At 52.6% G+C, this 70,635-nt stretch overlaps 1 pseudogene and 5 gene segments (V, D, J or C); 1 reads left to right on the top strand and 5 right to left on the bottom strand.

The window, feature by feature from the left end:
• Window positions 1-841: 841 nt before the first annotated feature.
• On the bottom strand, window positions 842-3,429 carry LOC128846187 (Ig heavy chain V region 3-like). The segment is given in 3 exon segments: window positions 842-1,031; window positions 2,889-3,180; window positions 3,393-3,429. Coding segments are annotated over 3 exon segments (519 nt in total).
• Window positions 3,430-5,544: 2,115 nt separating this feature from the next.
• Window positions 5,545-8,295, bottom strand: LOC128846186 (immunoglobulin heavy variable 3-11-like; the record flags this gene model as incomplete). The annotated part of the segment is given in 2 exon segments: window positions 5,545-5,894; window positions 8,265-8,295. Coding segments are annotated over 2 exon segments (381 nt in total), but the record flags the coding sequence as incomplete, so codon positions are not given.
• A 13,437-nt stretch (window positions 8,296-21,732) lies between these two features.
• On the bottom strand, window positions 21,733-27,266 carry LOC128846185 (Ig heavy chain V region-like). The segment is given in 3 exon segments: window positions 21,733-21,777; window positions 26,583-26,884; window positions 27,221-27,266. Coding segments are annotated over 3 exon segments (393 nt in total).
• Window positions 27,267-40,101: 12,835 nt separating this feature from the next.
• On the top strand, window positions 40,102-45,531 carry LOC128846184 (olfactory receptor 6M1-like; annotated as a pseudogene).
• An 11,275-nt stretch (window positions 45,532-56,806) lies between these two features.
• Window positions 56,807-57,554, bottom strand: LOC128846183 (Ig heavy chain V region 914-like). The segment is given in 2 exon segments: window positions 56,807-57,147; window positions 57,472-57,554. Coding segments are annotated over 2 exon segments (387 nt in total).
• Window positions 57,555-60,258: 2,704 nt separating this feature from the next.
• On the bottom strand, window positions 60,259-60,706 carry LOC128846182 (T cell receptor delta variable 1-like). The segment is given in 2 exon segments: window positions 60,259-60,575; window positions 60,658-60,706. Coding segments are annotated over 2 exon segments (366 nt in total).
• Window positions 60,707-70,635: the final 9,929 nt, after the last annotated feature.

The raw sequence follows: 70,635 nt of genomic DNA, 5'->3' as shown, positions 1-70,635 counted from the left end.
TCAGCTGGGGACGAGGAGAGCAGGGGTGGGGAAAGCGCCGCGCTCCCTTTGCAAGCTCCCAGCGGTTTCAGCTCCTCCTTGTGCTTCGGTTCACCCGGGGCGGGGGACAAAGCCCCGCAGCAGGATCCCGGAGCAGCCTCCTCCTGCAGCGGGTGGGGAAGAGCCAGCGGGAGATTAACAAGGTGCGTCCGAGCCTGAGGCGGGAGGAGGCGACATCGCCCGGCCGCCCCCTGGCACTTACTGTCCACAGGCTGGAGCGCAGCCCTGGAGCCCGCAGCAGCTGGTCTCGGAGGAGCCAGACCTGGTGATCGAAGTGTCTGGCCGGCGGATCCGAGCCCACCAGTCGGTGCTGGCGGCCACGTCCCCGGACATCCTGCGGGTGAAGGGGGTGAGCTACGGGCACTGCGCCTGCTCATGGACACGGCCGGCATGGGCGAGGTGCGCCACGACAACCTGGCCGAGGTGGTGAGCGGCGCCCGCGTGCTGCAGATGTCCTGCACCCTGCACTGCGCGGCTGAGGCCATGCGGGCCCAGCTGCGCCTCCACCACTGCTACCAGTCGCTGTGCTGCCCCTGGGAATGTGCCGCCCCAAGCAGGTGCTTGTTTTGCTGGTGCCTAGAGCCGGTCCTGATCCCTGCCCTGTGCTCTGAGAACAACTGCTCTGGGCATGGACACACACCCTGCCCCCCAGCGTGCACAACACTTCACGATGACGCCATCCAGAGGCTGCAGCGGATGAGCAGCCGGCTCTGGGGAGAGGCTCAGGCACACTGGAATTCAGAGGGAGATGTTAGTCACGTGATGCTCCCAAATACCCTAGGCTGAATGCAGCGAGTTTTTGTCAGAGCTCAGCCTGGCTTCCCCGCACTGTGTCTCTCGCAGTGCAGTGATACCGGGCGGTGTCCTCGGGTCCCAGGTGGCTCATTTGCAGATACAGCTGGTTCTTGGCGTTGTCCCTGGTGACGGTGAATCGCCCTTTCACCGAGTCAGGGTAATCTCTGCTGGCGCCAGTGCTGCTAATCCAGGAGACCCATTCCAGGCATTTCCGGGGGGACTGCTGGTACCAGTGTGACGAAGTGGGGGATTTCCTTTTTTTTTTCCCCTGTTTTTTGTGGGGTTTCAATGGTTTGTGTGTGGAAGGGGTGGGAATCAGTTTCCCTGGGTGTTACTGGTTTAACGAGGTGAGGGAACGTGGGACCCCAGCCAATGGCGGGGAGGACGGATACCCCAGCGACTGGTGACCTGAGACCCCGACCCGGAGGCCCAGCTGAGGAGACGCAGCCGGTTCTGGCCAGTGGGAGAACAATGGGCTGTAGAGAGAGGACCCAGTGACCTAACCAGCCGGTTCCAGCCAGAAGACAGAAGTGAGGAGAGTTTAGGACCCTGTTTCCCTGGAGAGAAGACAATGGACAGAGTCAGGGCCTGGGGCCGGTGATCTCAGAGGCCGAGCGGGGAAGTAGGGGGACAGGTCGGGGCTGGAGAGGAGGAGCAGGCAGAGCCCACCTGGGCGTAGGGAGACTGGGGTGTCCTGTGCTGAGAGAGGTCAGGCCTGAGGCCCTGAGTGTTTCCTGTGCTGTGTTCAGTGGCCCAATAAGCCCTCCTGTTTTATGCTAGCAGAGAGTCACTCAGGTCTAGAGAGCAGGGGGCATCCACCCCACGGCAGAGACAGACGTGCTAAGGCTCAGAGAGGTGTGGCTCCAGGAGGGAGAGGGGCCTGACCCCGAGACAGAGTGGACCCCCGAGAAGGGCTGTCTCACTGAAAGGGGCGCCCCCCCAGGGACCACACGGGGCCAAGAGTGGGCACAATCTGTGAGTCCGTGGCAAACAGTACATGTCCTAGCTGCTGAAAGTGAATCCGGAGCTGGTGCAGGAGAGCCGCCTGGAGCCGCCTGTGTTCGCAACGCCGCCCCCGGACTCCACCAGCCGCACCTGCGCCTGGGCCCCTGGGAACACACCGGGTTGGGGGCATGAGAGCGGGTGGGAACAACCCCCTCGGGCCAGGTCTGGGCAAAGGCGGCAGCTTTAGCCACATTCTACTGTAAGAGGAGGAAAATAAAAAGAAAAGAAAAGCAAAAACCCTTTGGGGGTTTTCAGCCCCCGCCTCTCAAACGAGACAAATACATGGTATGAAACCGTAAACAAAATCCGTTTGTCCCAATTTATTCCCGGGGAATCTCCCCTCCCCCGCTCCGGTCAATCAATATCAATCACCCGATCAACAACCCCTCTAATTCCCTCCCCCCTTCCAAGCACCTTTGGACGCTGCTGCGATGAAAGCAAAATGCAGCCACCACAGCTTCGTCTCTGGGCGTCTGCGGCCAGTCCTCGCGCTGGGGACGGGCACGAGCTGCTCCCTGCACGGACAGAGCTTCTGTGCGAGCCGCAGGGTCAGGGGGCGGGTGGGACAGACCAGGAAAGAGACACTGCACGGGCGTAATTTGCATAACCCCTCCCCATTTACAATAGCACTGGGCCGGGACCCAGGGTGCAACACAGAAATGCTGACTCCTCACGCCCCCTAGAGGCTAGTTGGGAATCATCTAAGTGAGGGAGCTCAAGAGAGCGCAGAGTGCTGCCCCCTAGGGGCTGGGTGAGGGAGAGAGGAAGCTCGCTGCTATCCCAGAAGGGCAGGTGTGCAGCAAAGAAAACGGGGTCTGCTGCCCTTCCATGTTTCCTCCCCCAGCCCTGACCTGTGGCTGCAGCCCCACAAAAGCCGTGTCCTTCACATGCTGATGGCAGCGCTGGGGACATTTTCTCCTTGGTTCAGTTCTGTGTGTGTCTGACCCTTCCCCTGGGCTGTGCCCCGCAGCGGGCTGTGACGGCAAAGGGGATGTTTTTGTACGTGGTTAGATTCCCTGCCAGTCACTGTGTCTCTCTGGCAGTGATACACCGCCGCGTCCTCGGGTCTCAGGCCGGTCATTTGTAAATAGAGCAGGTTGTTGGGGTTGTCTCTGGAGATCGTGAATCGCCCTTTCACCGACTCAGCGTATCTCTTGTCGGTTCCGGCCCAATAGCTAATGCTGGACACCCACGCGGGTCCTTTCCCGGGAGCCTGTCGGTACCAGTGCATCCAGTAGTCACCAAAGGTGAACCCTGAGGCTTTACACGAGATGCTGATAGACTCTCCTTCCATTTTTATGTCTCCCCCAGACTCCACCAGCTGAACCTGTAAATGGGCCCCTGAGGACATAACAGAGAACAGTCTTACCCTTAGAAAGCAAGAGAGAGTCCTGGGGCACCTTTAAGGCTAACAGATGTATTGGAGCATAAGCTTTCACCCACGAAAGCTTATGCTCCCATACATCTATTAGTCTTAAAGGTGCCACAGGACTCTCTGTTGCTTTTTACAGATCCAGACTAACACGGCTACCCCTCGGATACTTGACTCTTACCCTTGTTCACCGTGACACTGAGCTCCCCTCCCCGCATCGTTTAGGGTCAGAAATCACCTTGGGGCAGTGCCGCCAGGAAAGCAACATGCAGCCAGAGGAGCATCTTCGTCTGCTCAGTTCGGAGAAGATTCCCCAGTGAGGGTTGTCGGTGTTCACTGCAGACACATGGGGCTGCAGCTTTTGTCTCCTGCAGGGGCAGGGACACGGTGGGGGGGTGACAGGAACTGTTGTCACTTCATTTGCATATGCTCCCGTCTTTAAGGGCAGACAAATCAACGCCTAGGGGTGCAGTGGGAACCTGGCATTCTTGTAGCTTCTCATCTTTCCCAGGTGCATTTGCACTCCAGAGGCTCAGTGTGGGGACCCGGGAAAACCAGGGATAATTTCCTGGCTGGGGAAACAAATCGCTCGCGTGGAGGCGCTTGTGTTTTCAATCAGGCTCTTAATTAAAGCTCTGGAGTTGCCAGTTCTGCCCGCAGTGACTAGTGAGCGCTCCCATTGGGTACTTTATGTAATTCAACTTGGAACTGGCCATTTTCTTATCAGCCTGCGTATCACCAGAGCCAACACTGGGCACAGGTCCTCCCTTGGAGTAGGCTCCCCACCGCGCTGCCAGTCGAACCAAAGGCTCTGTACAGAGATCTGGAGCCCTTTTATCTGAACGCGTTGCTGGATGAACAGCCCTTCCACCCACGTGCCAAGGAAGGACAGACAAGTTCTCTCCCGATGGGCTGTGAAAGAATTCCCGGAGCAGCCCGGCGTGGGGCAGAGCTAAGAACCGGGGCCTGTGCTCCCCAGAAGTCTGACAGTCACACACCAGCGCGCCGAGCGCCAGCGTCAGACCGGCCATTTGGCTGCTGTTCCCCACCTGTCTGCACCGAAGAAGTTGGGAAGCGGGGATTGGTCTGTGCTAAACTGGGGTTAAAATAACCGTGAAGTTCTGCAAACTCGGGTTAGCAACTTGAGTTAAAGCCCACAGGGGAGACTGGGCTTCAGCCGAAATTCACTAATCCCAGATAAGAACTCGCTTGTTTTATTTGATTTGACTGAACTGAAACCAACGTACCCAGTGTGGTCCGAACATTTGGAGCGATGACAAGATTTTTAAGATATGCATCTGTCACACACAGAGAGACGTGGGAAACCCAAGCCCATAGATCACATTGAGACAGGGCTTAGCATCAGTAGCTACCCTGTCCTGACAGCAGCCCTGTGAGCTACAATACTCACCTAAGAGCGGGTGGGGGAGATCCTGTGGCCTGCAATGAGCAAGAGGCCAGACAGGGGTTCTCAGGCTGTTTTTTGCTGGGCCCCTCTACAAATATTTCAGACTGTGATGACCCCCTCCCCCGAAAAAAAGTGATAGCAAACTACTGTACATACTCATAGGAGCAAACCCACGGTATTGCCACCCCTATTTCTGGGCTGCTGCTAGTGGCGGCGGTGACTTCAGAGCTGGGTGCGGGACAGTAGCAGTGCTGTACCTCGCTCCCACTCCCCTCCAAGTGATATTTTTGTGATCTCTCATCTACAACAGCCTTGTGACCCCCTTGCACAGACACACCCCCTGCCCCTCTAGTGTGCACGACCCTGCACGAGGCGGGGGGCATCATCCAAAGGCTGCAGGGGGTGGGTGAGCGGCAGGCTATGGGGAGTGGCTCAGGGTTAAACACTTTGCAGCCTAACAAACCCAAAGCCGACCTTTGAAGACATGTTAGAAATGATCATTAGGGTCATTGCATGCTAAGTAGGTTAGAACTTTGAAATGCCAACCTATGTTAGAAGTTAGAGGTAATATTAATTGTGTGTATCTTAGATGCTACAGGCGAAAACGGACAGTCCCTGTCAGTCTCTATAGCCACTAATTCAGAGATCAAACGGGAATATTAACATTTAGAGCAGAGGTGGGCAAACTTTTTGGCCCTAGAGCCACATCGGGTACAGAAATTGTATGGAGGGTGGGTAAGGAAGGCTGGGGGAGCCTATGCCTCCCCAAACAGGGAGGCGGGGCATGGCATCCACCAGTCTTTGCAGTTCCCCCTAATTGAGTGACCTCAGACGGCCCCACAGGGACCCTTGCGGGAGGAGGGGCGCAGGGATGGTAGTCAGTAGAGGCTCCCGAATCCCCTGGGCTGAAAGCAGCGGGTTTTTGTCAGAGCTCAGCCTGGCTTCCCCGCACTGTGTCTCTCGCAGCGCAGTAATACCGGGCGGTGTCCTCGGGTCCCAGGCGTCTCATTTGCAGATACAGCTGGTTCTTGGCGTTGTCCCTGGTGACGGTGAATCGCCCTTTCACCGGGTCACGGTAATCTGTGATGCCGCCAGTGCTGCTAATCCAGGAGACCCATTCCAGCCCTTCCCCGGGGCGCTGCCGGTACCAGAACATGGTGTAGCTGCCGAAAGTGAATCCGGAGCCGGTGCAGGAGAGCCGCCTGGAGCCGCCTGTGTTCGCAGCGCCGCCCCCGGACTCCACCAGTTGCACCTGCGCCTGGGCCCCTGGGAACACACCGGGTTGGGGGCATGAGAGCGGGTGGGAACAACCCCCTCGGGCCAGGTCTGGGCAAAGGCGGCAGCTTTAGCCACATTCTACTGTAAGGGGGGGGGACTTCCGGTCTCCCCAAAATATTTATGAGAAAAATACAAACCCTTTGGGGGTTTTCAGCCCCCGCCTCCCAAACCAGACAAATACATGGTATGAAACCGGAAACAAAATCCTTTTGTCCCAATTTATTCCCGGGGAATGTCCCCTCCCCCGCTCCGGTCAATCAATATCAGTCACCCGATCAACATCCCCCCTAATTCCCCCCCCCATTCCAAGCACCTTTGGACGCTGCTGCGATGAAAGCAAAATGCAGCCACCACAGCATCGTCTCTGCGCGTCTGCGGCCAGTCCTCGCGCTGGGGACGGGCACGAGCTGCTCCCTGCACGGACAGAGCTTCTGTGCGAGCCCCAGGGTCAGGGGGCGGGTGGGACAGACCAGGAAATAGATTTCAGAGTAGCAGCCGTGTTAGTCTGTATCCGCAAAAAGAAGAACAGGAGTACTTGTGGCACCTTAGAGACTAACAAATACAGAGTCACTGCATGAGGATAATTTGCATAACCCCGCCTCATTTAAAATAGCACGCGGTGAAACTCCGCCCCCGCCATGCTGAGCTATTAATTAACATCCCAGGGGTGGGGGGCTATTCTCACTCACTGGGGGGTGCTGAGTTTTCACCTGGCCAGTTTTCACTATTACCTCTGACAGGGCCGGGACACCGCTCAGGTAGTGCAGTTCAAGGTGCATTGAAGCGGTTGGAAGCTGGTGCCTGTGAAAGCAGCCCTTTTCTTCGGGAACCCACCAATCAGGATCCGGGAGCCTAACTTCAACTTCCTACACTGGAAAAACCAGATCCCTGCCCTACTGGTCCAGTCACTGGGCTGGGTCCCAGGACACCTGGATTTCATTCCTAGCTGGGGCAGCAGGGGGCAGCCAAGGGGGCAGGTCAGATCTGTCGGCAGCTAGTGACATCTGACCCTGTCCCCTTTCGGCTGCCCCGTGCCACAGCTCGGATTCCACCTACGTCTCCCGGGACCCAGGGTGCAACACAGAAATGCTGACCCCTCACGCCCCCTAGGGGCTACTTGGGAATCATCTAAGTGAGGGAGCGCAGGCGAGAGCAGAGACTGCCCCCTAGGGGCTGGGTCAGGGAGAGAGGAAGGTCGCTGCTAGCCCAGAAGGGCAGGTGTGCAGCAAAGAAAACGGAGTCTGCTGCTCTCCCATGTTTCCTGCCCCAGCCCTGACCTGTCTCTGCAGCCCCACAAAAGCCGTGTCCATCACGCGCTGATGGCAGCGCTGGGGACATTGTCTCCTTGGTTCAGTTCTGTGTGTGTCTGACCCTTCCCCTGGGCTGTGCCCCTTAGCGGGCTGTGACGGCAAAGGGGATGTTTTTGTACATGGTTAGATTCCCTGCCAGTCACTGTGTCCCTCTGGCAGTGAGGGGACACCGCCGTGTCCTCGGGTCTCAGGCCGGTCATTTGTAAATAGAGCAGGTTGTTGGGGTTGTCTCTGGAGATGGTAAATCTCCCTTTCACTGAGTGGGCATAGTCCGGGTTAGTGCTATCGGGGTTAATGTAGGAGGGATAGCTCAGTGGTTCTAGTATTGGCCCGTTAAACCCAGGGTTGTAAGTTCAATCCTTGAAAGAGCCATTTATGGATCTGGGGCAAAAATCAGTACTTGGTCCTGCTAGTGAAGGCACGGGGCTAGACTTGATGACTTTTCAGGGTCTCTTCCAGCTCTATGAGATAGGTATCCTCTCTGGCACTTTCCTGGGAGCTTGGTGGTACCCATACATCCAGTAGTTTCCAAACGTAAATCTGGATACTTTACAGGAGATTCATAGATTCTAGGGCTGGAAAGCACCTCCAGTGGTCATGGAGTCCAGTCCCCTGCCCTCATGGTAGGACTAAATACTGTCTAGACCAGACCATCCCTGAGAGACATTCATCTAACCTACTCTTAAATATCTCCAGAAATGGAGATTCCACAACCTCCCTAGGCAGTTTATTCCAGTGTTTAACCACCCTGACAGTTAGGAACTTTTTCTTAATGTCCAACCTAAACCTCCCTTGCTGCAGTTTAAGCCCATTGCTTCTTGTTCTATCCTTAGAGGCTAAGGTGAACAAGTTTTCTCCCTCCTCCTTATGACAGCCTTTTAGATACCTGAAAACTGCTATCATGTCCCCTCTCAGTCTTCTCTTTTCCAAACTAAACAAACCCAATTCTTTCAGCCTTCCTTCCTAGGTCATGTTCTCAAGACCTTTAATCATTCTTGTTGCTCTTCTCTGGACCCGCTCCAATTTCTCCACATCTTTCTTGAAATGTGGTGCCCAGAACTGGACACAATACTCCAGTTGAGGCCTAACCAGAGCAGAGTAGAGCGGAAGAATGACTTCTCGTGTCTTGCTCACAGCACACCTGTTAATACATCCCAGAATCATGTTTGCTTTTTTTGCAACAGCATCACACTGTTGACTCATATTTAGCTTGTGGTCCACTATAACCCCTGGATCCCTTTCTGCCGTACTCCTTCCTAGACAGTCTCTTCTCATTCTGTATGTGTGAAACTGATTGTTTCTTCCTAAGTGGAGCACTTTGCATTTGTCTGTGTTAAACTTAATCCTGTTTACCTCAGACCATTCCTCCAATTTGTCCAGATCATTTTGAATTAGGACCCTGTCCTCCAAAGCCGTTGCAATCCCTTCCACTTTGGTGTCATCTGCAAACTTAATAAGCGTACTTTCTATTCCAATATCTAAGCTGTTGATGAAGATATTGAACAGAGCCGGTCCCAAAACGGGTCCCAAAACAGACCCAGTCCTAGAATCTATGAATTTGTCAGAGGGGACCCCAGAACCTCGGTTCCCCAGTTCAGCTGCTGAGCAGACAGGAGAGCCTGTTGGAATCTCAGTTTCTTGGCCCTTCCTGCACTGAGCGCACTAGGTCTCTGCTGCTCCATCCCCCACGCCACCCGGGTTCCCGAGGGAGCTGACTTTAACCCGAGGGGCTCGGAGTCCGGCGACGGGAGGATTTTGTCCGAGCTCACACCGGCTTCCCCGCACTGTGCGTCTGTAGTAGCGCAGTGATACCGGGCCGTGTCCTCCCGTCTACTGGCGGCTCATTCCCAGGGACATCTCGCTCTTGGCATTGTCTCTGGAGATGGTGAATTGCCCTTGAACCAAGTGCATGTAATATGGACTAGACCCATCGTAAACCACTGAACCGCCGTCACCGATTCGACTTCTGGGGGGAAATGAAGTGCTGGGGAGTGACGGCAGCTTCTGTGTGAACGGGGGATCAGGAGCTGGGATAGGGGTAGAGCTCACACACTTCAGTAAGGGAGAGGAAAGGTGGTGTGGGTGTGAGAGTGTGTATTTGTGTGTGTGTCCATGTGTGTTTGTCCGCCTCTGTATCGCAGTGTGCGTGTCTGTCTCACTGTGTCTGCCTGTCCGTGCACGTGTCCCCATGCGGGTGCGCGCAGTCTCTCTCTCTCTGTAGTGTCTGCAACGCACAAACCGTCACACCCACCCGCCCCTGATTGCCGTACGACCCCTCCTGCAATCCGTAGTGGAGGAGGAGCGGGACTCCGGAGCAGCCCATTGTTCTACCCCCGTCACTGTTTCTTTGAGGGACGGGGGTCGTGGCGGCTCTGGAGTGACAGTGCCCGCTTTCTGCCCCCTTTAGCTGGGGGAAAGGGCAGGCGGGGCCAGGCTGGGGGACGAGGCCGGGGCCCACACGCTGCGGGAATGGGAGCAGATGGGACCCGCCCGGGAAGCGGTGCGGTTGGGGGTTTCCTGTCTCACTCCTGGGGATTCACTTTTCCCGGGTGCCCGCTGCAGAGACACGACTGAGCTCATCCGGTCTCCCCGCCTCCTCCCGGAGCTGCCTTTAACCCTCGGAGGTTGCGGAGCGAGACGTTTGTGTCTCATCTAAGACCGGATTCCCCATCTCTCCCGCACAGAAATACCGGGTCTCAGGCTCACTGGTGCTGGGAATAGGGGTGCTGGGGGGCTGCAGCACCCCCTGGCTTGAAGTGGTTCCCATCAGATGCAGGGTTTACAGTTCGGTTCCATGGCTCTCAGCACCCCACTGTACACGTTGTTCCCGCCCCCCTGCTCAGGCCAGTCATTTGCAAAAACTAGAACCTGGGCTGTGGAGTCTAGTGTCTTCTAGCGTATCCTACATTGGGGAGGTACAGTGGGAATAGGGGACACCCAGCCCCTGCCAAGGGGAGAAAATGGGGGACCCTGGTTTGGGAGGGAGGAGGGAATGGGAAACACAGAGGACACGCCCGGTAGAAGAAAGGAGGTCAGTGGAAATGAGAAAAGGGGAGCCCTGCACACACAGCCTCTTGCATGGGGCAAATATGGGGGACCCTGGTATGGGAGGAGGTAGGAATCGGGGAGACTCCAGCGGGGAAGAGCCAGGGGAGTCCCCGATAAAAGGGGGGATGGAAGGGATGGAAGGGGGCAGACAGGGAGTTTATGTAGGGGAGGGAGCGATGCAGGAGACCCCGGGGTGAGCAATAAGCTGAGCCTGCACACTCTAGGAAGTGTGCAACCCCCCTGTTTGTAAACAATAACACACTTCCTGGTGCCCCTGACATGTGGCTCCCTCCCCTCCCCCCCGGTGCACGTTGGGGAAATGACTCATCTCCCTTCCTTTCCAAGACCGCCCCCACCACTCCTGCAGTTTGTGTGGGGAGCCCGGTGCGCTCTGTAGCACCGTGGATCCCAGAGAGCACAGAAATACACCGCCGAGTCAGCCCGCTGCGCCCCGTCTATGGTTAGCTTGAAGGACTTCGCTCTCGTGTCCAGCTGGGAGGAGAACCGGCGTGCCAAGGAATCGGATTTGCGCTCCGAGCCACCGGAGTATCTGCGCAACAGGAACAGGGGTTGTTTCCCCGGCAGCTCCTGGTACCAGTCCAGGGCGTAGCTGGTGTAGAAGGTGCTGTATTGACACCTGATCTCCACCCGCTGCCCTTCCGTGGCTGACAGAGAAGCCGGGATCTGGGTCAGCGAGTTCCCCGCCACCGAACCTAGAAGGGGGAGAATTGGGAGGGAGTCACGGGGCGAGGAAAGTCCCATAGACAGGCCCCGGCCCCTCCGCCCGGAGCTCACCTGGGAACAGCAGCAGCGCGCAGAGACACAGCCACAGAGATCCCGGCATTACTGTAACCACTGGGGAAAATCAATGAACCTCCGCCACCGATTCGACTTCTGGGAGGAATGAAGTGCCGGGGGGTGACGGCAGCTTCTGTGTCAACGGGGGATCCGGAGCTGGGATGGGAAAGTGTGTGTGAGTGTGTGTGTGTGTGTCCGCCTCTGGATCAGAATGTGTATGTCCGTCTTACTGTGTCTGTCTCTGCGTGTGTCCCCACCTGTGTGTGCGCGCGCAGTCTCTCTCTCTAGCCCCTGCAACCCACACAACAGTGACACTCAGCAGCGCCCTGCGCGCGATGCTGCTCCCTAGCGAAGGTGGAGCGGAGGTCACGACCGGCCAATTGTTCAAACCTCTGTCACTGTCTCTTTAAGGGGCGCAGGGCCGAGGGGCTCTGGCGTGACTGTGCCGGGTGCCCCCTTTCTGTCCCTGCTGCTGCCCGTTTGGCATCACTGGGGAGAGGGGAAGGGCAGGTGGGTCCAGGCTGGGGGCGAGGGCGGGACTCCCATGCTGGGGAAATGGGTGGGGAGAGAATGGGGGACCCTGGCAGAGGGGGGCAGGGAATGGGTCTCACAGAGCCAGTGTGATCAGGCAAATATGGGGGGAACGTGGGATGGGAGGAGGTGGAGATGGAGGAACATGGAGATTCCGACAGGGAAGAGCCCGGGGAGTCCCTGAGAGAGAGGGGGACGGAAGGGTGCAGACGGGGAGATTGTGTAGGGGAGGGAGTGATGCAGGAGACCCCGGGGTGAGCAGTAAATTGGGCCTGCACAAGCTAGGAAGAGTGCAACCCCCCCACCCCTGCTTGTAAATAATAACACACTTCTTCGTGCCCCTGAGATGTGGCTGCCTCCCCCTCCCCCGGTGCACAACTGGGGGGAAATGATTCATCTCCCTTCAGAACAAATAGCCTGAAAGAAGACACGGATCAATTCTCATTTGCTATTTTTCTTAGTTTGCTTATCTGTAAATTTGGATGATTATTCATGGAAAAGTGTTTTCCTCTGTTTGTGTGTGTACAGAAAAATCAGACACTTACCCGCAGCTAATAACAAAAATCGAACCCTTCCAAGCCTAGAGAGAAATCATTTCTCATCGATTTTAAGGCTAGAGGGATCATCTGCTCTCACCTCTTATTTCAAACAGGCCGGAGAAGTCTAGCCGGTGTCTCCGGCATCAGCGCCAATGACGTGTGGCTGGTCTTTGAGAAAGAGACGCCCCGTCTCTCTTTGAACCACTCCCGCTGCGCCCCACTCCCGGAGATGGGATGGGGGTAAGCGGGACACAGACCGGTAATGCAGGAAAAGGCTGAGAAGAGTCGAGGAGGCGGATGTGATTCTGCGGCTGTTGGTGGGTGTTTCTGAGAGTGACCATCTGGGTCAGACCAAAGGTCCATCTAGCCCAGTGTCCTGTCTTCTGGCAGCGGCCAATGCCAGGTGCCCCAGAGGGAGTGAGCAGAACAGGGCCATAAGGGAGTGGATCCATCCCCTGTTGTCCAGTCCCGGCATCTGGCAGTCAGAGGCTGAGTGGTACTCGGGAGGGGAATGGGTGCAGGTGGGATAGTTTTGCACGTGGCTCGGTGTGACTGTGGGTGTGAGATTGTGGGTGAGGCGCATTGTGGGTATGGGTGTGACTAGGTGTGTGTGGGGTGACACTGTGTTAGTTGGGTGTGAGTGCAGCGCTTAGTCTGTAATGAAAGAGGTGCTGGGGCACAAGCAACATTTTTCCTTTCACAGCTGACAGGGCGAGCCCAGCGGGGCCAGGCTCAGCCCTTGCACAGATTCAGCCTGTGTGAGTGAGTGTGATTGTAGGTGAGCTGGGGGTTGTGTCTGTCTGTGAGAGGGCTCGGACTCTGTGGCAAGGTGGGTTGCTGAAGTGTCGGTGTGTGTCCTACTCTCTCCGGCTGCCTGTTTCACTCTACAAGCCGGTAACGAGATGAGATAAACACCCTGACCTTTGCGGTCCCTTCTCACCCTCTGGTTCTATGATCCTATGAAATGTCTGCACCAGCCAACAGCGAAACCTGCCCCCCACTGCCGGTATCTCTGCCCCTCCCCCTGCATTGCTCTCCCCGCACCTCTCAATGGGCCCCGCTGACGTTTCGAGCCACCTCCTTTTCTGCCAGCCCCCCCCCCAACTCTGTGTCCCTGTGTCCCCTGCACAATAATACGTGGCGGGGTACGCAGCAGTCAAGGGGACAAGCTGCAGGGAGACCTGGTTCTCGGGGGCATCTGCGGAGATGGCGACCGCGCTCTGCAGGGAAGGGGGGTAGGATGTCTGCCCCGTAGAGGGGTATATCCACCCCAGCGACTCCAGCCCTTCCCCGGGAGGCTGCCGGACCCAGTGCCAGTAGCAGCACTGATCAGTGATGGGGACCCCAGAGACCGCGCAGGTGAGCGGGAGGGGCTCGGAGACCTGCCCCACCCCAGGACCGGACGCCGCCACCTGCAGCTGGGAAAGGGCCCCTGGGAACAGGGGTGGGGGATTCCTGAATAAACGTCTAATGAGGGGCCCAGGGACCAAAGATTTCCCTGCGACACCCCCTCCCCCCCACACCCTGACACAGAGAGATTCACACCCCAATACCCTCACACACATACACACCCAGTACACAAACGCACATACACTCACACACAGATACACATCCCCATATACAGAGCACAAACATCTACAGTTATACAGACAGATTCACACCCAAATACCCTCACATGAATACACACTCAATACACAAACACACGTACAGTCACACACAAATACACACCCACCCAAATACAGTAGACAAACACACTTCTACAGTTACACAGAGAGATTGACCCCCAGATATACGCTCACCAAAACACACACAAATAACGACCGAAATCCATTGCACACAAGCACGCTCACACAAATAGATTCGCCCCCAACTACACACACACACACACACACACACACACACACATGCACTCACAGGGAGGCACACACAAATACTCACACGGGGCCAGCGCCAGGGCAGCTAACTGAAACATCTGATCATTTTTAGGAGAAATCTGAGCAAAACCAGAGCTCCAGTTCAGCTACTCACCCGGCCGCGCTCGGAAAATGCAGGAGCTTCTATTGGAATATCGGTCCCGGATTGGAAAACTGCCCCCGCCCCTCCTGTCTCAGAGCCTCCTCTCGCTCTCGATGTGTGTGGCTGCGTGTTGGTGGGCGGATGGCTGACTGTGAGATGCTGTGTGTGTGCGTGTGTGTGTGTTACTGTGCGTGTGTCACACTTGCTCTGTAACTGACTCACAGTAAGAGGTGGCGGTGTCTGTAGCTGTAAGGGGAGCTCAGCTGCAGGGAGACCCGGTTCTTGGAGGGTCTCTGGAAATGCTCGTTGGGTTTTGGGGAAGCGGAGCGTGTTTCCCCATCACAGTTCGTCAGTCCGATCCACTCGGGATCTGGGCCAGGAAAGTCTGGTCTCCAGGGATGCCCCGGAGGGACCGCATGTCCGTGTGAGGGGCGCTGAGACCTTCCCCGCGCCAGGGCCCGAACCCACCAGCTGCTGCAGGGGGGAAAAGACGCTTGCAAACACGGGCAGGAGATTCCCGAGAAATACTGTAACGATCCCCACTCCGGGGAGCGAAGGCTCTAGCTCCATGCCAAAAACTCCTGCACCTACATGCTCTCACGTAAATAGGAATCAACACAGCTCCTCACAGAGACGTGCAAACATACCCACAAATGCTCTGTCCCACCATGAAACACTGACACACAACCTCACACATACACACACACGGCCAGTGCTAGCGCAGCCAGGAAATAGCCAGTCATTTGTCAGAGGGGACCCCAGAACCTCAGCTCCCCAGTTCAGCTGCTGAGCAGACAGGAGAGTCTGTTGCAACCTCAGGTCTAGACTGGGGTTTCCAGAACTGCCCGACGCCTGTAACAAAGTCTCTCTCCTGCCCATTCACAAGCGCAGGTGCTTCCTCTTTCTCTCCTTCTCTCCACCTTCCTGGTGGCCTCTGACAAAGCGTCTCGTTCAAGTGACAGCGGGAGGGGGCGGACCGCAAGGGAAAAGTGAGGTGCCTTCTCTCCGGGAGGTGAAGCGTGTGGCTGGCCCCGTTTTTGTCCCAGGCCCCTTGTCTCCGTGTCACCGTGTCTCTCCTGGCGCAGTAATAGGTGGCGGTGTCTGCAGCTGTCAGCGAACGGAGCTGCAGGGAGAACTGGTTCTTGGCGGTGTCTGCAGAGATGGTGATCCGGCCTTGGAGAGACGGGGCGTACCTTGTAGCTCTCACCGTGTGGTTCCCCGTGTTCTTAATATTGTACGAAGAGCAACAAACGCAGCACACGGCCATACTGGGTCAGACCAAAGGTCCATCTAGCCCAGTTCCTGTCTTCCGACAGTGGCCAACGCCAGGTGTCCCAGAGGGGATGAACAGAACAGGTAATCATCAAGTGATCCATCCCCTGTTGCCCATTCCCAGCTTCTGGGAAACAGTGGCTAGGGACACTATCCCTGCCCATCCTGGCTAATAGCCATTGATGGACCTATCCACTGTAAACTAATTCTTTTTTGAATCCTGTTAGAGTCTTGTCCTTCACAACATCCTCTGGCAAGGAGTTCCACAGGTGGACTGTTTCTTGTGTGGAAAAAAAAGTTCCCTTTGTTTGTTTGAAACCTGCTGCCTATTAATTTCATTAGGTGACCCCTAGTTCTTGTGTTATAAGAAGGAGTAAATAACACTTCCCTATTTACTTTCTCCATGCTTGTGTGGGTGCTTTTCCTCTCACACACACTGTCTCTGTCTCTTGCTCTTTTCCCCTCATGCCCCGCTTGTGATGTTGGGATTTTCAGAGCTGCCTAAGGGAGTTAGGCACTCAAATCCCCCCCCCCCAAAACCCAAAGGGAGTCAGACTTCTAGCTCCTTTCTCCTCCTTTGAAATCCCCAGTCCCCTTCTTCTCTATTCCCCACCAACCAATTCTTCATCTACCACCTCTTCCTCGCACCGTGTTACTGACCTAGACACTGGAGAGGGTGGAAATTTGCAGGTTTCTTGATTCTTTAGAGCAACGGATCTTCTATGGCTCTAGGGGGGGTTTTCTCATGGGAAAAACTGATTTACACTCGGCTCTGCTTGTTGCATGTTTTGTATCCGGAGCTTTTAAAATAAAATGTGTGCCCCTAAAAAGAGTTGCAAGTGAATTTAAATAAACATTCACGATCACATGTTGATTCTGTTGTGTTGTTATTGGTTAGGGTTTGTTGCGAAGTGTTTGATCACTCCATTTCCATGCACAGTGAGGCTGTCGTTCGGTGGGGTCAGTGACTGGGGTCGGGTCACAGGTTTCCATTGGGTCGGGACGCCCACTGGAGGGTGAAAATTCCCCGGGGTGCTGAAACCAAGTGGGGCCATTCGTCTTCCCAGCAGTGACCCTCCTCCACCGAAACGTGCATTGACCGGAGTGTCGGGTCCTCGTGCACGGTGCATGGCCCGTGTTGCAGAATGTCGGTGAAGATGGGAGAAGGGCTTGGAGGAAAGTGTAAAGCCAGAGAGTTCACAGTTGGATGCACAGTGCCAGGGAGGTGAATGTGCTGAGGGCAGAATGTCTCTGGGGGAAGGGGTAGGGGTCACAGTATGTCACTGACAACGAAGAATTTCAGGTGTGTTTAGAAAAGCATTGGGGTGTTCTTTACCCTTAACTCCTCATTATCTGGCTTCTTTGGGTTTGGGATGATGGTGGGAATTTTCACCTGAGAGTCAGGCCAGTGCAATGTCTACGTATAGCGATGGGGCAGAGTGGATCTCGGGTGGGTTGAGCCGAACTCTAATTCCTGGACTTTATATGTGGGGCTTGGTTGCTTTTTTTTTCGGGGGGGAGGGAGCCAAGATTCCTGGGCTTTGCATATTGCTGTCAGGAGGGGGTGTAGCAGTATTAATATGTGGGATCCAATCCCCGAGGAGGGAGAGATGTCCAGAGGTCACCGCTCTTCGAATGAAGAGGGAGCCTGGATTCGCGGTAGAAGAGAGGGGAACAGGCCAGGGTGAGCGGGTCTCTATGGGGTGACAGTAACTGAACCTCACAGTGGTGTCCGGTATAGAAGGCAGGTGAGCAGGGCCTGATTTTAGAGTCTCTGTGGTATCAAAGTGGCTGTGGGACCGTGGGAGGGGTGAGAATAGAGGGGAAGAGAGTACACCCAGCCTTTTCTGTCTCTGTGGGGTGAGGGAGGTTGTGGGTAACTGTGGTGGGTAGGTGAAAGAGGATGAAAATAGGCATTCATGTGGGGTCTCTATGATATGAGAGTGGCCGTGAGGGGTAACAGAGGTAGGCGTAAAGGGAAGGGGAGAGTTTTAGTGTGAGGTGGCATCTCAGTTTAATACTCCCTTAATGACAATTTTAACTGAATGGAAATGGGGGGAAAAACATGAATCAGTAGAGAGAGGCTGAACTGGGGAATAGGAACAGGCAGGACTGCAGATCAGTTATTATTAGTGAGCATTATTCCTTTTCTTTTTGGTATTTCTATTTGAATTTGCATTTCCATTCATGCTATTATTTATATTCCCATTCACTCTCCCATTCATATTGCCAGTCCCAGCCCATAGGAGTTCACAGTCATATATCTATTCCTACGTCCCTTTATAGTCCCATATATACTCCACTTCATACCCCCATTCATTTTCATATTCAAATTAATACCCCCTGGATAATTCAATTTATATTCCCCTTCCCATTCATATTTAGGGGGTTGGGATTCAGACCCTCTTTGACCTTCTTCCTCTCATCACGGAGCATGAAACTCACAGACATAATTCCTCTCGATTTTTGTGGGAATGTGGATCTTGGCATCAAACCCTCAAATAATGTTAAACACTAAAATGTTGCTCTCGGAAGATACACCGGGGCTTGTGGTGCCCCCTCTACAAACCGATGGATTTTTATCCAGAGAATTATCAATGGGCTGAGAGGGGAGATCACTGACCCCAACCTGCCTGTCAAACAACTCTCACTCCAGGGTCCGCACGCCCCCTGCCCTGAACTAAGGGCTCAGCTTCTCCACAGACCTCACTGGGAGAAGGGGGAAGCCTTAACCTGGAGCGTGTCTGATCAGAGAGTCACTGGGGGCATCCACAGAGTGAGGGCGGAGCCACCTGTTCTTTTATGCTGCTCCACTGAAATCCACCCTGGGCATCTGCTCCTTGCGCTCCCCGGGGGGGATGGAGTCAGCCTCTCTCCTATCACAGCTGGGTGCGGTGTCCATAAGGGGAGATACTTTGTGTCCGTTCTCATTGCTGTGGAGCCTGAACGCCACCCCCAGGAAATCCCTTTCCCGGTTTCTGCAGGGGAGGTTTTTGTCTGAGCTCAGCTGGGCTTCTCCTCATTGTGTCTCTGGCACAGTAACAGCGGGCGGTGTCCTCGGGTTTCAGGCCCGTCATTTGTAAATATGCCGTGTTGACGGAATTGTCCCTGGAGATGGTGAATCGCCCTTCGACAGCCTGAGAATACCATTTGTTCAATCCGCTTGGGGAACTTATTCCAGCCACCCATTCCAGTCCCTTCCCAGGAGCCTGGCAGACCCAGTGCATATCATATTCAGTGAAAGTGAACCCGGAGGCTTTGCAGGAGAGGCGGAGAGAGTCTCCGGGCTTTTTCACATCCCCTCCGGACTCCACCAGCTGCACCTGCGACCGGGCACCTGGGAATAAGAACACAAAGCAAGTCACATAGAAAGAGCATAGTATAAAATTCACCCGATTGTGCAGATTACTCAGGGGACAAAAATACCTTCCAAAGCTGAGAAAATCAAAACTAAATGGAGCCAAAGTCTCATTTTCCCGGGTGCTGGAGGGGAAAGTTCTCAGGGACTGGCTGGTCACTGCACAGACCCAGGTGCTGGAGGGGAAAGTTCTCAGGGGACGGGCTGGTCACTGCACAGACCCAGGGGCTGGAGGGGAAAGTTCTCAGGGTACTGGCTGGTCACTGCACAGACCCAGGGGCTGGAGGGGAAAGTTCTCAGGGGACTGGCTGGTCACTGCACAGACCCAGGGGCTGGAGGGGAAAGTTCTCAGGGGACTGGCTGGTCACTGCACAGACCCAGGGGCTGGAGGGGAAAGTTCTCAGGGGACGGGCTGGTCACTGCACAGACCCAGGGGCTGGAGGGGAAAGTTCTCAGGGGACGGGCTGGTCACTGCACAGACCCAGGGGCTGGAGGGGAAAGTTCTCAGGGGACGGGCTGGTCACTGCACAGACCCAGGGGCTGGAGGGGAAAGTTCTCAGGGGACGGGCTGGTCACTGCACACACCCAGGGGCTGCGGATTGTTGTCTCGGGTGCAGCCTAGGCAGAGAGAGGCACCGATTTAAACAGGAAACTCTCACCATCATTTGCATATCCCGCTCCTTATAAGAGACAGATCCTTCCATCAACTATGTGAACTGCTCTCTGTAGGGCTCCAACATGAGTCAGACTCTGTTTTTCTGCAAGTAACAACTTGCGGTGAGCTCCTGAACAGGGATTTTCCTACACCCCCCTGAATGTCCCCAACCCCACCCCCAGTTTTGTGAACTAGTTACATGCCAATTTAGTGATGGTTTGGAAACATTGAAACATGAATACACACTTTAAAAGCATACACAGTGTATGATAAAATACATGTATCTGAAAAAGTGTAATAGATTTGAAAAGTATGAACATAGACTAGCTTCCTTCTACAGCTGTTGTTTTTTATGACGATGTCAGTGCATTCATCTCCGTGATGTTGGCCAACCTAATCATTTCAAATGATGATTTGTAAGCAAAGTCTAAATGAGCTCTCCCTGACAGCTAGCGATGAGCTGGGGCTGGGGGGAAAGGGCTTCAGGACCAGATTGTATTTACATTCACACCTAATCTACCTACGTATCCAACAAACAGAGCTGTGTTAACCAAGTGATAGATTTTGTCTGGGGTTGGGTTACAAATCACTTGAATGGGGTGGGGGGGGGGTAAAGAGACAGAATGGTGAAGTGAACGGTGGCACAGTGAACAGCAGTGGCCAGAGCGAACAGTGAGCCGCTGGAGTAACGAGCAAGGTGCCTGCTTGCCCCCCACCTGGGGGGTTAACTCATGTGAAAGCACCTCTGAACTCTGAGTTTCCACTGACTAAGGACAACACAGGTGAGTGGGGTATGGTGGAGGGAAAAGTGAGGGGCACGTTAAATAAACATTTGTTTGTTGGACTATATTTTTGTGACTTTGCTCCAGAATGCTAGATTTGTGACTGGGAATGGAAACTTATATAAATATTGAGGCGTACTTGTGGCACCTTAGAGACTAACATTCATTTGCACATAAATTTTCATGGGCTAAAACCCACTTCATCAGATGCATGGATTGGAAAATACAGTAGGAAGATATCTATATATACACAGTACATGAAAACATGGGAGTTGCCTTATCAAGTGGGGGGTCAGTGCTAACAAGACAATTCAATTAAAGTGGGCTATTATCAACTATTAGAACTGACCCCCCCCCCAGCACACACACACTCACACTTGACTCTACTAGTTCTTGTGTTATGTGAAGGATTAAAAAACATTTCCTTATTCACTTTCTTCACACCAGTCAAGATTTTATAGACCTCTATCATATCCCGCCTTAGTCATCTCTTTTCTAAGCTGAAAAGTCCCAGTCTTATTAATCTCTCCTTCTGTTTCATACCCCTAATCATTTTAGTTGCCCATCTCTGTACCTTTTCCAATTCCAATATATCTTTTTTGGGGATGGGGTGACCAGATCTGCACACAGTATTCAAGGTGTGTGTGTGTACCATGGATTTATATAGGAGCAATATTATATTTTCTGTCTTATTATCGATCCCTTTCTTAATGATTCCCAACATTCTGTTGGCTTTTTTGACTGCTGCTGCACATTGAGTGGATATTTTCAGAGAACCATCCACAATGACTCCAACATCTCTTTCCTGAGTGTTAACTGCTAATTTATATCCCATAATTTTATATGTATAGTTGGGATTATGTTTTCCAATGTGCATTACTTTGCATTTATCAACATTGAATTTCATCTGCCATTTTGTTGTCCAGTCACTCAGTTTTGTGAGATTCCTTTGTAACTTTTTGCAGTCTGCTTTGGACTTAACTATCTTGAATAGTTGTGTATCATCTGCAAATTTTGCCTCCTCACTGTTTACTCATTTTTCCAGATCATTTATGAATATGTTGAACAGTAATGATCCCCGTACCAACCCCCCAGGGATACTACTATTTATCGCTCTCCATTATGAAAATTGATAATTTATTCCTTCCCTTTGTTTCCCATATTTTAACTAGTTACTGATCCATGAGAGGACTTCCCTCTTATCCCATGATGGCTTACTTTTCAAAAGTCAAATTAAATTATATATTTTTTAAAAATATATATATATTTGTTTGAGAAATCTAGAACTGTTATGTATTTTGGTGTAATTTGCATTATCCTAACAAAACATTTAGTTTATTCATATCTCTTTTATATGTTGCCCTTTCACCAACTCAGCGTCTCTCTTGTCACTTCCAGCATCATGGCTAACGCCGAAGACAAACTCGCGTCCTTTCCCGGGAGCCTGTCGGTATCAGTGCATCCAGTAGTCACCAAAGGTGAACCCGGAGGCTTTACATGAGATGTGACAGAATCTCCTGCCATTTTCACGTCTCCCCCAGACTCCAGCAGCTGAACTTGCGATTGGGCACCTGAGGACATAACAGAGAACAGTCTTACCCTTGTACACCATGTCACGGAGTCCCCGGGCGATGCTCTGGAACTGCTCCCTACAAAGCCAGTCAGGACTGTGGTGAAGTTTCCTCTCTGTGAGCAGACTGTCTCCATGGCAAGAAGCTCACACGGCTTCACCTTCCTGGGTCTGATCTTTGGAGAATTCAGCATCCTCTGCCCCTCTATGCACTTCCCACAGTGCGTCCACCCTGGCGGGGTCCTGGGGAAGCCACAGGGTCCTGCATCCCCACTTCGCAGTCAGATGTGACTCTTAGCCAGCCAGTAAAACAGAGATTTATTAGATGGCAGGAACATGGTCTAAAACAGAGCTTGTAGGTACAGAGAACAGGACCCCTCCGCCGTGTCCATCCTGGGGGGCAGCGAGCCACGCACCCACGTCTGCACTCACTTCCCATCCCCAGTCAGCTCCCAACTGAAACCCACTCCAGCCCCTCCTCCTCTGGGCTTTGTTTCTTTCCCCGGCCAGGAGGTCACCTGATTTCTTTGTTCTCCAACACCTGTAGCTATCACCTTGCAGGGGGGAAGGGCCCCAGCCATTACTTGCCAGGAGACAGAGTGTCGGCCATTTCTGTGCACTGGCCCTTTGCTCTGCAACAATCTCATCCCCTAGAGACTTAAGAAATGCATAGGGGAAACTGAGGCACCCACACAGTATTCAGAGGAAACATTAAGAACAGTCCCACTTCGTCACACACCATGTGAAAAAGTGGGGGATTTTCTTGTGTTTTCCTCGTTTTTCCAATGGTTTGCATGCAGAGGGGGTGGGGCTCAGTGTCCCTGGGTGTTACTGGTTTAACAAGGTGATGGGAGAGGGAGTTTGTTGTTCCCTCTCCAGTCCTCTGTAACGTGGGACCCCAGCCAATGGCCGGGAGGATGGACACCACGACTGGTGACCTGAGACCTGAGGATCCAGCTGAGGAGTTACAGCCGGTTCTGGCCAGTGGGGGGACAATGGGCTGCGGGGAAAGGACCCAGTGACCGAACCAGCCGGTTCCAGCCAGAGGGGCCAGAGGAGGGTTGAGAAGAGAGGAGGCCCAGGCAACCCTGTTTATGACCCTGTTTATCTGGAGAGAAGACAATGGACAGAGGCGGGGCCTGGGGTCGGTGATCTCAGATGCCGAGCTGGGAAGCAGGGGGGCTCTGGGCTGGAGAGGGGGAGCAGGCAGAGCCCACCTGGATGCAGAGAGACTGGGGTGTGCTGGGCTGAGGGAGGACAGGCCTGAGGCCTGAGAGTTTCCTGTGCTTTGTTCAATGCTCAATAAACCCTCCTGTATGACGCTGGCTGAGAGTCATTCTGGTCTAGAGAACAGGGTGGCATCAACCCCTTCGGGGGTGGAGGCCCGGGGGGTCCAGAGCGAGTGGATTCCCTGAGAGGGCCTATGGTGAGAGACGGACGTGCTAAGGCTCCAGAAGGTGGAGGGGCTTAACCCTGAGAGAGAGTGGACTCCCGAGAAGGGCTGTCTCACTGAAACGGGCACCCCCCATGGACCACACGGGGCCAAGAGTGGGCAGGATCTGTGAGTCTGTGACACACCATAACACTGAGCTCCCGGGGACTGTTCAGGCCAGAGTCACCTTGGGGCAGTGCCGCCATGAAAGCAACATGCAGCCAGAGGAGCATCTTCTTCTGGTTAGTCGGGAGAAAATTCCTCACGGGGACTCGTGGGTTTTCACTGCAGACACATGGGGCTGCAGGTTCAGGGACACAGTGTCTCTGTGTGTGTGTGTGTGTGTGTGTGTGTGTGTGTGTGTGTGTGTGTGTGTAAATGTTGTTACTCTACCAACCCCTGGGGGAGCTGTAGGAAACTTGCCTTTGTGTCGCCGCTTATCGTTAGCGGATACATTTGCATTTAGTGTGCGTCAGGGAAAGCCAGAGATCATTTCCTTGCAGCACAAACAAATCTCTCGATTGAGGTTCTTGTGTTTTCAATGTGTCCAATCCTTTGGGATTGGTAGAACTTTCTTATAGAATGAATAAGGTTTTTGGTAATCCTCATCATATTTGAATTGAGTGTCTGGGTGGAGGCCTGAGGCTGTGTTACTTTAAGGGAGGGGTGGGCAAAGTTTTTGGCCTGAGGGCCGCTTCAAATTTAGTAAATTGTATGCAGGGCCGGCGCTTCCACTAGGCGACCCTAGGCGGTTGCCCAGGGTGGCAGGATTTGAGGGGCGGCATTTTGCAATTCTCAGCGGAAATTCGGCGGCGGGGGTCCTTCCACTCTGGGTGTCCTGCGGAAATTCAACTGTGGGTCCTTCACTCGCTCTGGGACCGCTGCCAAAGTGCCCCGAAGACACGGAGCAGAAGGACCCCCACTGCCGAATGCTTAGAGGAGGAGTGCTACCGCCTAGGGTGGCAAAAACCCTGGCGCTGCTCCTGATTGTATGGAGGGCCAGTTAGGGGAAGGGGTCATGGCCTGAACCCCACCTCTTATCTGCCACCCCCCTGGATCCCTGCCTCATCCAACCACCCCTTCTCCTTGTCCCCTGACTGCTCCCTGCCACCCCATCCAACCCCCCCCTTCCTGACTGCCCCCGGGACCCTTGCCCCCATTCAACCCCCTATTCCCCCCCGACCTCCCGGACCCCTATCCACACCCACAACTCCTGACCACCCCTGAACTCCCCTGCCCTCTATCCAACCCCCCCTGCTCCCTGCCCCCTTACCACACTGCCCAGAGCGCTGATGGCACTAGAGCCCCACCGCCCGGCTGGAACTGGGCCACGCTGCACCCTCCACTGCCACACAGCACAGAGACCAGTTCAGGCCGGGCTCTGCAGCTGCGCTGCCCCAGGAGCTCACAGCAAGAGGGATGGCTGAGGTCTCAAGGTTGATGCTGCTGTATAGGCAAAATGCAACATTTAACAGAGGCAGCATTGTTTATACCAGACAGAGTAATGATTCCCCCCACACTTAAGGAGTAGAAAACACACAGGGTCTACACAATAGCATAATTTTCCTGTCCGAAACAGAGCACACATATCCCATGGGAGCCTCAAAACGGTGAGTAATGGGGACTGATTGTTTCAGGGCTGCACTGTCCTCTGGGTTTCTATGCCTTGGGGAGAGCCAACAGCTTCAGGGGGCACCTACACTGAACACTGTCCCAACATTTTCCACAGGAGTTCATCCTGGACGATATCTCGCTGCTGAGGGTGACCTGGGAAGCAAAGGAGGGTCTTCTACTGCAATGCGGCTTCCACCCTGGCCCATATGCAGCTTGCCTGTCTGCAGCAATGGTCCCCCCGCCCCTCGCGGCACAGTGGCGCCGACACGTTAGCCTGGCTGGGACAAGGACCACGGTGGCTCTCCTGATAAACCTGTGCAAGCGCATTGCACACGTTCTGGATGAGACATTCGAGGAGATTACTGCGATGTGATAAACCACATCAATGCACTATTCCGCATCTAGGCATGCATGCCTAACCCTCCTCTCCCAAAGAGTCCCCACCGAAAAAATTCCTTCCCGAAAAAAAAAACAAAATGCTTACTGGGAACCTGCTCTTCTGTTTGTCCTCCACCAAGTACCATCCTCCTGGCTCGAGAAGAGCTCCTGGCTGCATGGCTCCAGGGATTCTGGGGTGTCTCCATCCGGCCCACCACCATCACTCTCGTTTTCCTCCTCCTCCTCCTCCTCTTCCTCTCCCCCCCACACCAGCTCTGAAGTGTCCATGGTGGTGCTCGGAGTGGAGGTGGGGTTAACCCCAAGTATCGCATCCAGCTCCTTGTAGAATTTGCAGGTCTCAGGGGGAACACCCGAGCGGCCGTTTGCATCGCGGGCTTTGCGGTAGGTACTCCGCAGCTCCTTGACTTTAATCCTGCACTGCAGGGCGTCCCGGTCATGGCCTCTTTCCATCATGTCCTTTGATACCTTCCCGAAGGTATCGTAATTCCTACGGCTGGAGTGCAGCTGGGACTGGACAGCTTCCTCCCCCCAAACACTGATGAGGTCCAGCAACTCGCCATTGCTCCATGCTGGGGCTCGCTTGGCGCGTGGAGGCATGGTCACCTGGAAAGATTCGCTGATAGCACTCCACACCACGCCGGGCTGAGCAAACAGGAAGGGGATTTTTAAAATTCCCTGGGAATGTAAAGGGTCGGTCACATGGTTGGTTACCTGAGGCCAGGGCAGTAGAGTTTGAACTGATGACCAGAGTGGCTAGAACAGGCATTGTGGGATACTGCCGAATACTTCTGGAGGCCATTCACAGCGCATTGGGCGGCCACACCGGCTCCGCAGTGGCAGCGCAATATTCGCTATTCCTCTCGGGGAGGTGGAGTACCTGCAGCGCTGCAACCACGGAGATACAGCGCTGCAAATGCCTTGCCAGTGTGGACGGGGAGTGAGTTACAGCGCTGGGGGAGCCTTTACAGCGCTGCAACTCGCAAGTGTAGCAAAGGCCTGACACTCGCGGCAGCGCTGTGAATTCTCAAGTTTGGCCGAGGGGAGTAACTTGCAGCGCTGCAGGCGCTGATTACACTGGCGCTTTACAGAGTTGCACTCGCTGCGCTGGGGGGGGGGGGGGAGGGCGTTTTCACACCCCTGAGCGGAGCAAGTTGCAGCGCTGTACAGCGCCAGTGTAGCCAAGGTCCTGTTGGTGCAGGGAGAGGAGGACGAAGGAGACAGACCAGCCTGTCCCGGCTGAGTGTGTTTGCTGCCATGGGCTCCCTGCTGTGTGTAGCTCCGGAGCGCCACCTGCTGGGGGCTTCTTTTAACATTAACACCGGGGGAGGTTTGTGTCTGAGCTCAGACCGGCTTCTCCTCACTGTGTCCCTCGCGCAGTAATACACGGCGGTGTCCTCCGCTCTCAGGCTGGTCATGTGTAGGTAGAAATTGGAGCTGTCCTTGGAGGCTGTGAATCGCCCCTGGATTGCCGGTGAGTAGCTGTTGTCAGACGATGAATAATAATAAAGCAGCCACTCCAGCCCCTTTCCCGGAGCCTGTCGGACCCAGTACATGGTATAGCTGCTGAGATCAAAGCCGCTCACGGCACATGTGAGTTTAGTGGATTCCCCGGGTTTCTTAATCTCCGGGCTGGACTGGGTCAGAGCCACCTGTGCCCGGGCCCCTGGAGAGAAACAAAGCGGTTGTTACAAGAAATGTTTAAAAACAGCAGATTAGAGACAGACAGATACACTAGAGAGAAGGAGACAGACCCGTATGTAGAGATTAATCTAAACAATCTCTAGTAAAACTCCCCAGACCTCAATGTCTTCCCACGCAGCATGAATTGTAGAGGGGATTTTCTAAAGCACTCTCATTCTTTAGGAGCACGAGCACTATTGACTTTCCTAGATAAGTGATCTAGGAACCTCTAGGAACTTTAGGAAAAAACCCTCAGCCCATGAACTGCAGAGCTACCTAAAATCGACTGGTGACGAGACAAACAAACAAATAAACCCACGTGAGAGTCCAAGCAGGAAAATGCAGATTCTCAGCAGATCCAGCATGGTGATGGGACTGGAGCTCTGAGACCTGGGTGTCTGGGGTCATAGCCCTGCCCTGTGCTCTGAGAACAACTGATCCTTGCACAGAAACACCCCTACCCCCTGGCGTGCACCACACTGCACGGGGGCGCAAACCAGAGGCTGCAGGGGGCGGGTGAGCGGCCGGCTCTGGGGAGAGGCTCAGGGACACCGGAGTTCAGGGGGTGATGTTGGTCACGTGACGCTCCCGAATCCCCTGGGCTGAACGCAGCGAGTTTTTGTCAGAGCTCAGCCTGGCTTCCCCGCACTGTGTCTCTCTCAGCGCAGTGATACCGGGCGGTGTCCTCGGGTCCCAGGCGTCTCATTTGCAGATACAGCTGGTTCTTGGCGTTGTCCCTGGTGACGGTGAATCGCCCTTTCACCGAGTCAGGGTAATCTGTGCTGCCGCCAGTGCTGCTAATCCAGGAGACCCATTCCAGCCCTTCCCCGGGGCGCTGCCGGTACCAGAACATGTCGTAGCTGCTGAAAGCGAATCCGGAGCCGGTGCAGGAGAGCCGCCTGGAGCCGCCTGTGTTCGCAGCGCCGCCCCCGGACTCCTCCAGCCGCACCTGCGCCTGGGCCCCTGGGAACACACCGGGTTGGGGACATGAGAGCGGGTGGGAACAACCCCCTCGGGCCAGGTCTGGGCAAAGGCGGCAGCTTTAGCCACATTCTAGTGTGTGTGTGTGGGGGGGGGGGGGATAAGAATAATACAAACCATTTGGGGGTTTTCAGCCCCCGCCTCTCAAACGAGACAAATACATGATATGAAACCGGAAATAAAATCCGTTTGTCCCAATTTATTCCCGGGAAATCTCCCCTCTCCCGCTCCAGTCAATCAATATCAATCATCAGATTAACAACCCCCCTAATTCACCCCCCCCACTTCCAAGCACCTTTGGACGCTGCTGCGATGAAAGCAAAATGCAGCCACCACAGCATCGTCTGTGCGCGTCTGCGGCCAGTCCTCGCGCTGGGGACGGGCACGAGCTGCTCCCTGCACGGACAGAGCTTCTGTGCGAGCCGCAGGGCCAGGGGGCGGGTGGGACCGACCAGGAAACAGAGTCACTGCATGAGGATAATTTGCATAACCCCTCCTCATTTAAAATAGCACTCAGAGAAACTCCGCCCCCGCCATGCTGAGCTATTGATTAACATCCCAGGGGTGGGGGGCTATTCTCACACACTGGGGGGTGCTGAGTTTTCACCTGGCCAGTTTTCACTATTACCTCTGACAGGGCCGGGACACAGATCAGGTACTGCAGTTCAAGGTGCACTGAAGCCATTGGAAGCTGCTGCCTGTGAAACCAGCCCTTTTCTTCGGGAACCCACCAATCAGGATCCGGGAGCCTAACTTCAACTACACTGGAAACACCAGATCCCTGCCCTACTGGTCCAGTCACTGGGCTGGGTCCCAGGACACCTGGATTTCATTCCTAGCTGGGGCAGCAGGGGGCAGCGAAGGGGGCAGGTCAGATCTGCCGCAGCTAGTGACATCTGACCCTGTCCCCTTTGGGCTGCCGCGTGTCACAGCTCGGATTCCACCTATGTCTCCCTGGACCCAGGGTGCAACACAGAAATGCTGACCCCTCACGCCCCCTAGGGGCTACTTGGGAACTAGCTAAGTGAGGGAGCGCAGGAGAGAGCAGGGTGCTGCCCCCTAGGGGCTGGGTCAGGGAGAGAGGAAGCTCGCTGCTAGCCCGGAAGGTCAGGTGTGCAGCAAAGAAAACGGGGTCTGCTCCCCTCCCATGTTTCCTGCCCCAGCCCTGACCTGTCTCTGCAGCCCCACAAAAGCCGTGTCCATCACGCGCAGATGGCAGCGCTGGGGACATTGTCTCCTTGGTTCAGTTCTGTGTGTGTCTGACCCTTCCCCTGGGCTGTGCCCCGCAGCGGGATGTGACGGCAAAGGGGATGTTTTTGTACGTGGTTAGATTCCCTGCCAGTCACTTTGTCTCTCTGGCAGTGATACACCGCCGTGTCCTCGGGTCTCAGGCCGGTCATTTGCAAATAGAGCAGGTTGTTGGGGTTGTCTCTGGAGATGGTGAATCTCTCTTTCACTGAGTGGGCATAGTCCGCGTTAGCGCTATCGGGGTTAATGTAGGAGATCCACTCTGGCGCTTTCCCGGGAGCTTGGCGGTACCAATGCATCCAATAGTTTCCAAAGGTAAATCCGGAGGCTTTACAGGAGATGCTGGTAGAATCTCCTGTGGTTTTAACGCCTCCCCCAGACTCCACCAGCTGAATCTGCGAATGGACACCTGCAAAAATAAAATCTATTATTATTCATCTCAACCATCTCCACTGTAACACGGAGCTTCCCTCTGTATCCAGGCCGGGAATCACCTCTGGGAATTGCTGCCAGGAAAGCGACGGGCAGCCACAGCATCATCGTTTGGTTTTTGTGACTATTATGGAGACAATTCTGCAGGCGAGCGCGCAGAGAAGCGGCGAGGGGTGTGAGCTGCAGAGACACGTGTCTGGGCCGTCTCCTCTGCAGACTCAGGGACACCGGGGGTGTCTAACAGGAAATGTGGTCACTCCATTTGCATACGCTCCCGTCTTATAAATGAGAGAGAAATCGCCCGCGGTAGCGGTGTGGTAGCAGCCGGCCCAGCAGCAGTCACTTTCCCCTCCTCTCTTTGTGACTCAGTTCCCAGGGGTATAACGAGGACACAGCGAGGAATCCGTTCTCTGTCTGCTCGAATGTCTTTGTAAGTTCCTCGGGCAGAGACTGTCTCTCACTTCGTGTCTCCACTGAGCTCTAATCGCACATGGGGCCGGGACACACGGTACAAGCTGCGGGTGGGATTCCCAGTTCCCATCGGAGTAAAACTGGCCAGAGCTGCAAGAACAAATCCCTGCGCTGGTGGTGAAATTTCATCTGCAGGCCCCTGAAATCTGGCTCCGACCTCATCTCGCTGCCCCTGAGATCCGGCTAAGGTCTGTGCTGTGGGTTCTGGCGGCTACTGGCCTAGAGCTCAGTTATAAATTACTCCCATGGAGAAGCGAAGCGGGGGAAGTAACTGAAATATTTCTCCGATGGATTGTATTTACTGAGGGACAACCCGTCCTAAATTGTCCATTACTGTGGGACAAGCTGCAATCACTGGTATGTCTGCTTCCCACAAGCTGGTCTTAGTATCACTTTTAGGAGTGATGTACCCCGATAGCTGGATGCTAATATTTTAATTGTATGGTTAAATCTGTTAACTTTAATCTGGGATTTTGCATTGTGTAGCTGCTGAAGGTGAAGCCAGATCCTTTATAGGAAAGCAGGATAGACTCCCCTTCATTTCTGACAGCACCCCCAGACTCCACCAGCTGCATCTGGGACTGGGCACCTGGTGGAGAAAATACAATGAGCACAATGACAATTACTAATACCCATTGATTCTCACTAGAGTAATAAAGGGCATCTAAGCAACATATATAGACAGAAAGACAAGTTGCTAGATCAGGGATCGGCAACCTTTGGCAGGCGGCTCACGAGAGTAAACGCCCTCGAATTACACTTAACAACATTTCAGACACCTGCCCCCCCCCTTCCGGCAGTTTATTTCCGGATCCCCTTGCGCTCTGTAGCACTGTGGATCCCAGAGAGCGCAGAAATACACCGCCGAGTCATCCCGTTGCGCCCCGTCTATAGATAACGTGAGAGACTTTGCTCCCTTATCCAGCTGCGCGGAGAAACGAGGTGCCATAGAATCGGATTTGCGTTCTAAGTCATAGGAAGACCTCCCGATTAGGAAGCGGGGCTGCTTCCCCGGCAGCTCCTGGTACCAGTCCAGGGCGTAGCTGGTGTAGGAGGTGCTGTATTGACACCTGATCTCCACCCGCTGCCCTTCCGTGGCTGACAGAGAAGCCGGGATCTGGGTCAGCGAGTTCCCCGCCACCGAACCTAGAAGGGGGAGAATTGGGAGGGAGTCACGGGGCGAGTAAAGTCCCATAGACAGGCCCCGGCCCCTCCGCCCGGAGCTCACCTGGGAACAGCGGCAGCGCGCAGAGATACAGCCACAGAGATCCCGGCATGTCTGTAATGCGGGGAGCTAAAGAACCCCGTAGTCACCAACTGGGCTTCAGAGAGCGAGCGAACGACTGCGGAATGACACCAGCTGCTGTGTGAAGCTGGGATCCGGAGCTGGGCTGCGGGTGGCGCTCTCACACAGCAGTAGCGCGTGGGAAAGAGTGCGAAGGTTGTGTGTGCAGTTGTGAGCATTTATCCGGGTCTGTCTGTGTTTCTGGCTGTTTCCGTGTGTGTCGCTGTCTGTCTGCGCGCCCTCCTCTCTCACAAACAACAGACAAACCCAACCCCCCAAACTCCGGTGTCCTCCGATCCTGCCTGCTCCGGAACTCAGCCTGAGAAGGGTTTAAAGACAAGGAGCTCTGTAGTGAGGGTGCGGAGCGCCCTCTTTCTGTCACTGCCCCTGCCCCTTTCACACGCCTGGTGGGAGGGGAGCCGGGCAGGAGGGGTCCAGGGTGGGAGAGGGCGAGGCTGGGGGATGGAGCAGCTGGCACGCCAAGGGGCTGGGGTTCCCCGTGTCGCCCCATGGGGTTGGCATCTCCCTGCTGCCTGCTACAGAGACACGGTATCCCGGCCCTTCCCGCGCTGAGCGCGCCGGGTCCCCTGTCTCCCCCCGCAGCTGACTGCGATCACCCGGGCCTGGCGCCACTGGGAGCGCGGGGAGGTTTGTGTCTCAGCCCGGACTGGCTTCGCCTCGCTGTGCGGTTCCGGCTCAGTAACCCCGGGCTGCGAACGGAACCCGCACGGCGCATAAGGTGCGTTTGGGGGCCCGAGAGTGTCCCGGTGGTCAAGGGCTTTGTCCGGGGCTCAAAAGCCAGGAAAATAATTCTGATCTCTGCCACTGCCTGCCCGTGTGACCTCGGGAAACTCACTTCATCGCCCTACGCCTCAGCTCCTGGTCTGTGGGGGTTCGGGGGCGGGATGCTGCTCTTGTGGGAGGTGTCTGTGGAGATGTTGAGCTCTGGGGTGTCTGTCGCTGCCAACAGATGCCGGCACGTTATGCAACGGGGTTAGGAGGAGGAAGAAGAAGTTGTTTTTATTTCGTGGTCCCGGAATTGTGCCCCCGAACACGTCTACTGCTACTCAGAAAGTGAATAACTGGTCTCCCTGCATTTCTGACACCGCCACCCGCTTCGGCACTTCGGATAGGGAGCCCGGCGCGCTCTGTAGCACTGCTGTAACTCAGCGCTCAGAAATACACCCCGGAGTCAGGCCGCTGTACCCCCTGTATGGTTAGCTTGAAGGACTTCGCCCCGTTGTCCAGCTGGGAAGAGAACCGAGGTGCCACCTGTGACGAACTGGGACTGTTCTTACTGTGGTCTGTGAATGCTGACAGGGGAGTGTGGCTAGGATGGTCTGCATTGGGGGATGGGAGACTGACCTACGGAGAATACCTGAGCATGTAACATGAGAACCCAGGAAGGGGTTAGAGGCCAGGTGACACCTTTCCCCGGGAAACTGAACAAAGGCTGTGGGAGGGGTCGCTGAAGGGAGAGTTTCAGGAGCTGGCTGGTGGAATGGCTGGGAGGCAGACGGGGCTCTGACCTCGCAAGGGGGCTGGGGCACCCTGGGACCCCAAGATGGACCTAACCGAGGGGGGTCCTGTTGTCTGTGCCTGCAAGACCTGTCTTGGACTGTGTTCCTGTTGTCTAAATAAACCTTCTGCTTTACTGGCTGGCTGAGAGTCATGGTGAATCTCAGGAAGCCGGGGGTGCAGGGCCTTGTGTCCCCCCACACTCTGTGACATCACCGAACTGGATTTGCGCTCCGAGCCACTGGAGTATCTGCCCAGCAGGTGCAGGGGTTGTTTCCCCGGCAGCTCCTGGTACCAGTCCAGGGCGTAGCTGGTGTAGGAGGTGCTGTATTGACACCTGATCTCCACCCGCTGCCCTTCCGTGGCTGGCAGGGAAGCCGGGATTTGGGTCAGCGAGTTCCCCGCCACTGAACCTAGAAGGGGGAGAATTGGGAGGGAGTCACGGGGCGAGGAAAGTCCCATAGACAGGCCCCGGCCCCTCCGCACGGAGCTCACCTGGGAACAGCGGCAGCGCGCAGAGATACAGACACAGAGATCCCAGCATTTCTGTAACCACTGGGGGAAACCAATGAGCCTCAGTGACGAAGTGGGGTTTTTTCTTGTTTTCTGTGGAGTTTCAATGGTTTGCAATGCAGAGGGGGTGGGACTCAGTTTCCCTGGGTGTTACTGGTTTAACGAGGTGAGGGGAGAGGCTGAGGGAGTGTGTTTTGCAGAGGACCGGAGAGAGGATGTGGGGACCCAGCCGATGGCCGGGAGGATGGATACCCCAGCGACTGGTGATCTGGCGACCTGGTGACCCAGAGGCCCAGCTGAGGAGTCGCAGCCGGTTCTGGCCAGTGGGAGGACAATGGGCTGCAGAGTGAGGACCCGGTGACCTAACCAGCCGGTTCCAGCCAGAGGACAGAAGCAGGAGAGGAGGCCCTGGGGGTGCAGAGCGAGGGGACTCCCTGAGGGGGCCCACGGCAGAGACAGACGTACTAAGGCTCAGAGAGGTGTGGATCCAGGAGGTGGAGGGGCCTGACCCCGAGAGAGAGTGGACCCCCGAGAAGGGCTGTCTCACTAAAAGGGGCACCCCCCATGGACCGCACGGGGCCAAGAGTGGGCACGATCTGTGAGTCCGTGACAGCCTCCGCCACTGATTCAACTTCTGGGGGGAAATGAAGTGCCGGTGCGTGACGGCAGCTTCTGTGTGAACAGCGGATCCAGAGCTGGGGTGGGGGTAGAGCTCACACACTTCAGTAAGGGAGAGGAAAGAGCATGTGGCTGTGAGAGTGTGTATTTGTGTGTGTGTCTGTTTGCATGTGTGTTTGTCTGCCTCTGTACCTCAGTGTGTGTGCAGGGTCTCACTGTGTCTGTCTGTGCGTGCGTGCGTGTGTCCCCATGCATGCGCAGTCTCACTCTCTCTCTCTCTAGTGTCTGCAAAATACAAACAGTCACACCCACCCGCCCCTGATTGCCGTATGACCCCTCCTGCAATCCGTAGTGAAGGAGAAGCGGGGCTCCGGAGCAGCCCATTGTTCTACCCCAGTCACTGTCTCTTTGAGGGACTGGGGTTAGGGCGGCTCTGGAGTGACTGTTCCCGAGCAACCACACAACAGAAACACTGACCCAGGAAGCTATCCTTGCAACAAACCCCGTTGCCAACTCTGTCCACATATCTATTCAAGGGACACCATCATAGGACCTAATCACATCAGCCACACCATCAGGGGCTTGTTCACCTGCACATCTACCAATGTGATCTATGTCATCATGTGCCAGGAATGCCCCTTTGCCATGTACATTGGCCAAACTGGACAGTCTATATGCAAAAGAATAAATGGACACAAAGCAGATGTCAAGAATTATAACATTCAAAAACTAGTGGGAGAGCATTTTAACCTCCATGGAGGTCATTTTCAGACTTAAAAGTGGCCATTCTTCAACAAAAAAAACTTCAAAACCCGACTTCAACGAGAAACTCCAGACCTGGAATTCATTTGCAAACTTGACACCATCAAATTAGGCCTGAATAAAGACTGTGAGTGGCTGGGTCACTACAAGAAGTAATCACCCAACAACTGTTGAGTATGGGCCATCCACTCAACTGATGGAACTGGCATCATTAGCACTACAAAAAGTAATTTTTGCTCTGTTGATATTCACACCTTCTTGTCAACTGATGGGAATGGGACACATCCACCTTGATTGAATCATTGACCCCCCCCCCCCACTAGGTAAGGCAACTCCCTCTTTTTCTTGTGCTGTATATTTATACCTGCCTACTGTAATTTTCACTTCATACATCTGAAGAAGTGGGTCATAGCCCACGAAAGCTTGTGCTCTAATAAATTTGTTAGTCTTTAAGGTGCCACAAGTCTCTTCGTTGTTTTTACTGATACAGACTAACACAGCTACCCCTCTGAAACTCCTCACCATGCAAAGTAGTGTATTCTAGTGTATCCTACATTGGGGAGGTATAGTGGGAATAGGAGGACACCCAGGCCCTTGCATGGGGCAAATATGGGGGACCCTGGTATGAGAGAAGGTGAGAATCGGGGAGACTCCAGAGGGGAAGAGCCAGGGGAGCCCCGAAAAAAGAGGTGGATGGAAGGGGGCAGACAGGGAGTTTATGTAGGGGAGGGAGCGATGCAGGAGACCCTGGGGTGAGCAATAAATTGGGCCTGCACACGCTAGGAAGTGTGCAACTCCCCTGCTTGTAAACAGTAACACACTTCCTGGTGCCCCTGACATGTGGCTCCCTCCCCTCCCCCCAGGTGCACATAAGGGAAATGACTCATCTCCCTTCCTTTCCAAGACCGCCCCCCCCCTCCGGCAGTTTGTGTCGGGAGCCCGGTGCGCTCTGTATCACGGTGGATCCCAGAGAGCGCAGAAATACACCGCCGAGTCAGCCCGCTGCGCCCCGTCTATGGACAGTGTGAACGATTTGACATCGGTGCTGAGCTCGGAGGAAAACCGAGGTGCCACAGAACGGGGCTTGTGTTCATTTCCCCTCTCATCTCTGTACAGTAGGAACAGAGGCTGCTGCCCAGGCAGCTGCTGGTACCACCCCAGGGCTTAGTACGTGTACGTGGTGCTGTACTGACAATTCAGTTTCACGGGCCGCCCTTCCCTGGCTGACGCAGACGCTCGAATCTGGGTCACGGAGTTCCCAGCCACGGGACCTGGCAGTAGAACAATGGAGGCCGAGTAAGACCCGTGAGTTAGAAAACCACAGACTTATTGCCAGTAAAATGGAACCACTTACCGACGAGAAAGAGGCAGACGGAGATCCACATCTCGCCTCTACCGCTGTCACACTCAGAATGGGGCGTCTGCTGTGTAGTTCAGCCTATTGACAGTCAAGGACCCACTCCCCCTCGTGGGAGGGCTGCGAATAGACAGAGGGAGAAATTCTGCCCAAGAAGTCACCCGGAGACAATGGGAAGGAATGTTTTTTCTTAAACTATATCTCCCCGGTGTGGGTGTATAACTTCGTTAGATTTATTGCAGGCAAAAAACCTAGGTTACCATTTGTCCATAGGAATATAATCCATAAAAGAAGACATATAGACATTCAGATACATTTGTATTTACTTTCAGACAGACACAGAGAGTTGTAGCCGTTTTGGCCTCATGATGTGAGAGAGACAAGGAGAGTGAGGTAATATATTTTATTGGACCAACTTCTGTTTGTGGAAGGGACACGCTTTGGAGGTTCACTGAGCTCTTCCTCAACTCTGGAGAAGGAAGCCAAACCTAAGGAGGAGTTCTCTGAAGCTTGAAAACTTGTTCTTTCCACCAACAAAAGTTGGTTCAATAAAAGATACTACCGCACCCATCTTGTCTTTAGATAGATAGATGGATGGATGGGGTGGATGGGGAGAGAGAGAGAGAGTATGGTAATAGATAGTGAGAGCGGTATATAGAGATAGAGAGAGGAGGGAGTATTGGGAAATAAAAGTTCATCTAGCGCACTATCCTGTCTCCCAATAGTGGCCAGTGCCAGGTGCCCCAGAGGGAATGAACAGAACAGGGAATCATCAAGTGATCCATCCCCTGTCGCCCATTCCCAGCTTCTGACAAACAGAGGTAGGGACACCCTCCCTGCCCATCCTGGCTAATAGCCATTGATGGACCTATCGTCCATGAACTTATCTAGTTCTTTATGAACCCTGTTATAGTCTTGGCCTTCAAAAACAACCTCTGGCAAAGAGTTCTACAAGTGTGTGTGTTCTGTGAAGAAATACTTCCTTTTGCTCGTTCATTTCATTTGGTGACCCCTAGTTCTTGTGTTATGAGAAGGAGTAAATAACACTTCCTTATCTACTTTCTCCATACCAGTCATGATTTTATAGACCTCTATCATGATCCCGCCATAGTCGTCTCTTTTCCAAGATGAAAAGTCCCAGACCACTCTTATTAATTAATTAAGGCTGCAGTTTTCCTAATGCACCTCAGCCTTAGCATGTCCTTGCAGCCTCACTGGGCTCCAAAAATTATAGTTTCCTAGGTGATGACTGCAGAGTTGGGGAGATTTTCTATTTGGTTAAAATCCATGTGATTGAACTTTGAGGTGTGACGTGCTTCCTCCGTGGGGCTGTGACAGGAACGGGAGGTTTTTGTCTGAGCTCGCACCAGCTTCCCCTCATTGTGTGTGGCACAGTGATACCGGGCGCTGTCCTCGACTCTCAGTCTCTTCATTTGCAAGTGCAGTGAGTTGCTGGGGTTGTCCCTGGAGATGGTGAATCGCCCTTCGGCTGAGTCCGCATAATCCGTGTCAGAACCATCCCAGCTGATATAGGAGACCCACTCGGGTCCTTTCCCGGGAGCCTGTCGGTACCAGTGCATCCCGTAGCCGCCAAAGGTGAACCCGGAGGCTTTACACGAGATGTGATAGAATCTCCTTCCATTTTTACGTCTCCCCCAGACTCCACCAGCTGAACCTGCGAATGGGCCCCTGAGGACATAACAGAGAAAAATCTTAGCCTTGTTCACAATTACATTGAGCTCCCCGGGTCTTTTGAGGCCAGAAATCACCTTGGGGCAGTGCCGCCAGGAAAGCAACATGCAGCCAGAGGAGCATCTTCGTCTGCTCAGTTCGGAGAAAATTCCCCAGTGAGAGTTGTGGGTGTTCACTGCAGACACATGGGGCTGCAGCTTTTGTCTCCTGCAGAGTCAGGGACACGGAGGAGGTGTGACAGGAAATGTCGCTTCATTTACATTTGCTCCCTTCTTTAAGGACAGAGAAATCAACCCTTAGTGCAGCCGGAACCTTGCTTTTGTGTAGCTGCTCATCTTTACCAGAAAGATTTACACTCCAGAGGCTTAGTGTGGGGGGCTGGATAATTTCCTGGCCGGGGAAACCAATCTCTCGTGTGGAGGCGCTTGTGTTTTCAATCAGGCTCTTCATTACCGCTCTGGAGTTGCCAATTCTGCGCGCAGTGACTAGTGAGCGCTTCCGTTGGTTCCTTTGTGTTATTCAAGTCGGAACTTGGCATTTTCTTACCAGCCCGGGTTGCACCAGAGCCAACATTTGGCACAGGTCCTCTCCTGGAGTAGGCTCCCCACCACGCTGCCAGTCAGATCAATGGAGGAGTAAAGGAATCTGGATCCCTTTTATTTGAACGCGTTGCCGGGCTAACAGCCCTTCCACCCACGTGCCAAGGAAGGACAGACACGTTCTCTCCCGATGCGCTAAGAACGAATTCCCGGAGCAGCCCGGCGTGGGGCAGAGCTAAGAACCAGGGCCTGTGCTCCCCAGAAGTCTGACAGTCACACACCAGCGCGCCGAGCGCCAGCGTCAGACCAGCCATTTGGCTGCTGTTCCCCACCTGTCTGCACGGAAGAAGAAGTTGGGAAGCGGGGAGAGGTGTGTGCTAAACTGGGGTTAAAAGAACCGTGACGTTCTACAAACTCTGTTTACCAACTTGAGTAAAAACCCACAGGAGAAACTGGGGTTCAGCCGATCTTTACTAATCACAATTAAGAACTCGCTTATTTTATTTCCTTTGACTGACGTGAAAACAAAATACCCATGTGGCCCAAACACCTGGAGCGATTAAAATATTTTTGAGATATGCATCTGTAACACAGAGAGAACCATTAAACAGAAATACATAGATATCATTGAGACAGTGCCTAATAATCATTAACTAAGGTATCCTGACACCAGCCCTGTGAGCTAGGTATAGAAGTTACAATACTCGCCTACAAGTGGGTAGGGGATGTTCTGTGGCCTGCAATGAGAAGCAGGTCAGACAGGGGTTCTCAAACTTTTTTTCCTGTGCCCCCCTTTGAAAATATTTCATACTGTGATGATAACCCCCGCACCCCCCCCCAAAAAGTGATAGCAAACGACTGTACATACTCATAGGAGCATACTCATGGTATTGCCACTCTTATTTCTGGGCTGCTGCTGGCGGCGGCGCTACCTTCAGAGCTGGGTTGCCGGAGAGCAGCAGCTGCTGTAACCGTGGCTTAGTGGATCACAACTGAGGATGCCAAATACAGGACAAACTGCTGGGAAATACTATCAGAGCGGGAGCCGTCTGTATCCACAAAAACAATTAGGAGTCCAGTGGCACCTTAATGACTAACAGATTTATTTGGGTATAAGCTTTCATGAGAAAAACAAGCACTTCTTCAGATGCATGGAGTGAAAAGTAAACATCCAGGCATAAATATACTGGAACATGAAGAGAAGGGAGTTATCTTACAATTGGAGAACTAGTGTTTCCAAGGCCAATTCAGTCAGGGTGGTTGTGGTCCACTCCCAATAATTCATGAGGAGGTGTCAATACCAAGAGAGGGAAAATTGCTTTTGTCCTTAGCCAGCCACTCCCAGTCTCTATTCAAGACCAAACTGATGGTGTTAAGTGTGCAAATGAATTGTAGCTCTGCAGTTTCTCTTTTGAAGTCTGTTTTTGAAGTATTTTTGGTTGAAGGATGGCTACTTTTAAATCTGTTATTGAATGTCCATGGAGATTGAAGTGTTTTCCTACTGGCTTTTGTATGTTACCATACCATCAGGATCTTGGATTAATAATCTTTGAGGAAACAATGCCATTTGAACCTGTTATTTGACCATTACTACATTCAAAAACACAACATCAAAGAGAGTTAGCACACGAGTCCCGTTGAATTTCAGGGACAGTTGGACAACTCCCTTTTACTCCTTTGAAAAATGTCACCTAAAGTAGACTGAGGTGCTTCACTGTAAATAAGAAATTATGCTGATTGTGTCTTCCTTCTCTTCTTTAGGCAACAAAGTGAGAAATAAAGCCATGGAGACTCAGAACCAAACCAGAGTGAAGGAATTCATCATAGTAGGTGTCAAGGCTGATGGCCCATTCTGGCACTTCGAGTGCAGAAAGTGGGAGCCTGCAATGACTCCCCAAATTAATTAATTATTTAATACTTGCCACTTCAGGCTGGTAATGCTGCCACCACCCAAATGAAAACTGCCTTTTGCCAATCCAGAAAAAAAAAAAACATCACTTGGGAAGATTTTTTCTGAGGCCCCTGGGGTTTACCACCACTCCCTTGGGGCAGCCGACAAGAAAACAAAAGAAAAGGGGAGCGCAGCTGTTTTATCAGCTGATTAACATATGCAAACCTCAGGGGGTAGCCGTGTTAGTCTGTATGTACAAAAACAACAGAGAGTCTGGTGGCACCTTAAAGACTAACAGATTTAAAGACTAAATCTGTTAGTCTTTAAGGTGCCACCAGACTCTCTGTTGTGTTTTTATGCAAACCTCTTTACCTCCTGAGGCACAGGAATCTAATCATGTTCTTAAAAAGGGTAAATTTTATTGAAAAGAGAAAGAAAATACATCTCACAACTCAGGCTGTTAGAGATTAAACACCAAAAATGACTTTATTGGGATCCAGCTTAAAGGTTACAAGCAAACAAAAACAAAACAACAGCACCTGGAGTTAGCACAGAGGAATCCACCAGCCCAAAATGAAGAATTAAAACTAATCGTGTCTAACTAGACATTCCTCATCTACTTACATATCTGTGGTTTAAAATGAGTAGTTTCTAGGTATGATGCTGTTATACCGGGCCCAAACCTTATAGCATGTTGCTGCCCTGTCTCCCACTCAGAAGAGAGAACAAAAGACCCCTACACCCAGAAGTTTTTCCCTACTTGAAATGGTGCAGTTTCCCTAGTGGTTCCCCTGGTCTGGTGCCAACTCATTTTAAGCTTACCTCTTAACCCTTTACAGGCAAGGCAATAGGGGTACCGATGCTAAGGAGGATTCTATAGCTAACTGAATGGTTGGGAACTTACACAAGCATGCTACCCCCACCCCCTCATTTATCACAGTAGGAATTCTAGGCAACTCCATATTCCAAATCCTGGTCTTTCTACTTCTTCTGGTGATCTACGTGCTGACACTTATGGGGTATGTGGTGATCATAGCCTTGGTGTGGGGTGATTACTGCCTCCACAATCCAATGTACTGGTTTCTCTACAACTTATCCTTCTCAGGGATATGGTTCACCACGGTCATCCTTCCCAGAACAATGAAAGAAATAGCTTGATGTGCTGACATAAGATTCATCAGTGGGTGTTTCATTCAAACCTATTTCGATTTCTTCCTTGGTACCTCGGAGTATATCCTGGTAGCTGTGATGTCCTTTGATAGATACACAGCTATTTGTAAGCCTTTGCATTACCCCACCATCATGAATGGTCAATTGCCTCCTCAGTTGATTATTGGTGCCCGGTTAGGAGCCTTTAAATCAGTTCTCTGCCCAACCATCCTGGTGTCCCGCTTACCATGCTATGGCCCCAATGTCATTAACCATTTCTTCTGTGACACAAAATCCCTTTTCAAACTGTCTTGTACAGACACACACCTCATTGAATGGGTGACCTCCCTACACACTTCCACTGTGGTGCTTAGCTCTTTGCTCCTAACAACAGTGACCTACGTGTATATCATCTCCACCATCTTACGTATCCCAACCACCACCGGTCGTCAAAAGGCATTTTTCCAAATGCGCAGCTCACATCACGGTGACGTCCATCTTCTACAGCTGCTCCATTTTCATATACACATTACCCCAAAAGAGCCACTCGTCGGGGTTGTACAAAGCATCAGCCATTCTTCACACAGTGCTCACCCCTTTGCTAAACCTATTCATATACCACCTCGGGAATGAGAACAGAAGAGAAACAAAGGGCAGGAATAAACCGTCAGTTTTCAGAATGGAGAGAGGTAAATAGTGGTGTCCCCCAGGGGTCTATACTGGGCCCAGTCCTTGTCAACATATTCATAAACGACCTGGAAAAAGGGGTAAACAGTGAGGTGGCAAAATTTGCAGATGGTCCAAAACTACTCAAGATAGTTAAGGCCCAGGCAGATTGCGAAGAGTTACAAAAAGATCTCACAAAACTTGGTAGCTGGGCAAAAAAAAAAAAAAAAAAAAAGGCAGATGAAATTTAATGTTGATAAATGCAAAGTAATGCACATTGGAAAACATAATCCCAACTATACATATAAAATGATGGGGTCTAAATTAGCTGTTACCACTCCAGAAAGAGATCTTGGAGTCATTGTGGATAGTTCTCTGAAAACATCCACTCAGTGTGCAGCAGCAGTCAAAAAAGCCAACAGAATGTTGGGAATCATTAAGAGAGGGATAGATAATAGGACAGAAAATATCACATTGCCTCTATATAAATCAGTGGTTCGCCCACACCTTGAATACCGCCTGCAGAGGTGGTAAGTGAGAGGAGGCCAGTTCCAGGGGAGATACTGTAGGAGAGGAAGCCAGGCAGTGATCACTGTGCATTTGTCGCACAGTAGTAAGTAGCGGTGTCTGCAGCTGTGAGCCCGTCTATCTTTAGCTTGCCAGTGGAGCCGCTGGTGGAGGGGGTGACCCGTCCTTTGAACTCATCCGCGATGTAGATGGTGTAACCTGGTCTGAAGGATGCTATCCGGACCAGACTTTTCCCCTGGGGAAAGCGCAACCATTGCATATGACGGTCATTAACATTGTACCCAGAAACAGTACAGTCCAGCGTAATGGAGTTCCCTGCCTCTGCCTGGGCAGAACTCGGCTGGGTTAAAGTGATCGCGGCCACCCAGCCTGTAAAAGAAAGAGAAGAGAGATATTATATCAGACCAGAGCAGGGGTCCCTCTAATCTCCAAAATGCATGACAGAGGAAGGGGCAAGACACCCTGCTGCGGGTAGTCACAAAATGACCTGCCCAGACAAAACTAAGTTTTCCACTCATCCCAGGGTCACGGATTGGTTTAAATACCAGAGTCTCTATCCAGTGCTGTCATCAGTTCTTTAGAGATGTGACAAAACTCAACACCCTACAAGAGTCTCCATTTCCCTGCTCACCTGACAAGGTGCACCACGAGATAAGGCAAAGACAATGTAACAGCAGCATGACTGCCGCTGATCTTTGCTTTAGCACAGCGCCGTTGTGTGAAATATTCCCTCTGAAGCGCCGTTGTGTGAAATATTCCCTCTGAAGCGCCGTTGTGTGAAATATTCCCTCTGAAGCTACCGCCCTAAATTCTTATATCCTTCAAGGAAGGCAAACGGTTCTGCGTTTCAGAAGCTCTTCATCTGCCTTCTGCCTTTCCCCGCCTACTCTCCACCCACCCGCTGACTAATGGTGTAGGACGCAGGATTCAGGCTGGGGTTTTTCAAAATTGCCTGAAGTTAGGCAAATCGCTACCGAACTCCCTTAGCCCCCCTTGAATAGCTCAACTTCTGCTACCTGCGGGGCCACGTGCTCACTGCGTGATGGGAACAGAGGAATTGCGCCAACGGCTCAGTCCTGTCCGTCTAGCTCAGTTCTCCAACAGGAGCCAATACCGAATGCTTGACAAGAAGGTGTGAGATTGACTCTAGTAGCGACCTATGGGATGTCTTACCCGTAGGAGAATTTTCTTCCCATCCACAGTCAGTTAAAGGTTGACGTGCTTACTCAAAACAGCAGAGACCTTGGGCCACCCACTCAGTCTTGCTTTTACTTCGTTCCCCATCAAACAATGGTTTCCTGCCATTCGTGGCTCTTGTGGGGATGAATACATTGTTTGTGATGGGCTCAGATATTACCCAGGTGGAAGCCATGGAAGATCCTAAACCGAAAGTTATCTTTGATGTTTGTCAAACCACGTTTGCAAGCGTTGGCTATAAAATACAAATGTTTCACTGTCACACGTCTAAATGGTGAGGACTTCTGAACATGTGCGGAATAGGAACTTATTCTCTGAATACTAACAGTGGAGTCAGTGGGGGGCAGAGATTCCCCCTCCCTGGCGCGTCAGTGTAAAGCAGAAGTAATTTCACTGCAGTCAATGGGCCTAAATTGTCTTCTTAATCAGTCTTGTGTAAAGCAGAAATAAGGTCACTGCACTCAGTGAGGCTGAATCATGTCTCATTCCCCATGGTGTTCGGCAGGACTAACTCTGTTGGTGTCATGGGACTCCTCTCCTTTGGCGTACTCCCGTGTAAATTAGGAGAGACTCCAGTGTGCACCCACTGTGACCGAGGGGAGAATCCGGAGCAGTGGAGTTACTGACTGCGTAAAATACTACTGGACATGAGTAATGGGAACAGAATCTCACCCCGTGCTAGCATTGCCCTGCTTTGAAACATAAAAAAAAAAAAAAAAAAAAAAAAAAACAATGCCAAGATTAGGAGCCGGATCACGAGGTCGTGTGTCTGTGTGCAGTGCTAATGAAGTCAGCCTGGCTACGCTGAATTACAGCGTCCGAGAATCTGCCTCTTTCCAGTTCCCTCTTTCTAGCAAAGGAATCGGGCTAGATTTTATAAAGTCTTTAGAACGTGATGATGCAAAGTAGGCGCCTACTGGGATTTTCAAAATAGCATAAGAAGGTTTGGCACCTGACTCCCCTTGAAAATAATGGGACTTAGGCACTTAGCCCACTTTTTTGGTATCGAACTACCTTTAAAAATAGGACCAGTGTTTTCTTGAAAGTGAGGCATATGTAGGGTGAAAACTCCTCAAACAAACAAGACACTTCAAAGCTATTAATTGCAAGACAGTTTAATTTTGGTAGGGTCTTCCATTCAAATTCTCATCCCCTAAAATTGTACAGAGCACAACAAGGATAGCAGCTCTTAAGATCATTTTCCTGTCTCCTAATGTTAGTTAAGAAAACAACAGGCAATCGAGAAACCACAGATTTTCAGCTGGAATTTAAAATGTAAGAGAAACACCACGTGGTTTTCACAGATGACCAGAGCTGCAGGTGCAACTGAGAGCTGCTCGATCTCTGTCCCTCAGAGCTCTGCTGCCATCCTTTGCTCAATGGCGGGTATAGCGATTGCTGTCTCATTCCCCTACCTGCGTTAACAACTCCCGGTCATTGTACAGGGCACCGCATGCTCCCACTTCCTGACCCTTTCCTGCTTCCGCCTGGTCACTACACAATAGACTTCTCTGTCTCATTCCCCAGGTTCTGCTGCCCTCTGGAGACCACTGCACCAAGGAATTCATGTTCACTCTCAACCATTGCAGACTGGTGGCAGATTAGAATTGGAGTCCAGATCATCTCCCTGTCCAGTACTGTCACCAATATCGGATACATACACCGCAGCTCAAAAGACACGCTGTGGCTCAAACAAAGGTTTGCTACAGAAATGCCTGGGATGTGTGTCATGCAGAGAGACAAAATGTTCTCAGAATGGTTTTTCCGGCTTCAGAAGCTGTGACTCTGTCCTCCACGCGCCTTACAACTGAGTGCTCCAGCTCAGCATTTCTTCTGGATGCAGAACACACTGGGTGGGACGGTCTCACGTAAGGGTCCTTTCTCCCGTTCAAATCCACAGGTCACTATTCTTGGCATTTTTGTAACACCTGAAGGGTCCCAACCAAGTTCAGGGTCCCAGTGTGCCGGGTGCTGCCCCTACGCGCCACAGGAGACAGGCCTTGCACCCAAGAGGTTTCAGTCTAAACAGACAAGCCAGACAAAGGGAGTCACTTGCGTCACTTCACCTTGGTTCTGTTCTAGGCTGTGACACTGATCTACAAATTCTCACCATTCCCACTCTGGTGGCCTAACCTGCAACGTTGCTGCTTCCCGGTCATAAGTTGATTTGAACGACGCACGTTGAAATTCCAGAGACCAAAGCCACAAATCTCTGGGTAAAATTCTGCCTTTGGAGAGGCAGCAGAGCAAGGCCTGTTCCCCAAGGAACCCGTACTCTGAGCACTGGTGTGAGAGACCAGTGATGCTTGGCCCCTCTACTGGCCTTATGCCAGGGGTGAAGTTCATGCAAAGAGAAAAATGTGTTAAGTGAGAGGAGGCCAGTTCCACAAGGGATGTTGTAGGAGATGAAGCCAGGCAGCGATCACTGTGCATCGCTGGCACACTAATAAGTAGCCGTGTCTGCAGCTGTGAGACTGGTTATCTTTAGCCTGACACTGGCGCCGCTGGTGCGTGGGGTAACCAGTCCTTTGTACTCATCTGTGATGTAGGGGGTGTAACCTGTTCTGAAGGCTGTTTGCCAGACAGGACTTTTCCCAGGCGCTTGTCGGATCGAGCTCAAATGGTGGTCATTGATATTATACCCAGAGACGACACAGTCCAGGGTATGGGAACTGCCTGGCTCTGCCTGGGCAGAACTCGGCTGGGTTAAAGTGATCGCGGCCCCGCAGCCTGTAAAAGGAACAGAACAGGGATACTGTTATATCACATACAACCAGGGGGTCAATTTAATGTGCAACAGACATTTCAGGGCAGATGCAGGGGGCAATTAGAAAATAACCAGCCGATATGAGAAGCTTTAGCTTAGTGTTGTCCCATTGATGTCATCAGTTCCTGGTATATATAAGGGGGAAACACGCAACACCTTGCAAGAGGCTGTATCTTGCTGCTCACCTGAGAGGATGCACCACGTGATACACCGAAAACAATGTAACAACTGCATTACTGCTGACAACCTTTCCTCTTGTGCAATGGGTTGGTGCCAGCAATTTTCTCTGAAGCTACATGTCAGTTATCACCGCAAGTGCTTATATCCTCCTAGGCAGGCAAATGATTTTGCATTTCAGAAATTTCTCTTCTCCCGTCCGGCTTTCCTCTCTCCCCTCCACCCACCCCTTTCTTGTGGTTAAAAAAGTCTTCAGACTGGGAATTTCCAAAGCTGCTTAAAGAAGTGAGGTCCCTAACACCCTTTTAAATTCATTGGGCACTGTGCGCCTAACTCCCTTTGGCACCTTTGCAAACCTCTATTGCCAGCACTGCTAAGTAATCCGGGTGTGACTGGAAGAGAGGGAGTGCGCTAATGAATCAGACTTGCCCATCTAACCTACACCTGCCAATACAAAATGCTCAGAAAGAAGGTGCAAGCCAGACCCTAGTAGTTAAGGAATAACCTATCTACAGGGGAATTTTCTTCTAAACCCTCGTGAACAAGAGGGTGTTCACAAGCCACCATCTAATCATTCTTAACTCCCTATACCAGTCGCAAAGCACAGACAGCGGTGGCTTCCTACCACTCATGGCTGCTGTGTCTATACATTGATTAATGCTCGTGAGGCGCTCAGAGACGAGTGTGACAGAGCCCATTGGAGATTCTAAAGAAAAAAATTCTCTTTGGACTTAGTTGAACCATATACCTTCCAAATTAAAAGTCTGGTAATTAACAAAAAAAAGTTTCACTATAAAAGTGTTCTAAATTATGAGTTCTTATATACTGAGTAATGACTTACACTTTGAGTAGTTTCAATGAAGTTAACAGGCCCGACTCTCTTCATTCACTCATAAGACAAAGTCAACACTGGGTCAGACCAAAGGTCCATCTAGCCCAGTGTCCTGTCTTCCGACAGTGGCCAATGACAGGTGACCCAGAGGGAATGAACAGAACAGGGAATCATCAAGTGATCCATCCCCTGTCGCCCATTCCCAGCTTCTGGCAAACAAAGGACAGGTGTGAGTCAGGAGTAAGTCCACTGGTTTAACTTGGGCTGGTTCTCCTCTCGTCCTGTTGCAAATCAGGAATAAGAGCCACGTTTTTCATAAGATGCCTAGAGGGATTTTCAGAAGCATCTGAGCAACTAAAACGTAATCATTTCAACAGACGTTAGGCAGCCTGGCATTTCCAAATGCGTTCAAAGTTGCCTGAATCCCTTTTAAAATAGAGCCCCACATACTCTGGAATCAAGGTGAGTTATTATTTTATTATGCATTTGTGATAAATGGGGCAGAGGGAAGCACCCTTGTGTAACTCCCCAGCCATTCAGTTAGCTACAAAATCCTTCTTAGTAGCTGTTCTCTAATTGTCTTACCTGTAAAGGGTTAAGAGGGAAGCTTAAAATGAGTGGGCACCTGTCCAGGGGAACCAATAGGGAAGCTGCACCCTTTCAAATGGGGAAAAACTGCTGGGTAGAGGGGTCTTCTGTCTGTCGGGGCGAAGCAGACTGGACAGCAACATGGTGTTAGGTTTGGGCCAGGTATAAAAATCAGCGTCATACCAAGAAACTACTCATTTGAAACCACAGATATGTAAGTAGATGAGCAATGTCTAGTTAGACGCAATTAGATTGAATTTTTCATTTTGGGCTTGTGGATTCCTCTGTGCTAACCCTAGATGCTTTTGTTTTGTTTTTGTTTGCTTGTAACCTTTAAGTTGGACCCCAGGAAAGTCGTTTTTGGTGTTTGATCCCTAACAGCTGGAGTTTTCAGTTGTGTTTTATTTGTTTTTTCAATAAAATTTACCCTTTTTAAGAACATGATTTGATTTCTGTGTCTGAGGAGGTAAAGAGGCTGTGCCTTTGTGGATACTACAGTTGAGCTCCCCTTCTCTTTTGTTTTCTTTCTCTGCTGCCCCGAGGGAGGGGTGGAAAAGCCGAGGGGCCTCAGGAAAAATCTTCCCAAGTGAGGGTTTTTCCTGGATTGGCAAAAGGCAGTTTTCCCTTGGGTGGTGGCAGCATCACCTGCCCGGCGTGGGGGCAAGTATTATTTTTGGAGTCCTTGCGCCCCCCCCCCTTCTGCACTCGAAGTGCCATAGTGGGAATCAGCCTTGACTGCACCTCAATGCAAAGCAGGAGTAATTCCACTGGGGTCCATGCGACTGACTCTCAATGGAAACTCCATTGTCTCGTCAGGGCTAATTCTCCAGTCACTCCATCTAGGGCGGCAGTTCTCAACCTGTGGGTCGGGACCATATTTTAATGGGGACGTCATGCATGGTGTTAGACTTGCTGGGGCCGAAGCCCGAACTCCACAGCCCAGGACCAAAGTCAAACCTCGAGAGCATCAGCCCTGGGTGACGAGTCCATGGGTTACAGCCTCCCGCCTGGGGCTGAAGCCTTTGCACTCCTGCGCAGAGCGATGGGGCTCGGGAGAGCTGCCTGAAGTGTGAGTCTCGGGCTGCAAACCTCTTCCGACACCTGTAACAAATTGTAGCTCATAGGCAGACACAGAGATTTGCCCGGGTGTTATCCCTATAAATAGTCTGGGAGCCTCTAGCAGTTTTCCTTGACTTCTACTGCAGAAGCCGCCAGACCCTGCCACAGAAGCAGTGTAGGTAAGTAGCTAGACGCTGTACGTCTTCATCCAGCTGATCGGAACTCAGCTCCCACCGTGTGGTTTCCTTAATGTTGAATAAATAGCAACACTGTCAGCCCAGGGCTACAGTGGGTCGGACCAAAGGTCCATCTAGCCCAGTGTCCTGTCTCCCGACAAAAAGAAGAACAGGAGTACTTGTGGCACCTTAGAGACTAACAAATTTATTAGAGCATAAGCTTTCGTGGACTACAGCCCACTTCTTCGGATGCTCTGTCTCCCGACAGTGACCAGTGCCAGGTGCCCCAGAGGGAATGAACAGAACAGATAATCATCAAGTGATCCATCCCCTTTCGCCCAATCTCCCCCCCCCCCTCTGGATATGGTTCTGTCTCTGCTTAAACACACAGCAGTGAGTTTGTCTGTTTTTTTTCTCTCTCTCTCCATGTTCCTCTGCTTACACATACAGTGAGTTTGCATCTGAAGAAGTGAGGTTCTTACCCACGAAAGCTTATGCTCCCAGTACTTCTGTTAGTCTCAAAGGTGCCACAGGACCCTCTGTTGCTTTTTACAGATTCAGACTAACACGGCTACCCCTCTGATACAGTGAGTTTGTTTCTTTTCTCTCTCCCTCACTGGCTCTGTCTGTTTAGAAGCTGCCTTTTCGCCCTGCCCTGCCCGAGTTTTCCAAAGAGCCTAAGGGGGTTAGGCGCCCAAATCCAAATTAAATTAAAAGGGAAAGTTTAAGCACTAAAGGGAGACCCAGTTCTTGGAGGTATTTCTGGAAATGCTCCTTGTGTTTTGGAGAGGCGGCATGGAAGGTGTTTCCCCATCATAGTACATCAGCCCGATAAACTCAGGCCCTTGGCCAGAAAATCCGGTCTCCAGGAGACGTCGCATGTCAGGGTGAGGGGCTCTGAGACCTTCCCCACCTCGTGGCCCGACTCCACCAGCTGCAGGTGGGAAAGGGGGCCTGCAAAAAGGGCAGGAGATACCTAAATATAATATAATGTTCCCCACTCCAGGGAGCTAAGGATCTGGCTCCAAGCACAGACTCCTTCATCTAAATGCTCTCCTGCAAATATGAATCAACACAGCTCCTCACACACAGGTGCAAATGTAACACTGACAGACCCCGTGGTTGGAACCTGGGACCTCTGGTACTCAGTGTATGAGCCTCCACCCCATGAGCCAAAAATCACGTGTCTCTTAGCTAAGGTTGTAGAGCAGACTCACTAATCAAGTGGTCTTGGTGCCCCTAGATGGGACGGAATACCACATCCAGAAGATGTGTGGGTTACAGAAACCCACAAATACTCTACCTCAGCAGGGAAAAATCACACATACACACACACTCCCTCCCATGGGCCAGAGCTAGCGCAGCCACGAAATACCAGTCGTTTGTCAGAGGGGCCCCCCTGAACCAACTCCCCAGTTCAGCTGTGGAGCGGACGGAGAGTCTGTTGCAACCTCAGGTCCAGACTGGTGGTTTCCAAATCTGCAAAATTCCTGTAACAAAGTCTCTCTCGGCCCATTCACAAGCGCAGATGTTTCCTCTTCTCTGCTTCTCTGCAGCTTCGTGGGTGCCTCTAAGTGAGGTTCTTACCCACAAGCTTATGCTCCCAATACTTCTGTTAGTCTTAAAGGTGCCACAGGGCCTTCTGTTGCTTCTGACAAAGCGTCTCCTTCAACTTAAAGTGACCGCAGAAGGGAGCGGACCGCAAGAAAAAATTCAGATGCCGTTTCTCCGGGAGGCGAAGCCTGTAGCTCGCCCCCTTTTTGTCCCAGGCCCCCTGTCTCTGTGTCACTGTGTCTCTCCTGGCGCAGTAATAAGTGGCGGTGTCTGCAACTGTCAGCGAGCGCAGCGTCAGGGAGAACTGGTTCTTCGCAGCGTCTGCAGAGATGGTGATCCGGCCTTGCAGAGACGGGGCGTAGCCTGTACCCCCGTTATATGGATATACCCATCCCATGGATTCCAGCCCTTCTCCGGGAGGCTGACGGAGCCAGTACCAGTAGTAATACTGAGTTTTGATGGAGAACCCGGAGACAGCGCAGGTCAGTGTGAGGGGCTCGGAGACTTTGCCCACCCCTGGGCCGGAGGCCACCAGTTGCAGCTGGGAAAGTGCACCTAGAAACAAGGGTGGGAGAGTCCAAAATAATCACTGAATGGGATGCCCAGAGAGCAAAGGCTTTTTCTGCCCCCCCCCCCCCTCACAGCCACACACACAGAGAAATGCGAACAGTCACACACAGAGACACACACAGACTCACACGGCGCCAGGGCCAGCGCTAGGAAGACACATTTAATCATTTGGAAGGTATCAAAAATCTCCAGTCCAGCCGCTGACCCAACGGAGCTTGGAAGCTCGGGAGAGTCGGCTGAAGTGTGTGAGCCCCGGGCTGCAAACCTCCGCCGACACCTGTAACCAATTGTAGCTCATACGCAGACACAGAGATTTGCCCGGGTGTTATCTCTATAAATAGACTGGGAGCCCTCTAGCGGTTTCCCTTGTCTTCTGCTGCAGAAGCCACCAGACCCTGCCAGAGAAGCAGTGTAGGTAATTAGCGAGACGCTGAACGTCTTCATCCAGATATTTGGAACTCAGCTCTCCCCGTGTGGTTTCTTAATGTTGAATAAAGATCAACACGGGCACCACAGGGCTATAGTGTGCCAGACCAAAGGTCCGTCAAGCCCAGTATCCTGTGTCCTGATAGTGGCCAAAGCCAGGCACCCAAGAGGGAATGAACAGAACAGGGAATCATCAAGTGATCCATCCCCTGTCGCCCATTCCCAGCTTCTAGCAAACAGAGGCTAGGGACACAATAGCCATTGATGGACCTATCCTCCATGAATTCATTTAATTTTTTTAACCCTATTATAGTTTTGGCCTTCATGACATCCTCCGGAAAAGAGTTACTTAGGTTGATTGTGCATTGTGTGAAGAAATACTTCCTTGTGTTTGTTTTAAACCTGCTGCCTATTAATTTCATTGGCTAACCCCTAGTTCTTGTGTTTTTAGGAGTAAATAACACTTCCCTATTTCCTTTTTCCTTGCTTGTGTGGGTGCTTTTCCTCTCACACACACTGTCTCTGTCTGTCTGTGTCTCTTTCTCTTACCCGGCATGCCCTCCTTGTGGTCTTGGTTGGGATTTCCAAAGCTGCCTAAGGGAGTTAGGCACTCAAATCCCAATAAAACAGCTAAAGAAGTCAGACTTTCCTATCCTTTCACCACCTCTGAAATCCCCAGCCCCTCTCTGTCTCTGTTCCCCACCGATTCTTCATCTCTCACCTCCTTCCCACACACTTTTACTGACCTAGACCCTGGAGAGCTTGAAAAAATTGCAGTTTAACTTTCCTTCATTCTTTAAAGCAACAGATCTTCCGTTGCTCTAAGAGGGGTTTTCTCATGCTAAAAACTGATTTGCACTTGTTGGCTATGTTTGTTGCACGTTTTGTATCCATGCTTTCAAATAAATTGTGTACCCCTAAAAGAGTCGCAATGAATTTAAATAAACATTCAGGATCACATGTTGATTCTGTTGTGTTGTTATTGGTTAGTGTTTGTTGCGAAGTGTTTGTTAACTGATTTCTGTGTGTTGAGAATTGATTTGCGTTTAGTCCGGGGGTGGGGGGGGGCGAGGGTTGTTTGTCGTCATTTCCTATTGTGTATTGATTAATTGCTTTGGTGATTACTTTGGGGTTTATTTGTTGCGTTCTTAATGTTGTTCTTGGGGTGGGTTTGTTTTTTTGCTTATTTACCTTTCCTTTTGTTGTTTTTTTTCTCAAATGTCTGCACCGTTCAACAGCAAAACAAGCACTTCTTCCCTTCCAGCTGCATTCCCCTCTCTGGGACTCTCTATCGGTCTGCATGGGCCCAGTTATCATTTTAAGATGCTCACTTTTTGTCCCAGACCTCCCTGTTCCTCCGGATCGGCCTGTCTCTCCTTCCCTGTGCATGCCCGTGTCTCTTCTCTGTCTTTCTCTGGGTGTGGCTTCTTGTCAGCCTCTCTAGCCTTTTCCTCACTAGTTACAAAACCAGGGCTATTTGTAAAACGCGCATTAGCTAACACATGGTAACCTCTGACAGAGGAGGCCGTCTGCAGTTTTCACTTTACCTGGCCGTTAACCCCAGATTCCCCTCAGTGTTTATGTCCACCCATTAATAAGAATGAAAACTACACACTTCCTTGTCCACACTAAAAACATCCCCTTCCCCACAGTCCTTCTGTCGCTTACCAGGTGCTGCCCCAAGCATGTGCTTGTTTTTCCTGGTGACTGGAGCCGGCCCTGCAGGAGACGCGGCTAAGCAGTGTACATATCCTGTAACCTGATAGGCGAGTGTCAATTCCAACTGACAAGAAGGGAGGGGGGAGGGTACTCCAACACCCCGTCGCCTGAGCACCATGTCTCCAAATGTTGTGTCTCTTTCTTGTTCTGCCCACGTTGAGTATGCAGCCAGAGACATATCGCTGAGGGACGAGGACTTGTCTAGAAACCCGGGTCCTCCTGTGTTATCACTGAGTGGCCCGGTTTCAATGCTTTGTACTACAGAATGACAAGGCCACTTTTCCTGCCTTTTGCCATTACAAGGTGCTCTCGTGAGCGAATCGCCAAGAACCCAGTGCTGTGAACCCGGCGATCTCCTAGCAGGGAAAGAAACAAACAAAAAAACATTCTAAAGCATCTTTCCCTAATAATGTATCTCCGGCCCATTGCTGAACCTTCTGTCCCACCCTCAGGGGTCAATGAAGGGGGCAGTGTCGGATATTCCAGCAGCCAATGTAGGTTTCACGCTGATTGGGGGCACCAAGGAGAACCAGTGCTGTCCTCTAGTGGTAAGTACTAGGATAGAAGACACAGAGTAATAACTCGGGTGTCGGGATGTGTACTACAGACACGGAGTGCTGGCCCCTACTGGCAGGGATCGGGACAGCAGGTGCACACTGGTCACCCAGATGGAGGTGCGTGCTAAGAGGAGCAGTGCGCAAATCTGAAAATTACAACTCTGCTGAAGAATTAGGTGGTGGAGTCAATGTGGTTCGATAGGTGAAAGGCTTTGTTTTTTTTTTTTCTTCAATTTTTTATACAGGTAGGAAATTACATTAAAAACTACTCTAAAAGAACGTTAAGGTGGCAAAGTCAAGTCTATTTGCATATGCTCCCTTCATTAAGGACAGACAAACCAGCCCCTGCGGGAGCGGTAGGAAACTTCCCTTTGTGTCGCCGCTCATCGTTAGCAGATACATTTGCACTTAGTGTGGGCCAGTGAAGACCAGGGATAATTCCCTCGCGGGAGACACAAATCTCTTGGTTGAAGTGCTCGGTCTTTTCAGTCAGGCTCTTCATTACCACCCTAGGGTTGTCATTCTGCCCGCAGTGACTATGGGCGCTGCCGTTCGGTTCTTCGTGTAATTCAAATCGGAACTGGGCATTTTCTTACCAGCCGGGTTAGTATGAGTGACAACATTGGGCACAGGTCCTTTCCTGGAGTAGGCTCCCCACCACGCTGCCAGTCGGACCAAAGGCTCTGGAACCTTTTATTTGAGCGCGTTGCCGGACTAACAGCATATGCCAAGGAAGGACAGACACGTTCTCCCACGATCCGCTGTGAAAGAATTCCCGGAGAAGCCCGGCGAGGGGCAGAGCTAAGAACCGGGGCCTGTGCTCCCCAGAAGTCTGACAGTCACACACCAGCGCGCCGAGCGCCAGCGTCAGACCAGCCATTTGGCTGCTGTTCCCCACCTGTCTGCAACGAATAAGAAGTTGGGGGGGCGAGAGGTGTGTGGTAAACTGGGGTTAAAATAACCCCGAAGTTCTGCAAACTCGGGTTAGCAACTTGAGTTAAAGCCACAAGGGAGACTGGGCTTTGGCCGAAGTTCACAAATCTCGCTTGTTTTATTTTATTTAACTGAACTGAAAATAACATACCCACTGTGGCCAAAACAGCTGGAGCGATGACAAGATGTTAAAGATCTGCATCTGTCACACACAGAGAGACGTGTGAAACGCAAGTCCATAGATCACACTGAGACAGTGCTTAGCATCAGTAGCTACCCTGTCCTGACAGCAGCCCTGTGAGCTGCAATACTCACCTACAAGCGGGTGGGGGAATTTCTGTGGCCTGCAATGAGCAGAAGGTCAGACAGGGGCTCTCATGCTGGTTTTTTGCTGGGGGCCTTTGAAAATATTTCAGGCTGTGATGTCATCCCTCCCCCCCCACCCCCCAAAAAAAAGTGATAGCAAGTTACTGTCCATACTCAGAGGATCATACTCATGGTATTTTGCCAGCCTTGCTTCTGCGCTCCTACTGAGCCCTCCAGTGCCGTCTGGATCACCCTGAGTATGGACATTGGACTATAACCTATGGACTAATTCGGAGAGAACTCTTTGCCCCTACAAGGCTCACCATCTCTACTATGAGCCGGATCTCAGAACTGTGCTCATCTCTGTAGGTATGCTGATCTTTTCACCAATACTCTCTTATCTTTTTTATTACATTTCAGTTTACTTAATAAGAATTGGCTGTAAGCCTGTATTTGGGTAAGATCTAGAATATTAATTAACTTGGGAAGTAATGCGTATGATCCTTTGGGACTGGTAGAATTTTTTAATAAAACAAATAAGATTTTTAGTAATTTCATCATATTTGACTTGGGTGTCTGGCTGGTGGCCTGAGGCTGGGTTACTTTAAAGGGTTTGTGTTTTGCCTTCTGGGTAACCAATAAGGAATTATAGAAGCTATTTTGTGCTGTCTTAGATTCAACAAGTATTGGAATATCCACAAGTTGGGGGGAGTGTCTTGGCAGTTTACCCTAGCTGAATAACTTCAGTGTGGCTCCCCACGACCCCAGGTCACAGAAAGTTCCCTTGAATTCCCTTGAGTTCCCTTGAATTCTCCCTTGAATACTTTAGGGCAGCTTAGACGATTTCCCTTTCAGACGCTGGTAGCATTGCTCCTGAACCCAGCAGAGTCCAGGTCAGGTCCCTACTCTGAGACCCGGGTGTCTGGGGTCATATCCCTGCCCGGGGCTCTGAGACCAACCCCTCTTTGCACAGACACACACCCTGCCCCCCTGGCATGCACCACACTGCACGGGGGTGCCATCCAGACGAGGGGTGGCTCTATGTATTTTCCCACGTCAAGCACGGCAGTCAGGCAGCCTTCGGCAGCGCACATGGGGGAGGTCCTCTGGTAAAGCGGCAGAATTGTCCGGAAACCTCGGGACCCGCGAACCTCCGGCAGCCATGCGGCAGAAGGCAGCCTGACTGCCCCCCTCACAGCGACAGGCAGGCCGCCCCCAGCAGCTTGCCGCCCCAGGTAGCGGCTTGGTGCGTTGGTGCCGCCCCTGAGACAGAGGCTGCAGGGGGTGGGTGAGCGGCGGGCTGTGGGGAGAGCCTCAGGGACACCGGAGTTCAGGGGGTGATGTTAGTCACGTGACGCCCCCGAATCCCCTGGGCTGAAAGCAGCGAGGTTTTGTCAGAGCTCAGCCTGGCTTCTCCTCACTGTGTCTCTCTCAGCGCAGTGATACCGGGCGGTGTCCTCGGGTCCCAGGCGGCTCATTTGCAGATACAGCTGGTTCTTGGCGTTGTCCCTGGTGACGGTGAATCGCCCTTTCACCGGGTCAGGGTAATCTGTGCTGCCGCCACTGCTGGTGATGCGTGAGACCCATTCCAGCCCTTCCCCGGGGCGCTGCCGGTACCAGAACATGTCGTAGCTGCTGAAAGTGAATCCGGAGCCGGTGCAGGAGAGCCGCCTGGAGCCGCCTGTGTTCGCAGCGCCGCCCCCGGACTCCACCAGTCGCACCTGCGCCTGGGCCCCTGGGAACACACCGGGTTGGGGGCATGAGAGCGGGTGGGAACAACCCCCTCGGGACAGGTCTGGGCAAAGGCGGCAGCGTTAGCCACATTCTACTGTAGGGGGGGGGACTTCTGGTCTCCCCAAAATATTTATGAGAAAATAAAAACCCGTTGGGGATTTTCGGCCACCGCCTCCAAACCAGACAAATACATGGTATGAAACCGGAAACAAAATCCGTTTGTCCCAATATATTCCCGGGGAATCTCCCCTCCCCCGCTCCGGTCAATCAATATCAATCACCCGATCAACAACCCCCCTAATTCCCCCCCCCCCATTCCAAGCACCTTTGGACGCTGCTGCGATGAAAGCAAAATGCAGCCACCACAGCATCGTCTCTGCGCGTCTGCGGCCAGTCCTCGCGCTGGGGACGGGCACGAGCTGCTCCCTGCACGGACAGAGCTTCTGTGCGAGCCGCAGGGCCAGGGGGCGGGTGGGACCGACCAGGAAACAGAGTCACTGCATGAGGATAATTTCCATAACCCCTCCTCATTTAAAATAGCACTCAGAGAAACTCCGCCCCCGCCATGCTGAGCTATTGATTAACATCCCAGGGGTTGGGGGCTATTTTCACTCACTGGGGGGTGCTGAGTTTTCACCTGGCCAGTTTTCACTATTACCGCTGACAGGGCCGGGACACCGGTCAGGTACTGCAGTTCAAGGTGCACTGAAGCCGTTGGAAGCTGGTGCCTGTGAAACCAGCCCTTTTCTTCGGGAACCCACCAATCAGGATCCGGGAGCCTAACTTCAACTTCCTACACTGGAAAGACCAGATCCCTGCCCTACTGGTCCTGTCACTGGGTTTCATTCCTAGAGGGGGCAGCAGGGGGCAGCCAAGGGGGCAGGTCAGATCTGCCGGCAGCTAGTGACATCTGACCCTGTCCCCTTTGGGCTGCCCCGTGCCACAGCTCGGAATCCACCTACTTCTCCCGGGACCCAGGGTGCAACACAGAAATGCTGACCCCTCACGCCCCCTAGGGGCTAGTTGGCAATCCATCTAAGTGAGGGAGCGCATGAGAGAGCAGGGTGCTGCCCCCTAGGGGCTGGGTCAGGGAGAGAGGAAGCTCGCTGCTAGCCCAGAAGGGCAGGTGTGCAGCAAAGAAAACGGGGTCTGCTGCTCTCCCATGTTTCCTGCCCGAGCCCTGACCTGTCTCTGCAGCCCCACAAAAGCCGTGTCCACCACGCTTTGATGGCAGCGCTGGGGACATTTTCTCCTTGGTTCAGATCTGTGTGTGTCTGATCCTTCCCCTGGGCTGTGCCCCGCAGCGGGATGTGACGGCAAAGGGATGTTTTTGTACGTGGTTAGATTCCCTGCCAGTCACTGTGTCTCTCGCACAGTGATACACCGCCGTGTCCTCGGGTCTCAGGCCGGTCATTTGTAAATAGAGCAGGTTGTTGGGGTTGTCTCTGGAGATGGTGAATCTCCCTTTCACCGAGTGGGCATAGTCCGCCTCAGTGCTATCGGGGTTAATGTAGGAGATCCACTCTGGCGCTTTCCCGGGAGCTTGGCGGTACCAATACATCCAATAGTTTCCAAAGGTAAATCCGGAGGTTTTACAGGAGATGCTGATAGAATCGCCTGTGGTTTTAACGCCTCCCCCAGACTCCACTAGCTGAATCTGCGAATGGACACCTGCAAAAATAAAATCTATTATTATTCATCTCAACCATCTCCACTGTAATACGGAGCTTCCCTCTGTACCCAGGCCGGGAATCACCTCTGGGAATTGCTGCCAGGAAAGCGACGGGCAGCCACAGCATCATCGTTTGGTTGTTGTGACTATTATGGAGACAATTCTGCAGGGAGCGCGCAGAGAAGCGGGGATGGGTGTGAGCTGCAGAGACACGTGTCTGGCCGTCTCCTCTGCAGACTCAGGGACACCGGGGGTGTCTAACAGGAAATGTGGTCACTCCATTTGCATACGCTCCCGTCTTATACATGAGAGAGAAATCGCCCGCGGTAGCGGTGTGGTAGCAGCCGGCCCAGCAGCAGTCACTTTCCCCTCCTCTCTTTGTGACTCAGTTCCCAGGGGTATAACGAGGACACAGCGAGGAATCCGTTCTCTGTCTGCTCGAATGTCTTTGTAAGTTCCTCGGGCAGAGACTGTCTCTCACTTCGTGTCTCCACTGAGCTCTAATCGCACATGGGGCCGGGACACACGGTACAAGCTGCGGGTGGGATTCCCAGTTCCCATCGCAGTAAAACTGGCAGAGCTGCAAGAACAAATCCCTGCGCTGGCGGTGAAATTTCAGCTGCAGGCCCCTGAAATCTGGCCCGGATCTGATCTCGCTGCCCCTGAGATCCTAGCTAAGGTCTGGTTTCAGAGCAGCAGCCGTGTTAATCTGTATCCCCAAAAAGAACAGGAGTACTTGTGGCACCTTAGAGACTAACAAATTTATTAGAGCATAAGTTTTCGTGGGCCACAGCCCACTTCTTCGGATGTGCTGTGGGTTCTAGCGGCTACTGGTCTATAGCTCAGTTATAAATAAATCCCATGTCGAAGCGAAGAGGGGAAAGTAACTGAAATACTTCTCGGATGAATTGTATTTAATGAGGGACAACCCGTCCTAAATTTTGCATTACTGCGGGACAAGATACATTCACTGCTATGTCTGCTTCCCACAAGCTGGTCTTAGTATCAGTTTTTATGAGTGATGCACCCTCTAGGTTAAGGTAAGATTACATGACTCATCCGCCTGCATTGGAGGAGCTCCCAGGACTGTTGCAGAGATGCTAATAGAACCAAGACATCTCCTTCCCACCCCAGTTCCTTGGCCCTGCCCTCTCACTGTGTCACCTCGGCCAAGTCACTTCGCGCCTCTGCCCCTCAGCTGCCCATCTCTAACATTCAGGGTGTGTTGCTTCTTCCGTGTGTCTTAGCTACTTAGATTGCAAAGCGTCTCATTTCCTTCGTGGAGCCCACGTCCGGCAAAACTGTTTTTCCGGGAGGGCTGAAGTGTGTCTCCCAACGTGTCTACTTGGGCTGAGAGCTCGAATTACACTGAACCGCCTTTCAGACACCTGCCCCTCCCCCGCTCCGGCAGTTTGTGTCGGGAGCCCGGTGCGCTCTGTATCACGGTGGATCCCAGAGAGCGCAGAAATACACCGCCGAGTCAGCCCGCTGCGCCCCGTCTACGGTTAGTTTGAATGATTTCGCTCCTTTGTCCAGCTGGGAGGAGAACCGGCGTGCCAAGGAAGCGGATTTGCGCTCCGAGCCACCGGAGTATCTGCCCAGCAGGAACAGGGGTTGCTTCCCCGGCAGCTCCTGGTACCAGTCCAGGGCGTAGTTGCTGTAGGAGGTGCTGTATTGACACCTGATCTCCACCCGCTGCCCTTCCGTGGCTGGCAGGGAAGCCGGGATCTGGGTCAGCGAGTTCCCCGCCACCGAACCTAGAAGAGGGAGAATTGGGAGGGAGTCACGGGGCGAGGAAAGTCCCATAGACAGGCCCCGACCCCTCTGCCCGGAGCTCACCTGGGAACAGCGGCAGCGCGCAGAGACACAGCCACAGAGATCCCGGCATTTCTGTAACCAGTGGGGGGAAGACAACGAACCGCAGCCACGATTCGACTTCTGGGGGGAAATGAAGTGCCGGGGGGTGACGGCAGCTTCTGTGTGAACGGGGGATCCGGAGCTGCCGTGGGAAAAGCTCTGTGTGTGTGTGTGTATGTGTGTGTGCCTGCCTATGTCAGTGTGCGTGTGTGTCCGCCTCTGGATCCGAGTGTCTGTGCCCGTCTTATTGTGTCTGTCTCTGCGTGTGTCCCCATCTGTGTGCACGCGCAGTCTCTCTCTAGCCCCTGCAACACACACAACAGTGACACTCAGCAGCGCCCTGCGCGCGATGCTGCTCCCTAGCGAAGGTGGAGCGGAGGTCAGGACCGGCCAATTGTTCTAACCTCTGTCACTGTCTCTTTAAGAGGCGCAGGGCCGAGGGGCTCTGGCGTGACTGTGCCGGGCGCCCCCTTTCTCTCCCTGCTGCTGCCCCTTTGGCATCACTAGGGAGGGGGGAAGGGCAGGTGGGTCCAGGCTGGGGGCGTGGGAGGGGCCGACACGCTGGGGGAATGGGTGGGGAGAGAACGGGGACCCTGGCCGAGGGGAGGCGGGAATGGGGCTCACAGAGCCAGTGGGATCAGGCAAATATGGGGGGAACATGGGATGGGAGGAGGGTGGATGGAGGAACATGGAGATTCCGACAGGGAAGAGCCCAGGGAGTCCCTGAGAGAGAGGGGGACGGAAGGGGGCAAACAGGGAGATTGTGTAGGCAAGGAAGTGATGCAGGAGACCCCGGGGTGAGCAGTAAATTGGGCCTGCACAAGCTAGGAAGAGTGCAAATCCCCCACCCCCGCTTGTAAATAATAACACACTTCTTCGTGCCCCTGAGATGTGGCTGCCTCCCCCTCCCCCGGTGCACAACTAGGGGGAAATGATTAATCTCCCTTCAGAACAAATAGCCTGAAAGAAGACGCTGATCAATTCTCAACTGCTATTTTTCTTACTTTGCCTATCTCTAAATTTTGATGATTATTCATGGAAACGGGTGTTCATCTGTTTGTCTGTGTACAGAGTAATCAGACACTTACCAGCAGCTAGTGACAAAAATCAAACCGCCCCCAAGCCTAGAGAGAAATCATTTCTCATAGATTTTAAGGCTAGAGGGGTCATCTGCTCTTACCTCTTATTTCAAACAGGCAGGAGAAGTCTAGCCGGTGACTCCGGCATCTGCCCCAATGACGTGTGGCTGGTCTTCCAGAAAGAGACGCCCCGTCTCTCTTTGAACCACTCCCTTTGCGCCCCACTCCCGGAGATGGGATGAGGGTAAGCGGGACACAGACCGGTAATGCCGGGAAAGGCTGAGAAGGCGGACGTGATTCTTCGGCTGTTGGTGGGTGTTTCTGAGAGTGAGCATGAGAACGGCCCATCTGGGTCAGACCAAAGGTCCATCTAGCCCAGTGTCCTGTCTGCTGGCAGCGGCCAATGCCAGGTGCCCCAGAGGGAGTGAGCAGAACAGGGCCATGAGGGAGTGGATCCATCCCTTGTTCCCCAGTCCCGGCATCTGGCAGTCAGAGACTGAGTGGTACTGGGGAGGGGAGGGGGTGCAGGTGGGATAGTTTTACACGTGGCTCGGTGTGACTGTGGGTGTGAGATTGTGGGTGAGGCACATTGTGTGTGGGGTGACACTGTGTTAGTTCGGTGTGAGTGCAGCGCTTAGTCTGTAATGAAAGAGGTGCTAGGGCACAAGCAACATTTTTCCTTTCACAGCTGACAGGGCGAGCCCAGAGGGACCAGGCTCAGCCCTTGCACAGATTCAGCCTGTGTGAGTGAGTGTGACTGTTAGTGAGCTGGGGGTTGTGTCTGTCTGTGAGAGGGCTCGGACTCTGTGGCAAGGTGGGGTGCTGAAGTGTCGGTGTGTGTCCTACTCTCTCCGGCTGCCTGTTTCACTCTACAAGCCGGTAACGAGATGCGCTAAACACCCTGACCTTTGCGGTCCCTTCTCACCCTCTGGTTCTATGATCCTATGAAATGTCTGCACCAGCCAAAAGCGAAACCTGCCCCGCACTGCCGGTATCTCTGCCCCTCCCCCGGCATTGCTCTCCCCGCACCTCTCAATGGGCCCCGCTGACGTTTCGAGCCACCTCCTTTTCTGCCAGCCCCCCTCCGCCCCCCCATCTCTGTGTCCCTGTGTCCCCTGCACAATAATACGTGGCGGGGTCCGCAGCAGTCAAGGGGCCAAGCTGCAGGGAGACCTGGTTCTTGGGGACATCTGCGGAGATGGCGACCGCGCTCTGCAGGGAAGAGGGGTAGGATGTCTGCCCCGTAGAGGGGTGTATCCACCCCAGCGAGTCCAGCCCTTCCCCGGGAGGCTGCCGGACCCAGTGCCAGTAGCAGCACTGATCAGTGATGGGGACCCCAGAGACAGCGCAGGTGAGCGGGAGGGGCTCGGAGACCTGCCCCACCCCAGGGCCGGACACCGCCAGCTGCCGCTGGGAAAGGGTCCCTGGAAACAGGGGTGGGAGATTCCTGAATAAACGTCTAATGAGGGGCTCAGGGAGCAAAGGTCTCCCTGCGATACCCCCATCCCACACACACCCTGACACAGAGAGATTCACACTCCAATACCCTCACACACATACACACTCAGTACACAAACACACTTACACTCACACACAGATACACCCCCATATACAGTGCATAAACACACAATTACCGTTATACAAAGAGATTCACACCCAAATACGCTCATATGAATACACACTCAATACACATACACTCACACACACAAATACAGTACACAAACACACTTCTATGGTTACAGAGAGAGATTCACCCCCAGATGTACTCTCACCAATACACACACATAACGACCGAAATTCATAGCACAAAAGTTCGCTCACACAAATAGATTCGCCCCCAGATACACACACACACACACACAAAATGCACTCACAGGGAGGCGCACACAAATACTCACACGGGGCCAGCGCCAGGGCAGCTAAGTGAAACATTTGATCATTTTCAGGAGGAAATCTGAGCAAAACCAGAGCTCCAGTTCAGCTTCTCACCCGGCCGAGCTCTAAAAATGCGGGAGCTTCTATTAGAATATCGGTCCCGGATTGGAAAACTGCCCCCGCCCCTCCTGTCTCAGAGCCTCCTCTCGCTCTCGATGTGTCTCTGTCCCTGCTTACACATACAGCAATGAGTCTCTCTCTCTCTCTCTCTCTCTCTCTCTCTCGCTGGTTAGTAGCTGCCTATCCGCCCTGCCCTAATTTTCCAATGAACCTAAGGGAGTTAGGCGCCCAAATTCCAGTTAAATTAAAAGGGAAGTGTAATCCCTAAAGTCCTGTAGGAGCCTTTGAAAACCTCAGCCCTCCTCTCTCTGCCTCTTCCCAGCCAGCTTTTCTCCTGTCACTTTTTGTCTGTAAGGCTGAGATGGGCGGGGGAGGGGAAAGGTGGTTGTGGCTGCCTGTGGGTGGGTGGATGGCCGACTGTGAGATGGTGTGTGTGTGTGTGTGTTACTGTGTGTTTGTCACACTTGCTCTGTAACTGACTGTCACTGAGTGTGGGGGACACAAGGCCCTGCACCCCCGGCTTCCTGTGATTCACCATGACTCTCAGCCAGCCAGTAAAGCAGAAGGTTTATTTGGATGACAGGAACACAGTCCAAGACAGGTCTTGCAGACACAGACAACAGGACCCCCTCAGTTAGGACCATCTTGGGGTCCCAGGGACACCACAGCCCCATTGGGGAGGGGGACAGAGCCCCGTCTGGGATCCCTCCATTACCAGCCAGCTCCTGAAACTCTCTCTCCCCCTAGCCTTTCTTCAGTTTCCCGGGCAAAGGTGTCACCTGGCCTCTAACCCCTTCCTGGGTTCTCAGGTTACATGCTCGGGTCTCCTCCCTCAAGGCCAGTCTCCCATCCCCCAATGCAGACCGTCCCAGCCAACCCCCCCCTGTCACCTTCCCAGGCCACCACTCCCCACTCAGCATTCAAAGACCACATTAAAAACAGTCCCAGTTCCTCACACTGACTCACAGTAAGAGGTGGCGGTGTCTGTAGCTGTAAGGGGAGCTCAGCTGCAGGGAGACCCGGTTCTTGGAGGGTCTCTGGAAATGCTCGTTGGGTTTTGGGAAAGCGGAGCGTTTCCCCATCACAGTTCGTCAGTCCGATCCACTCGGGACCTTGACAAGGGAAACCCGGTCTCTAGGGATGCCCCGGAGGGACCGCATGTCCGTGTGAGGGGCGCTGAGACCTTCCCCGCGCCAGGGCCCGAACCCACCAGCTCCTGGAGGGAGGGGAAAGACGCCTGCAAACACAGGCAGGAGATTCCCGAGAAATACTGTAACGATCCCCACTCCGGGGAGCGAAGGCTCTAGCTCCATGCCAAAGACTCCTGCACCTAAATGCTCCCACACAGATAGGAATCAACACAGCTCCTCACACACACGTGCAAACATACCCACAAATGCTCTGTCCCACCATGAAACACTGACACACAACCTCACACACACACACGGCCAGTGCTAGCGCAGCCAGGAAATAGCCAGTCATTTGTCAGAGGGGACCCCAGAACCTCAGCTCCCCAATTTAGCTACTCAGCAGACAGGAGAGTCTGTTGCAATCTCAGCCTAGACTGGGGTTTCCAAAAGTGCCCGACGCCTGTAACAAAGTCTCTCCCCTTCCCATTCACAAGTGCAGGTGCTTCCTCTTTCTCTCCTTCTCTCCACCTTCCTGGTGGCTTCTGACAAAGCGTCTCCTTCAAGTGACAGCGGGAAGGGGCGGACGGCAAGGGAAAAGTGAGGTGCCTTCTCTCCGGGAGGCAAAGCATGTGGCTGGCCCCGTTTTTGTCGCAGGCCCCCTGTCTCTGTGTCACCGTGTCTCTCCTGGCGCAGTAATAGTTGGCGGTGTCTGCAGCTGTCAGCGAGCGGAGCTGCAGGGAGAACTGGCTCTTGGCGGTGTCTGCAGAGATGGTGACTCGGCCCTGGAGAGACGGGGCGTAGCGCGTGTCCCCGTCATATGGATATACCCATCCCATGGATTCCAGCCCTTCTCCGGGAGACTGATGGAGCCAGTACCAGTAGTAATACCGAGTTTTGATGGAGAACCCGGAGACAGCGCAGGTCAGTGTGAGGGGCTCGGAGACTTTGCCCACCCCTGGGCCGGAGGCCACTAGGTACAGCTGGGAAATCGCACCTAGAAACAAGGGTGGGAGAGTCCAAAATAATCACTGAATGGGATGCCCAGAGAGCAAAGGCTTTTTCTGCCCCCACCCCGATCACAGCCACACACACAGAGAGAGAAATGCGAACAGTCACACACAGAGACAGACACAGACTCACACGGCGCCAGGGCCAGCGCTAGGAAGACACATTTAATCACTTGGAAGGTATCAAATATCTCCGGTTCAGCCGCTGACCCAACGGAGCTCGGACAGCTCGGGAGAGTCGGCTGAAGTGTGTGAGCCCCGGGCTGCAAACCTCCGCCGACACCTGTAACCAATTCTAACTCGCAGGACGCAGACACAGAAAGGTTCGCGCTCTGTGATGCGTCGGGATCCGGTATTAACCCTATATAAATAGTCTGGGAGCCTCTAGCGGTTTTCCTTGTCTTCTACTGCAGAAGCCGCCAGCACCTGCCAGAGAAGCAGTGGAGGTAAGTAGCCAGACACTGTACGTCTTCATCCAGCTGTTCGGAACTCAGCTCCCACCGTGTGGTTCCCCCGTGTTGTATAAAGAGCAAGAGACACAACACAGTGTGAGTCCTAACTCTGTCTGTGTCTCTGTCTTTTCCCCGCACGCCCTGCTTGTGATCTTGGCTGGGATTTCCAAAGCTGCCCAAGGGAGTTAGGCACTCAGATCCCAATAACACCCCCAAGGGAGTCAGACTCCTAGCTCCTCTCACCTCCTTTGAAATCCCCAGTCCCCTCCTTCTCTGTTCCCCACCAATTCTTCATCTACTACTTCTTCCTCGCGCCGTGTTACTGATCTAGTCACTGGAGAGATTGAAAATGTGGAGTTCCCTTGATTCTTTAAAGCAACGGATCTTCTATGGCTTTAAAAGGGATTGTCTCGCGGTAAAAACTGATTTGCACTCGGCTATGCTTGTTGCATGTTTTGTATCCGGAGCTTTTAAAATAAAATGTGTACCCCTAAAAAGAGTCGCAAGTGAATTTAAATAAAGATTCAAGATCACATGTTGATTCTGTTGTGTTGTTATGGGTTAGTGTTTGTTGCGAAGTTTTTGTTACCAGATTTCTGTGTATTGGGAATTGATTTGTGTGTTGTCCATTGGGATTTTTGTTTGTAGTTATTTCTTATTGTTTATTGGTTATCTGCTTCCGTGATTACTTTGGGACAGGGGCGGCTCCAGGCAGAGAGCACGAAACTGCAGGGGCGGCAGTCAGGCAGCCTTTGGGGGCATGCCTGCAGGAGGTCTGCCGGTCCGCGGCTTCGGCGGCAATTTGGCGGCGGGTAGGCCCAAGCCTCGGAATCGGCGTGACCGGCGGACAGCCCTGCCTGGGGCGGCAAAATACATAGAGCCGACCCTTCTTTGGAACCATTGAATCGTTGTTGAGAGGTGAAGAATAACCGCTCCTCCAGCTCCGCCTCTGTCCCCGCAGAGCTGTGAACGCTCCGGGCGGCGGCGTTAGCCCGGGCTCGGGTTCGAGCTTTGCAGCCGCGTGGCTTTCAGAGCGCCGGAGCGCCCAGGGGATGGAGCTGGGATGAGGCGCTGAGGAGATCTTCCCCTTTGCACACCCCGAGCAATGTGCTGGGAAGGGAGAGGGGAAGGTGCTGTGTGTCTGTGCGTCTGTCTGTCTTTCCTCCTTTCGCTGTGTGTCACACGTCTGCAGAACAGGAGGCAGACCCGAGCCAGGTCCGGGTGTGGCACAACCGCTCTGGGCCAGCTCTGTTAGTCTGATGTAAGCGGTAGGGCTGGGGTTTCCTGTGTCCCCGGTGATTCACACCTCCGTGGCCCCCTACAGTGACTCAGTTTCCCGGCCATAACCCGCACTGAGCGCACCAGGTCTCTGACTCCAACCACCGGTTTCCCAGGGATCTGACTTTAACCTGAGGGGCTTGGATCCCGTCTGTAGCAGTGCAGTGATACCAGGCAGTGTCCTTCCGTCTCAGGCGGCTCATTGCCAGGTACAGCTCGCTCTTGGCGTTGTCTCTGCAGATGGTGAATCGCTCTTGAACCCGAGCCGCGTAATACGGACTAGACCCATCGTAGTAAATACGTGAGACAAAATCCGGTCCTGTCACGGGACTCTGCCGGTACCAGAACATTGTGTAGCTGCGGAAGGTGACGCGGGATCCTTTACAGGAGAGCCGGATGGACTCCCCTTCATTTCTAACAGCCCCCCCGGACTCCACCAGCTGCATCTGGGACTGGGAACATGGTGGAGCAAACACATTAATAAGCATAATGATAATGGTTCATACCTAATGACTCTCACTAGGGTGATAAGGGGCATATAAGCAAGAGAGGTAGACAGACAAGTTGACAGCTAATAGACTGGAGGGAAGCATAGCTGGAGAGAGAATACAGTAGAGGGGGAAAATGCGGAGGGATAGAGAGATAATACAGCGCAGGGACAATGGATGGATGAATAGCTACTGCGAGATTAGAAAGATACAAAGAGATGAGATAATGATGTGCATGGAACATTGTATAGATTGGACTGTGAAAGAAAGAAAGAAAGAAAGAAAGAAAGAAAGAAAGAATATATGATGATTTTTAGATGGATGCAAATGCAGAGAGAGAGAGAGAGAGAGAGAGAGAGAGAGAGAGAGAGAGAGAGAGAGAGATAAGGAGGTTTATACAGACAAACAGAAATAGATACACTACAATTAAAACACATACTCTGAAGGTTCTCTGTATTTTCAAACATTTTCTCACCTTTCCAAGCTGCTATAACGAACCCAAACTGTACCCACACTAGCATTGCTCGCTGAGCTGGCGGGTAACTTCTCCCTGTCAGGATAAAGGGGAAGGCGCGGAGGTGTGGGGGGGTAACCCTTAACTGCACAAACAAAATGCGCGGCCGCTTCTGCCTATTGCAGGCTCCAAGACGCAGCTGCCGGGTTTGGAAGGGAAACGAAGTCACCCCCCTTCCCACACCACACCCTGCCCTGGAGAGAGGCGGAGACTCCGGTCTGAGGGTGTCAGGGCGCCCCGGGAACAGGGCGGGTTACTGTGAGGTTCTTACACCGACCCGAAGTGTGTCAGGCGCTACAGGGAACAAGCGCAAACCAGGTCTCTGCTCCCAGCACCTCACAACCGAGACCCCGGTGAGAAATGCCGCAGCGCCGCTTGAGACCGGTCTGGTGTAAACCTCCCCCGGGAAAGCAAACGTTGCTCCAGGCGCCTGTGTCGGAAGAGGTTTGGGGAAGATTTTTTTCTGAGGCCCCTCGATTTTACCACCCCTCCCTCGGGGTGATCTACGTGCTGATGCTTGTGGGGTATGTGGTGATCATAGCCTTGGTGTGCAGTGATTACTGCCTCCACAGTCCAATGTACTGGTTTCTCTACAACCAGGGCCGGCTCCAGGGTTTTGGCCACCCCAAGCAGCCAAAAAAAAAAAAAAAAAAAGCCGCGGTCGAGATCGCGATCTGCGGCGGCAATTTGGCAGGAGGTCCTTCACTCCGAGCCGGAGTGAGGGACCGTCCGCCGAATTGCCGCGGAATACCTGGACCTGCCGCCCCTCTCCGGAGCGGACCCCAAGCACCTGCTTGAGAAGCTGGTGCCTGGAGCCGGCCCTGTCTACAACTTGTCCTTCTCAGGGATAGGGTTCTCCACGGACATCCTTCCCAGAACAATGAAAGAAATAGCTTGATGTGCTGACATAAGATTTATCAGTGGGTGTTTCACCCAAACCTATTTCGATTTCTTCCTTGAGACCTCGGAGTATATCCTGGTAGCCGTGATGTCCTTTGATAGATACACAGTTATTTGTAAGCCTTTGCATTACCCCACCATCATGAATCGTCAATTACCTCCTCAGTTGATTATTGGTACCTGGTTAGGAGCCTTTAAATCAGTTCTCTGCCCAACCATCCTGGTGTCCCGCTTACCATGCTATGGCCCCAATGTCATTAACCATTTCTTCTGTGACACAAGATCCCTTTTCAAACTGTCTTGTACAGACACACAAATCATTGAATGGGTGACCTCCCTACACACTTCCACTGTGGTGCTTAGCTCTTTGCTCCTAACAGTGACCTACGTGTATATCATCTCCACCATCTTACGTATCCCAACCACCACCGGCCGGCAAAAGGCATTTTCCAACTGCGCAACTCACATCACGGTGGCGTCCATCTTCTACAGCTGCTCCATTTTCATATACACATTACCCCAAAAGAGCCACTCGTCGGGGTTTTACAAAGCATCAGCCATTCTTCACACAGTGCTCACCCCTTTGCTAAACCTATTCATATACCACCTCGGGAATGAGAACAGAAGAGAAACAAAGGGCAGGAATAAACCGCCAGTTTTCAGAATGGAGAGAGGTAAACAGTGGTGTCCCCCAGTGGTGTATATTGGGCCCAGTCCTAGTCAACATATTCATAAACGATCTGGAAAAAGGGGTAAACAGTGAGGTGGCAAAATTTGCAGATGGTCCAAAACTACTCAAGAAAGTTAAGTCCCAGGCAGACTGTGAAGAGCCACAAAAAGATCACACAAAACTTGGTGGTTGGGGGGGAAAAATGGCAGATGAAATTTAATGTTGATAAATGCAAAGTAATGCACATTGGAAAACATAATCCCAACTATACATATAAAATGATGGAGTCTAAATTAGCTGTTACCACTCCAGAAAGAGATCTTGGAGTCATTGTGGATAGTTCTCTGAAAACATCCACTCAGTGTGCAGCAGCAGTCAAAAAAGCCAACAGAATGTTGGGAATCATTAAGAGAGGGATAGATAATAGGACAGAAAATATCACATTGC

Source organism: Malaclemys terrapin, chromosome 12 (genome assembly GCF_027887155.1).
Source record: "Malaclemys terrapin pileata isolate rMalTer1 chromosome 12, rMalTer1.hap1, whole genome shotgun sequence".
Classification (NCBI taxonomy): domain Eukaryota; kingdom Metazoa; phylum Chordata; order Testudines; family Emydidae; genus Malaclemys; species Malaclemys terrapin.
Note: the sequence above shows the minus strand (reverse complement) of the source record. Positions and strands in the feature narration are given on the sequence as shown.